The sequence below is a fragment of the Crassostrea angulata genome, chromosome 8 (assembly GCF_025612915.1).
Source record: "Crassostrea angulata isolate pt1a10 chromosome 8, ASM2561291v2, whole genome shotgun sequence".
In the NCBI taxonomy this organism is placed as follows: Eukaryota; Metazoa; Mollusca; class Bivalvia; order Ostreida; family Ostreidae; genus Magallana; species Magallana angulata.
The window spans coordinates 52,122,394-52,194,482 of NC_069118.1; the positions used below are offsets into that span (position 1 = coordinate 52,122,394).

At 33.6% G+C, this 72,089-nt stretch overlaps 3 protein-coding genes and 1 long non-coding RNA gene across 6 annotated transcripts; 2 read left to right on the top strand and 2 right to left on the bottom strand.

Moving 5' to 3' along the window:
* Positions 1–1,133: 1,133 nt before the first annotated feature.
* Positions 1,134–3,864, bottom strand: LOC128161088 (trace amine-associated receptor 8-like). Its single transcript, XM_052824331.1, has 2 exons — positions 3,861–3,864; positions 1,134–2,089 (listed from the first exon to the last, which is right to left on the bottom strand). The coding sequence occupies exons 1-2, from the start codon at positions 3,862–3,864 to the stop codon at positions 1,224–1,226; spliced, it is 870 nt and encodes a 289-aa protein (XP_052680291.1). The 3' UTR covers positions 1,134–1,223.
* Positions 3,865–4,418: 554 nt separating this feature from the next.
* Positions 4,419–5,561, top strand: LOC128161090 (uncharacterized). The gene has a single exon (XM_052824333.1). It carries the CDS (start codon positions 4,419–4,421, stop codon positions 5,559–5,561), a length of 1,143 nt encoding a protein of 380 aa, XP_052680293.1.
* A 9,881-nt stretch (positions 5,562–15,442) lies between these two features.
* Positions 15,443–18,343, bottom strand: LOC128161091 (cysteinyl leukotriene receptor 2-like). Its single transcript, XM_052824334.1, has 2 exons — positions 18,337–18,343; positions 15,443–16,368 (listed from the first exon to the last, which is right to left on the bottom strand). Exons 1-2 carry the CDS (start codon positions 18,341–18,343, stop codon positions 15,497–15,499), a joined length of 879 nt encoding a protein of 292 aa, XP_052680294.1. The 3' UTR covers positions 15,443–15,496.
* A 16,614-nt stretch (positions 18,344–34,957) lies between these two features.
* On the top strand, positions 34,958–49,094 carry LOC128157978 (uncharacterized). Of its 3 annotated transcripts, none has more exons than XR_008239901.1 (3): positions 34,958–35,147; positions 47,587–47,682; positions 47,823–49,094. It is a non-coding gene; the product is annotated as an uncharacterized LOC128157978 (long non-coding RNA). The 3 variants fall into 3 exon arrangements; XR_008239900.1 differs by lacking the exon at positions 34,958–35,147 and adding an exon at positions 36,039–36,191; XR_008239899.1 differs by lacking the exon at positions 34,958–35,147 and adding an exon at positions 40,858–41,088.
* Positions 49,095–72,089: the final 22,995 nt, after the last annotated feature.

Consider the following 72,089-nt stretch of genomic DNA (forward strand, 5'->3'; position numbering starts at 1 on the left):
TTTTACTTTTTAAGTTGAAGTATGCAACAACTGAAAGTTGTTTACATGTATATTGTCTCATGTAGACGGCAATGAAGACAATTGTGCATTGTATATATACTCTGTTATTTTGTAGATATAATTTTTCTGTGGAAAATATTTTACACAAGATCACAAATTTTAGAAAAGGAGAATGAAAATTGAAACCGGGATGGTTCCCCTAAATTTTGAGTGGTAACAACATTGAAGGGGTTAAAATGAAGAACAAATCAGCTAAGGAAGTATAATGGATTAAACTTCGATACAATTTTGGGACTAAAACTCTGGGGGGTTTTTTTTGGGGGGGGGGGTGTTTTTTTTTTGGGGGGGGGGATCCCTCCCTGCCAAATAGCTTATGCTCTTGAGTGTTTGTTGCAGATGGAGTGTCATCGCTCCCCGTCCCATGCAAACTGCCTTTAGTGTAATTGTTCTTTTGGTTAGATATACAAGTAGACTCCTAATACATATTACGCCATTCTAAAAGTCAGTAAAATAGTAACAGCGTACAGGGACATCCTTACTCCCATTTTTAAAATCTGTTTCTTTAACGACAACCGATAAATGGTGCTTAACGATGTGTCTGTATTAATATTTGGAATTGGTATTACTTAGATATGAGATTTACACTGGTGTCAATTGCAAAGGAACGTACACCCTTCTGAAAAAAAACCATAAATTGAAAATTAAACTGCTACACTCTTATATTAGAGGTGTCACGAAAATTTATCACCGATTGTACTACCACAATCAAATGAATACTTATTGTTTTATCAAACCGTGAAATTTCTAGTAAAGTAACAATGGAAATTCAATAGAAGAAAACATAATTGGTTTATAATTATTGATTAATTGATACTTGGTTACTAAAATATTAGGCGATAAATTCTTTTATGCGATGTTCTCACCACATCGGTATTTTTGTTACACATTAATAAGCTGTCCAGATATTTCTTTGATGAACTAGTTTAATTTAGACAAAATGCATAAATGAGGATGGGTATCATAGAGCGTTTACAAAGAAATCGTGATCTGAAAAAAGGAAAATAAAATGTTAAAGAAATATTTATATGCATTTTATTTTCAAATACACGGGATACTTGTGATACAATAAAAAACCTACCATATAATGTTATATGACACATAACCATGGGTGTTTGATATTATACATGTAGTGCTGTACAAAACGGAATATTTAACGCAAAGCCCTAGATAAATTGTGAAAAAAATAGTATATAAGGATTGCAAGAAAAATTTAAGCATTCAAAAAACATTCTACAAAATGATATGTAAATAATATAGATTACTATTTCATCTGAAAATAGTTGAAAATAAATGATTAATAGTATTTCATTTGAAATTATAATGATTTGAAGTATTGCAAATATACTAATGATCACAGTGACAACACTATTCATTCTTCTTTGTGATTGTTCTGTAACAGACAATGAATTCTGTAATGATCTTATTTTCTTAACATGTAAAAGGATCATTATAAACAAAACTGTCAACAATAAAACAACATCGATAATAATCCGGCCCAAAAATGTATTTGATGTCCGAAATATAGTAAAACACGTTCCAACTACACCGCTAGATATCCATATTGTAAGTGAACACAAACATACCGCTGTTACAGTGAGATATTGTCTGCTTTGTAGGGGATGTACAGTGATCAAATATCTGACAACAGACAGAAAACACACATGATAATAATAAGAACTCAGAATACTCGTGTTCGAGATGAATATAATATGAAACCAAATTTCCCAAATGTTTGTCATTCTGATAAAAGTTGTAGTTGTAACTGATAGAAAATCTGCCAAAGCCAACTGACCGATCACAGCAAATGTCGGTGTATGGTTTTTCGGATCGTATATGATTTTACCGATAGCTGCAAGATTTCCAATTGCTCCAAAGAACGTAATAGTGAAAATCACACAGGTGAATGTAATTTCCAAATTCGTTTCACTAAACTTGAGAAGGAGAGTAACACTTTTTGACGATGAATTATTTTCGAATCCATTATCGCCCATGCTCTTGGTGGCAGCTAGAGAGTTGTAATGTTGAAAAACTTTTATCGTCAATAGAGAAATTAATCACATTTGCTGATTAAGTTTCCACATGCATTAACCATTAAAGTTTTTTTTGCATAGAATTATCCTCTAACTTTTATATTTACCACAAAAACGACCAGTAATGCAACACTGATCATACGAAAAAAGTATGTGTGTCGTTTATAGGGTGATATGACTTATATAATATAAAGTTTGCGTCAACGTCATGTGACTGTGTATTTCAATTTACTTCCCTCCTTTGAATTCGGGGGGTTTATGTCATAAGGCTTGTTTTTATTTTCCGTTAATAATTATGGTAGTAATTCTGATGGGGGTTTCTAATCTTTTGCACGTTTGAACATTTATCATTAATGATCCTAATTAAAATAACAATTCAAATTTTATTTAAGAAATCTTTGAAGTAAAAATGCGCAATAAGTTGATTGTAAAGTGGGATAGATTGTACAGATAGATGATTTCAAAATATGAGTAATGCAATTAATATGTGCATAGCTAACATTAACATGGTGGTCTTTTGTTCGCCTTACTAAAGCCTGTAATGCTCCTATGCTAACAAACAGCGCCAAAATAATGATAATGGGTCTGATTTATATATATATATATATATATATATATATGGAGTTAGCATGACTTATATATATATATATATATATATATATATATATATATATATATATATATATATATATATATATATATATATATATATATATATATTTGGACATGTGAACACAACGAATTTTTATAATAATGATATACAATTTTTATTGTAATATGTCTCCTCATCCATTGCACGGATTAATTAAGACAATACCGATTTAGTAATAGTTTCAAATGAAAAACAAACACCTTAAAATTGGCAGAAAAATCATCGAGAAAAGAACCAGAGCCATGTTGGTGTCATGATTGTTCATAAGACTAATTGTACTCACTCTAAATCTGTTGTTTATTTTGTTTGTGGTATTGTTTTAAATATTAAGCAATCGAAAGGAAACGTTATTTTAATATCATTTTTCTCTTTTATTAGTGAATCGACATTACCATTGGCAACTTAACACAATCCAAAAGCTGTTGGCGAAATTCAAGCAAACCGGAAGTGTTTGTGATATGAATCAAAAGTCAAGGTTTTGAGTCCGACAAAGAAGTCATGCTAACTCCATATATCTTAACTACTTGAAAATTAATGGAAATCAATTTCCTCGAAGACAAGACAAATAAATGTGTTTATTTCATATAGTTAAACCATTATAATGTGGAAACACTTAGAAGTTTGGTTCAGTGTATATAATTCTGTGTGAACTTGCGTTTGTAGTTATAAAAAAAATATTCTTGTTTTTAAATAAATTTACTTATAATTATTTCAGAAACATATTTGGGTTTCATTTCGAGCCCCTCTAAAAATATGATCTCCATTGATAATAATTAATTCTACTTGCTTCTTTCCTTTTTTTTTATTTCTGAGTTATCAATAATAAATTTAAAATAGAAAAATAAAGTGTTCTGGGAATCAATTACAAATATTTCACACTGAAATTATTTAAAATGATCATATCATAATATTTTGCACAATTGTTTGATTTTACAATTATTGGTGGCAAGTAAAAGTTTCAATCTTCTGTACTTCCGGGAACACTCTGTCATTTGAATCTGCTATAAGGTATGTGTTGGTCTTCAATTTTAATCAAAGTACTAACGGACGGGCTCTGTTAATGTGCAATTGCATGTATAATAAGGAATATGACTTATAAAATAAATATATTGACAAACACATGGTGCATTGTATCATACAGAAGAGATATTTTATGTATGGAAATTTACACCTGCATCAAAATCTTTCATTGAAAATAATATTTATATTTATATATTAGATTTTATATTCCAGTTCTGTAAATGTAAAAGATATATATTTCGTAATTGGCTTTATTTTGTCTAGGTCGAAAATTAGACCCAAAATTTGTCAAAATGGTGACTCAGTACATGTATTTACATCCACTTAGTATATTTTCTACTATTTATCAGAAAATTTATTATAGTTCATTCCTAGTATGTATGACAAGACAAAAATCTACGCAATCCAAATCAAGACCTAGTTGTCAGCGTACAAGTATATGGATTATTCTTATTGTTAGTCGGACAGCAGAACAGGCAGAGTGAGAAAGAGAAAAAGAAATAGAAAAGGGACAGAGAGAAAGAGAGAAAACGATAGATATTTACACATTTACTTTAAAGCTACTTAAGCTCCTTGAACATGTTCTCAAGCTGAACAATTTCATGTTTAATGGCGAACATTACATACAAATAAGTGGTACAGCTATGGGCACCAAAATGGCTCCCTCTAACGCCAATATATTTATGGGAAGATTGGAACGCAACCTGCTTCTCAGAGCTCCTTTCAAACCTTTGAGCTGGTTGCGGTTCATTGATGATATTGAGATGAAATGGGTCGAAAACCGAGACTGCCTAAATGACTTCATCACCTTTGCCAACTCCTTCCACAATTCGATTAAAGTCACAGTGGACATATCTAGTTCCAAAAATGTATTTTTGGATACTACATCCACCTTGGAAGATGGTGAAATAAAATTCAGTCTCCATACCAGACCCACTGATTCTCACCTCTACCTCAAGCCATCGAGTTGCCACCCTCTCCATACTTTTAGTGGAATTCCTAAAGGATTACCAACCCGAATCAGACGAATCTGTTCTTCTAATGAAATCTTTGAAGAACAGAGCAGAATATTAAAATCCCATCTGTTTAATCGAGGCTATAAAGCCCACACAGTTCAATCTGCAATTGATGAGATTACTACAAAAGACAGGAAAACCCTTTTACAATACAATGAGAAAACAGACAAAAGCAGGGTTCCACTTGTCACTACATATCACCTCGCCCTTAAGAACCTCAACAGCATGCTTAGAAATAATCTGCCCATTCTTTACACTAACGAAAGAATGGCTGATCTTTTCAAGGATCCACCAATGGCTGCGTTTAAACGCCCGAGGAACTTAAAGGACATTGTAGTGAGGGCAAGATTAGACAACCCGTTGCCAAATGGTGGTTTTAAAACATGTTCCGATACCAGATGCCTGTTGTGCAAACACAGCACCAACGCGGACAGTTTTAAAAGCCACATCACGGGTCGCACCTACAAGATATTTGGCAACACTTCTTGCAGTTGCAAAGTCTGCTCTAAGCAATACGTTGGCGAAACAGGTGACCTCCGCAGAAGGATCAACAACCACCGCTCTACCATAAAGACCAAAAAAGTCAAGGAGCCCGTCGGAGAACATTTTAATACAAGTGGCCACAAATGGGAAGACATGACAGTATTGGTTAATAACCATAATCCTCATTGGACAGACGCGGAGAGGAAGAGCAAGGAAAAGTTCTGGATGCACAGACTCAAATCATTCAGACCTGATGGCATGAACAAACAAATGGACTTCACTAAAATGAACGTCTCATAGCCATACATCATCTGACACCCACATAGTAATTTCATGAAATCTGTCAACTGCGCCTCTTCCATTCATTTATTAGTTTCTTCACTACCTTTTATTTGTAAATCATTTTTTCTTAATTTTATTTATTTATTTTTATTTTATTTTTATCTCTATTTAATCAAAAATTTGATTCTATATCATAAGTGCCGTACGAGTTAACAACGGGGGTTCAAATTTTCATTTATTAACTCGGACGCCAATTTTAATTAGCTAATTAACTTAATCAGGCGTGAAGTTTGAAGTCGATTGATTACTTTATAGCGATCGGCGAAAGTAGCAACACCTTCTTTAAGAATGTGAACAAATGTTTATAATGTAGCTGTTCTTTTTTTTTTATTATAGATTTTTAAGTAGTTTAGTAGTAGCTTTAGATTTTGTTTTCTTTGTTTTGTACTCATGTAATTTATTTTTTGGCCCTGAAGAAGGGACTGGTTGTCCCGAAAATTTGACAATTTCTATTGCTTATGTCGTTAGCCATTTTTAGTGCTTTATATATACACATTTACTTTAATATATACATATGTTAATCAATTATCACTATGGTACAATATTTCGAAGATTTAAATTTTATGTATCCTTTTCAAATGTTTGTGTCCCATAAAAGGGATAAGTTGTCGAAAAAACGACAGTATATCCTATCCATCTAAAATATGTTTTGTATTTAAACACAACTGTGTACTATGTTGTGTTACACGTACGGAAATTGATTTTTGCATCGTGAAGATACGCAATGTGCCAATGCAGTTACTTCATCAATAAAGTTAAACATCAGGATTAAGAAGACTTTATAAATGATACCAATGCTATTTGTTGTACTCAGACACATTAGTTTCCTCAATTTTGTACAACGAAAATGACGACTGCATGTACAAATGTTTTGTATTTCAAAGTTGTTTCATTAATACTGTTAAAAAATAAAATACACAAATCCACTATTTACTATTTTATCGCTTTAATTCTACTTGTTGCGAAAAAAACGTCGGTTTTTTTCTGTGTTTTGTATTTGTTTAAAAAAATGGTCAGCATACGCTTGTCAGAGAAAATTAGTCGGACACTAGAAAATAGCGAAGTTATGTCGTTGCGATTAAAATTGGAAGTTTGGTTTTATTAACATGGGCACAACGTAATGCATTTCTTTCACGTTCACGTTTACTTTGTTGATGACCATAAAAACTTGTTCTTTTGGCAAAAGAGACCTCTGTTGTATTATAATCTACAGGCGTGTTGTTAAAATGTGTCGCGTTTCTCTAAATAACAGTTAAGTTCTTATTCTTTTTTCTGTATTTAATCTAGTTTGGTTGTTCATTGGCATACCTTAAAAACACGTAGGATAATTTTGATTGATATACTTATAAAAAAAAAACCCTGACAATTTTAACTACATACACTACAGTACAGTTCACGAGTATCCCGACAAAAACACCGGCCACCGTGTTCAAAAGTCCACGCTGAGCGTGGAAGTGTCGGTACCTTTGATCTTTCGTTCTCTAGATCTGTTACGGACTCGCAACTAGAAAAACACGGTGCGACACGGTGCAACGCGATGCATCACGGACACTTACACGGTGTAACACGCGGTATTTACCTGTGAAAAAAGGAGGATTTAGGAATAAAACTTATAAAGAATAAAATATTGATGCACTTAAGAGAATTAAAGAAAAAGAAATAGAAAATTGAAATAAAGAAATAAAGAGAATTTGAAGGCACGCAATTTTAAAACCTATGCGATTGTTACGGTTGATTTTTGGTGATATTAAGAACAAAAAAAATTGATATCGCCCACATAAAGGTTTGATCAATTAAAACACTAACACTTCATTTCCTTTTTCAAATTGAAATATATAGTTAAATTAGTTTTTGTTTCAGTCCGTTTTTCAACAAAGTAGTAATCGTAGTAGTTCCACAGTTTCAATAGTGCATATCGTAACGGTGATGTTTTTACACTTATACTCTATTCAACGATAACAAATGGAACGGTTTATTGAAAACAACCGCATTTTCTCTAAACAATATAATTAAACAGCTTTATATTTAGCATATTTGTAAATTTTCTTTCTATTATACATATGTGTGATGTACTTGTCAATGTAGTACCGCACGGTACACATTCATAGCGCGTATAGAATCCGTGAATCGTACTAGATAAATTTTATTTCATCTCTATCACACAGTTTCAGTTTAGAAATTATTTGTATTCTAAGAAACTACTCAGTATTGCAAAAATTATTGTTTGATTGTTTAATGATCGTCGTAAACTAGAGAGAGAGAGAGAGAGAGAGAGAGAGAGAGAGAGAGAGAGAGAGAGAGAGAGAGAGAGAGAGAGAGAGAGAGAGAGAGAAAGAGAGAGAGAGAGTACCGGTATGTGTAAGACTTAACTTTTAGTACCATTTACTTGTAATGCAGTGTAATAAGTTAGTTTTAAAGTTTCCATTTTATTGACCCTTTTCCCTAAAATTGCGATAGAATCCATGCAGTCAGAGTTCACATGTTGCCCCTGTCAATCAAATCAGCCCGCGAGATACACCACGTGATCCTTCCATAATAAGGAAAAAATGTCGTTTTATTGTTTTTTAAGTCCGCAAAATAGAGAAATGTTAAACAATGAAGTATTTAGTGTTTGAATTGTTTAGCTTTTTCATTCTTATACTGCATGTATGAGTGTTGGATTATTGCGTTGTTAAAACTCTCTCTCTCTCTCTCTCTCTCTCTCTCTCTCTCTCTCTCTCTCTCTCTCTCTCTCTCTCTCTCTCTCTGCATATAATTGTGTACAATCATGTTTTAATTATAAGAGTTCTATTTGTAGGAATCTAATTCATTTTTTTAGATACATGGTTTTAATAACGATTTTAACACTATGACGAAAAGTTTGTACAGTAGACGGTAAATCTGTACATCACATAATCAGATTCACCGTTAAAATTTCGACACTATTTCACACCACACATATTAGATTGGTTAAAGAGTAAATAAAGTTGTGTTTGTTCTAAATGCTTGCCAAAAATTACTAGTATTATCTCATTCATCTATTTAATTAATCATGTTTGTTTTGTACATATATATACTCGGTAAATAATTTCTTATCGCAAGTTAATACTTTGTGAAATTCCCGCATTTGTAGAATTGCTGTTCTAGTTCTTCGGATCCACGCGCCGATAGTCTTACGTCTTACGTTTAGTTGTTTGTGTATATATCTACAGACACTTTTTTTGTTTGTTAGAGATTACGAAAAAACATGGAACTAACAAGGTAGAAGTAAGATATATTCAGACCATACACACGACAGGTTATAATGAGTTACCAAACAGGTGTCCGCGATTTCAGTTTCTTGATCATGATGTTTATTTCGCTATGCAAATCTTATCCATGTTTGTTGTTAACTTTTATAAATTCTGAAAGTTTTTATTGTACATATACCTAATACATCGACGACAGGATATATCAGTCTGATAATTTGATTTGAAACCCACTCCAGTTTTTCCTGGAGCTCTACTTCTCTAGGATAGAGTGTAATAAATGGGAGCTCTTTTTGCTATTAGATAAGCAGTGTAAAAAAAACACCAACGTTTCTCCTTTTGGTTTTACCTTTGCACTGCTATGTCAAGTGTCCCATATGTGGCAGCTGGCTGTAAAGCACTGACTGTATTGTTCAAAGACTGACTTGGTCCGAATTCCACTTCTCCAGTGTAAGTACAAACAACAGTGCTTGATTTTCTTTCAGACAGTCAATATAAAATCTTCTCTGAGAATATGAAACTTACTAGCTTCGCGCTGTTTAATGGCATCAACTCTAAAATTTCTCGTCTCAATCACCAATCGACCTTCTTTTTCGTACTTCCTACACGGAATACAAAACTTCAAGATCTCATCCCGGTCATACTCTTCCCACTTGTAGTTTTTCCACTTAAAATAAAACCCTTTTTCTCATTTCATTTTTATTTTTCCTGTGTGTCTGCTCTGCCTTTAGATTCATTTTTTTCCTCCCCCACCCCCCCCCCCACCCCCGGAGAAACTATAGCCGAATAAGGCCAATTTTAACGTAAACAATGAAACAATGTAATTATCTTAAATAGGTCGTACAAGGTAGTTTCGGTTCCATAAAATCAATATGCTTCCCTACAAGTTAGAATATCACAAAACAGACTTTCTTTCAGATTACTAAATAACTTGTTTGGATATATTCATATTCATAAACAAAATTATAAAGAAATCGATAATCAACTGATCAATTGTTGTAAGACTTTCCAACCGCTCATTTATAATGCCCAGAAAACCACTAATGTCTGCCGATCGTTTTTGTCAAAGATCGTGTTTTCATAGACGGGTTCGGGTTTTTTTTTTTAATCTCATTCCTGACATGATTCATGGGTACAGACTGTTAATAACAATGCTTGCTACATTTCAAAATTTAACTTGCCATTAAACATCTCATTTTTTAAAGAATTTTTGAAACGATTACACAAACTGTGTTCGACAAATAGTTTTCCTAAAACATTTTCTACCTTTCTTTTTCAAAATATTTTTTATATACAGAATTTCAATCACAAAGCAATTTTATAACAAAAGCAGAACTGAAAGTTTAGTCGTAATAATCGTTTGACACCATATCAAATATATTTTCAACTCGCAGCAACAATGGAAGACCTACTCGTCGCTTTGTCACGAGCCCTGCTCTAGTTAAAATTGTTATTTTACATTTAATTAGTTTTTTTAAAAAACAAAAGCTTAAAACGTCCATTTCTGACCATGTAGATAATGAATTTGATTTTATAGCCTCATTAATTAGTTTCATGATTTAAATGCATTATTTATAAGGGGTTTTTTCGAATTAATTAAGGGATTGTTAGCCTTATAAATTATAAAACGTTGCCCAGCTCTTGCCACGTGGAGGCCATATCAATAAAGAGCCATAATTTTGAAATAAAAATACTTAAAGCCACACGAACACATTGAAAGATATAAAATTTCCAAACAGAATATGCAAAAAAAGAGTAAAATGTTTAAGAATAAATATATATATATGCATAATCAAGTCTAGATCGAGCAGCTTTCAGGTAACTATGTTTCTATTACCAGAAATGTACTCTAATTTTAATTGTTGAGGCTGTCCAAACTTAATTATATGTTAAACGTAACCTGTGCGCGTAGGTTTAGGAGAAATTGAGTTTTAGAAAAAACTAGCAAACTCCTATTTTAACATGTCCTTTTCCAGTTTGATTTTACTTAATTATTGAAATCTGTTTAAATTTGAAATGTTTAATGCATATTATGGACTAGATATATCGGACACTCAATGGGACTGTCAGAAAATATCAATATTGAAGAGGTAGGCGACATGTAGATTAAATACTCACTTTATTTGTAATAATGTAAATGGTTAAAATCATTTGTGTGAAAATTTTGTCAGTTTTATCGACCTCCCTCGTAGGTTTGATATTTTGAAGTGACGTTAATTAAACGTAAAATTAAGTTTGGACAGCCTGACATAACTACAATAGCAAACATACAAATATCATATTAACATAATAATTTTATACTTTATCTAATATCCTCCAACATCTAAGGTGGCCCAAAAATCATGCCAACATAGGAGACCGAAGGCCAAGCGAACCAGACGCGGATAAATTAAAGGACAAACGGTAAAGTTACAATAACGCGAAAGGACTTACCACCGAATGTGACAAACCATAAACTGAACACAACGCGAAAGGACTTACCACCTAATGTGACAAACCACAAAGAGACCACAACGCAAAAGGACTTACCACCGAATGTGACAAACCATAAACTGAACACAACGCGAAAGGACTTACCACCGAATGTGACAAACCGAGCAGTGACAATACCTATATTATTTAACCATCAAATGTGTCATCAAATACGACAAACCGAATAGTGACAATTCCTATATATTTCAACCATCAACTGTGTCATCAAATGCGAAAAACCGAATAGTGACTTGTGAGTAATTATTATATAATAAAACACAAATTTATGACCATGTTTAAAAATGAACTTATCAATGAAAGTGTTTTGAAATAAGATTGTGTGAGGTAGCTGAGTCCGGGCCCTGGTATGACGTCGTGTTTAACACGATAGGAACAGTTTTTAAATACAGTCTGATATGTCTGTTTGGCTGGACTCACGTTGATTCAATATGACATTATTATTATTTATATTATACTTTTTAAGTTGAAGTATGCTACAACTGAAAGTTGTTTACATGTACATACGGATTGCAATGAAGACAACTGTGCATTGTATATATTTCACACAGAGAATTTCTCTGTTTGTGAATATGATTAAGTTGGGGAATAGCTTGGTAGGATGCCACTCGGCTTTCTACTGGTTGCTAATGGAAAAGAGAAACAATTCCGTAAAATTAAAACAAGTTCTTTATTCTTTAGACGTCGGATGGAAAGTGAATTAAAACAAAAACATATTTCGAAACACCCTGTAGTAAAACACAGCAATGCGAGAAAGCGAGATCGTTTTTACGCTTATAATCTAAGGATCGATAATTCCGCATAACTATGAAAATGCATAACGCTTATGAAATGTAAGAAAACTAGAAAACAAAATATAAACTGTTGTCATTAAATAATTAAAGAGGAAATAACTTACAAAAATTACTTAGCTGACGAATTTCTACCGATTGTTAAATTCACCTTCTCGCACTGAAGAGTTCACTACAGGTTTACAATAATTACGCGGCGAATTCAAACTTTATAAAAACAGCATTTAACAGCATAGAAATTCAATAATAAAAATCACACATTTAAACGAAATGAAGCAAAATTATGTATCATGGCATAATAAACAATGACGCGAAATATCTTTTATAGAAATGAAAACTAAAATTCTAGAATGACAAATTCATAGTTCCGCCGAATAATAAGAAATATATAGTTAATCATTGTTCTTAAGTATATTAAACAAAACAAACTAAAATTTATCAAAATTAGCAACAGAAAAAATATAATAAAATACTATAATGAAAACCTAAATTACTGAAAATAAATAACATTTCATTCAAGCTTACCTAATGGAAAAGAGAAACAATTCCGTAAAATTAAAACAAGTTCTTTATTCTTTAGACGTCGGATGGAAAGTGAATTAAGTAAATTCACCAACCATCCGGCTTAATTTGGAATTGCTCTCATTGACCAATCAGGATACTTGATTTAAATGCTAGCGGGCTAATTTCACAGAATTTCTTCTATGAGCTGACACTGATTACTAAAGGCCAAAAAGGTGATAAAGTCAATTAGATGAATTTCGATGTACGTATGTTAACAAAGAGAAGATTAAGTAAAGCCGAAACGAGTAAATAAGTTTTCTGACGTAATGAAAATAGAATAATCTTCGCGAGTCGCTAAAGTGTCGCTCTAATAACACAAAGAATTTATCTTCAAAGGTTTGCCTGAACGAGGAATTTGTCAGTTTATTTAACAAATTACCTTATTGTCCGACAATCTGTCATAACTAAATAATTTCCAGAAAAGTGTCAAATTATTTAGATGCCATGGTTATACAATTAAAAAGTAAAACGCTACCAATAAATTTCCTCGATTAAGAAATAAAGTAAAACTTTTAACAGTGAGAAAAAATACAAAGCATTTAAAATAAGTAAAATTTAAATGATTTCGAAATAAAAATTGTAACTCTAAAATGCTAAAAATGGAAAAATTAACTTGTGCTGAATTAACATTCAGAAATTATAACCTGTTACATTAAAGTTTTAAAATTCAGAGAATTTAAAACTATCTATAACAATTTCCCTAAATTGTTATAGATAGTTTTAAATTCTCTGAATTTTAAAACTTTAATGTAACATATATACTCTGTTATTTTGTAGATGTATTTTTTTTGTGGAAAATATTTTACACAAGATCACACATTTTAGAAAAGGAGAATGAAAATTGAAACCGGGGTGGCTCCCCTAAATTTTGAGTGGTAACAACATTCAAGGGGTTAACATGAAGAACAAATCAGCCATGGAAGTATAATGGATTAAACTTCGATACAATTTTGGGTCTAAAACTCTGGGGGTTTCTTGGGGGGGGGGGGTCCCTCCCTGCCAAATAGCTTATGCTATTTTGAATGTTTGTTGCAAATAGAGTGCATCGCTCCCCATCCCCAAACTGCCTTTAGTGTTATTGTTCTTTTGATTAGATATACAAGTAGACTTCTAATACATATGTAATGTTTCAATTTTTTATCTACTTTTGAACGATATCGCACCTATATTGTAATATTATTGCGGTACATACTTGTTATGGCATATTACGCCCGTTATAAAATGCATTTTCTTGTATCTTTATTGTCATCCCGGCCTGTCTTCTTCTTTCTGTTTACATTTTTGTTTATGAATATGGAATTGTGGGATACGTCTCCTTACTTCCGGGTTGTTTTTTTCTTGATCCGCCGTTGAGATCTATACGCCTGCCTATATTTTACCGGCAGTGAGAATGGCTCATTATAAGGTAATTAATTCATTGATTGTTGTTGTGTGAATGAAAGTTATGTTATTTTATGATGAAATATTTATTATAAAGTTAATTATTTTATTGGAACTATTTTTCGTATACTTTTTCCCAATAATTCCGTAATACTCTGTAAGGGTCTATATGATTTTGTGTGAGATTTCTTACGGGTGTATATAAGAGGCGATTTTTCCGTAAATCGCCAGTCTGCTCTTTTTCATTTTCGGGTTAACGTGTCTTTTGGCTTTATCTTAAATTTTGGTAAATATTTATTTTTGCTAAAGGATAATTAATTGAGCCTACATAATTTTATTAATTCGATAAAATTTTAATTAGTGAAATTGTAATTTTTGAAACAGTTTGTAAAGTTTATTTAGGATCACATATCCTGATTATTTCAGGATTAGATCTTCATCTAATTATTTAAAATTTTCATTTGTCCCTGTTTTACTATATAACCACACATCTTGGTTATTTATAATTAAGGGGTCATATTTAAATCAAGTTATTAAAGGGTGGTTAAAAGGCCTGGATTTATTTTGTTACCCTATTGTTGTTCATTTTGATTTGATATGCAGACTCAATAAATTTATGAAACTTAAATTCTGTGTTTGTTCGTCAGTTGCTGAGATTGATGTCCGAATGAGATAGTCATTGATTGCTATCTCGCTACACATATTACACCATTCTAAAAGTCAGTAAAATAGTAATAGCGTACAGGGACATCTTTACTCCCATTTTGTAAATCTGTTTCTTTAACGACAACCGATAAAAGACGCTTAACGATGTGTCTGTAATTATATTTGGATTTGGTTCTACTTAGATTCAGATTGACACTGGTGTCAATTGCAAAGGAACGTATACCCTTTTGAAAAAAAACCCCATCAATTGAAAATTAAACTGCTACACTCTTATACGAGAGGTGTCACGAAAATTTATCACCACAATCAAATGAATACTTGTGTTATTATTTCATCAATCCTTCAATTTCTAGAAATGTAACAACGGAAATTAAAAAACTAGAAGAAAACATAATTGGTTTATAATTATTGATTAATTGTTATTTGGTTACTAAAATACTAGGCGAAGTATTCTTTTACACGATGTTCTCACCACATTGGTCTCTTTGTTAAACATTAATAAACTGTCCAGATATTTCTTTGATGAACTAGTTTAATTTAGACAAAATGCATAAATGAGGATGGGTATCATAGAGCGTTTACAAAGTAATCGTGTTCTGAAAAAAAAGAAAAAAAATGTTAAGGAATTATTTATATATATTTTATTTTCAAATACACGGGATACTTGTGATACAATAAAAAAAACCTACCATATAATGTTATATTAACACATAACCATGGATGTTGGATATTATACAGGTAGTGCTGTACACAACGGAATATTTAACGCAAAGCCCTAGATAAACTGTGAAAAAAATAGTATATAAGGATTGCAAGAAAAGTTTAAGCATTCAAAAAACATTCTAGAAAATGATATGTAAATAATATAGATTAATATTTCATCTGAAAATAGTTGAAAATAAATGATTAATAGTATTTCATTTGAAATTATAATGATTTGAAGTATTGCAAATATACTAATGATAACAGTGACAACAATATTCATTCTTCTTTGTGATTGTTCTGTAACAGACAATGAATTCTGTAATGATCTTATTTTCTTAACATGTAAAAGGATCATTATAAACAAAACTGTCAACAATAAAACAACATCGATAATAATGATACTAATCCGGCCTAAAAATGTATTTGATGTCAGAAATATATTAAAACACGTTCCAACTACACCGCTAGATATCCATATTGTTAGTGAACACAAACATACCGCTGTTACAGTGAGATATTGTCTGCTTTGTAGGGGATGTACAGTGATCAAATATCTGACAACGGACAGAAAACACACATGATAATAAGAACTCAGAATACTCGTGTTCGAGATGAATATAATATGAAACCAAATTTCCCAAATGTTTGTCATTCTGATAAAAGTTGTAGTTGTAACTGACAGAAAATCTGCCAAAGCCAACTGACCGATCACAGCAAATGTCGGTGTATGGTATTTCGGATCGTATATGATTTTACCGATAGCTGCAAGATTTCCAATTGCTCCAAAGAACGTAATAATGAAAATCACACAGGTGAATGTAATTTCCAAATTCGTTTCACTAAACTTGAGAAGGAGAGTAACACTTTTTGACGATGAATTGTTTTCGAATCCATTATCGCCCATGCTCTTGGTGGCAGCTAGAGAGTTGTAATGTTGAAAAACTTTTTTCGTCAATAAAGAAATTAATCACATTTGCTGATTAAGTTTCCACATGCATTAACCATTAAAGTTTTTTTTTGCATAGAATTATCCTCTAACTTTTATATTTACCACAAAAACGACCAGTAATGCAACACTGATCATACGAAAAAAGTATGTGTGTCGTTTATAGGGTGATATGACTTATATGATATAAAGTTTGCGTCAACGTCATGTGACTGTGTATTTCAATTTACTTCCCTCCTTTGAATTCGGGGGGTTTATGTCATAAGGCTTGTTTTTATTTTACGTTAATAATTATGGTAGTAATTCTGATGGGGGTTTCTAATCTTTTGCACGTTTGAACATTTATCATTAATGATCCTAATTAAAATAACAATTCAAATTTTATTTAAGAAATCTTTGAAGTAAAAATGCGCAATAAGTTGATTGTAAAGTGGGATAGATTGTACAGATAGATGATTTCAAAATATGAGTAATGCAATTAATATGTGCATAGCTAACATTAACATGGTGGTCTTTTGTTCGCCTTACTAAAGCCTGTAATGCTCCTATGCTAACAAACAGCGCCAAAATAATGATAATGGGTCTGATTTCCATTGCATGAATGTTTTTACTTTATTGTTATAAACCCAAATTCGCTCATACAAAACTATATAAATAATGTCTGTTTGAAGTGAAATAAAATAATTTATATTTACATATATGAAAGCCAAAAAAATATAATAAATGTATTTTTGCTGCTCATAGACTCCGTATTTTTATCTTAAAAACCTATAACTTATTTTCAGTTTATATTACATGTAAAATCAACACACATTAAAAAAAGTTTTTTAAAACACTTTCTATATCTCTGCTGGTGTCACAAAATATTTGTACTTTTACCTTTAATTATTTTTATAAACAAAGAATATAATATCAAAATTGTTTGTCGCATTTCTCTAGTTATGATATATGTTTTAAAAATACATTCAGTATTCTTAATACTGAATTTGGGGTTCTTGTGCAATAGATTAAGCCGTTTAAAATAGGTTCGATTTAATATTTAAAACCTTTAATATTTCATGCAAAAAGGTTTATTATTAAATGTACTTATAGTTCGTATAATTCAAGGAATAATTACAACATATATATACATGTATAAAAAAAAGTTTTATTTTACTGCGTATTTATATATATATATATATATATATATATATATATATATATATATATATATATATATATATATATATATATATATATATATATATACTCGAGAATCAGGGTCAATGTCGACGCTCGATATACATAGCATCAATGTCGACACTTAGGAAAATTGAGTTTATAAGCGATTTCTAGTTGTAATTTGACAAGGATGGACTTTGGTAAAATTGTTTTGCCGTAATTAATACAAATCTCATCGTTTTATAAAATAAAATCTAAGAAAACAAGAGATCTCAGAATCGTGTCGACTTTCGCAATATATACGCGTCGACATTATGTTTTTGTGCAGAATGTCAACACGAAAAAATGTATATGTGTTTGAAAGGGGAATTACTGTTCACGTCTTATTTCGTGTTTTGAAAAGAAAAATAGTTTTAACATACATGGAGATTTTATTTATCGAAACGCTACACATATTCAGTGTTTTCTTTTTATGTCGTCAACTGCATTTAGTTTTTGAGCGGAATTTGCAAATCTTTCAATAAATCGATGTATTATCTCAGTTTTTTCTAAAAATAGACAAAGAGTTGTCCCGCATGACAGTGATGCGGAAAGTCCCGTCTACTTTCGTTTTTCAACTTACTCGCGTATATTTACATTATGAATTCTTTATTTCTCGCGGCATTTCTTGTTTCTAGATTGTAATTTTCGTTTGAAAGATAAAAAGAAATAGTTTTATAATTGTATCCACCGGTGTATACTAATTCTTGAACTCTTTTTTAGGGAAAATACATACATACTGCGAAAGTCGACTCGATTCTTACATCTCATGTTTTCGTAAAGTTTATTAAACAAAACATTTAGATATGTTTTGGATAAGGCATATAAACATCATCTAAGTCATTTCTTATTAAATTACAACGGGAAAACGCTTATAAATTCAATTCCCCTACGTGTCGACATTAATGCTATGTATATCGAGTGTCGACATTTTATATATATACTCTCCCCCCTAAAACCAATTTTCCCGGAAATGTTACCCTTTTTGGAGAAAATAAGATTTAAAAAAATAGCGTTTGTTTATATCTATATATACACCTGTTCCTCGCTCCGGAAAGAATAAGTACAAGCCAAATATTTATAATAATATATTGTCACATTAAATGCATGTATATACTATTTCAAAACTTATAGTTTTAGGGTGTTTTCTTTTGTTATTCGCACCATATGAAAAAGTACAAGCCTAATGTTCTTATCCATTAAATCACACACAATGTTTAAAATAAATTCTTTAATTTACCACACCTAAAATACTCCAAGCCCCATTTTAATAAAACCCTTTTCCCGAGAATTCTTCTCTTTGTTGAGAATATAAGGTTATTGGAATAAACAGCGTGCGTCCCCAACCCCCTTCCGGTAAGAGTACTTCTCTGGTCGCGTCTTATTCTTTTTGAGAGCGTCTTCATACATATTTACATGTTTTGTTATGTCTTAATTATAAGTTAATATACATATGGATGCAGATATATCATGACATGACATTCAACACATCTTATATACCTTCGACGCCTTGTGCAAAAAATTGCGATTACGAATTAAGTTGCAAAAATTTAAGACTGTTCACTTTCGGGAAAAGATATCAAAATTAAGTAACTTTAACTTTCATCTAGGGGAAATAATCTGAACTACAAGGCATCATACAAATATTTAGGGATGATTTTTCAACGAAAATACGTGATTTTAAAGTGATTTGAAAGTGAGAGCCCTGGGATCCGTCTTCTAAAAAATCAACGCAATTAAATTGGTTCGATTCCGAACCTTCGAAAAATTATTTGATAATTTTGTTATATCCGTCCTTTATTAGCATTGGGGTTGGGGATACAAGAAGCATCATTGTATTGAAATTGTACAAAATCGAGCCCTCCGATATTTTCTCGGTGCTCATCGGATGACTCCGTTGCTAGGTACAGCGGGTGGTAAAGTTCTAAAATCCACCACGAAATGAACATTTTGCGTCTGTTGAATCGACTAGTATATATGGAAAATGAACGCATTACCAAGTTGGCACGGTGCGCAAAACAATTCTTCTCACTGGAGCTCTCAAGTTAAAAATATCCTGGAATCTCTAAACATGGGAAGTACTTATACCAATTTTATACCTTGTAATTTGAACTATGCAGAGGAAAATTAACGTAATAACTTCGAAACCGAATGTTTCAAAAATATTCAAGATGTGCCAAAACTTCGAACATATATCCTATTTAAATCAAGCTATTCCGTTGAAGATTATACGTTACGTTAGATCTCGCTAAACTCATCAGATCCTTGGCAATGTTTAGATGTGGTGTACTTCCTCTAAGGATTGAAACAGGTCGCAATACAGAGGAGAGCCGGTACAGGAAAGAATATGTAACTTGTGTGACTTAAATGAAATTGAAAATGAAAAGTTTTCTTAGTGGTATTGTCATTCAAAATATTACCAATTATAGTACTCTGTTCACTAATCTAATATGTAAATATCTCCGCCGAATTGCTCATTTTATCTATTAATTATACAACAGAAACATTTGACAAAGCCAACTAAAACGTGGCAAATTTTATTCACTCTGTAACAGTTTCAAAGCGACTTATAGGTCCATTGGCCGGGTGTATTGACATTATATCTGTAAAATGAATTTTGTAATTAATTATATACGTGTACACATATCACTATGATAAACTATTGACTTAATTGCTATATATTCTGCTTTGTAACGACTCACAGGATGATTTGTTTATTGGGTTGTATATGTTTTATACCCATTCCCCCTCTTCTCTCCAATTTATAAGTCTCAAATCAGTGTATGACTCCTTTTTATTTTTTAACATAAATGATTTTCAAATTACATGTTGAATATATAACACTTTTGATTGGCAATTTTGACAAAATTAATGTAACGTTATAAATTCTATGTAACATTGGCATTTTTTTTTATTATAATCTAAAACTATTACGTTAAATATCAATATTTTATACTATTCGACTTTTCCCATCAGTTATTTTGATTTATCATTAATTATATGGGGCCTATGTCCGAAAAGTTTTTATGTGAAAATTATGAAAGTTTGACAACTAGAGATTCTACCCTCACCATATATTGATCCGGAGTACTTTTTCAACGTTGAAAATTGAGACCAAAAGTCGTGATATTTATACCCGGGGTCATTTTTCAAAAGCTTGAAAATAGTTTTCTGAACTCTGATGACCTTAACGCATTTAAGTTTGAGCTTGTTCAAAATTAACTCCAATAACTGAGTTTTGAACTGTTTTTTTTACTGGAACTTCAAATTGTTCAACACGGTTTAATGTACATTTATATCCTTTATGTCCCTTTACATATACGGACGTGGCTGTGTTGTTTTAAACCCCTGTCACACCTGGCTGGCTGACAACGCACTAGAAACGCCGTGGGAGCGCGGTACAAACGCTAATAAACACAGAGGAAACACCAAGAGAGCGCGATGATCGCAGCAACAGCTCTCGGGGGTCGCTGTGTGAACGCAGCAAAACAAAAAACAACTCGTTCAAACGCTGTGAGTGCATAATGATAGTGCAATAAAGACGCAGTGAGATCCCAAAGGACTCCAAGAGGTCTCCGTGCAAGTGAGGAAGGTATATTGCTACATAAGTAAGGAAAAATGACTACAGAAAAAATTAAATTCACCGCGTTCATCATATAGTTTTTTGTTAGGTTGTCATCAAGGGTTTGACTCTGTTAAACTAAATAGGGTACATGTACATTCAGCTTAACTTAACAATGATAGTGGTAGACTATTGGTTAGTAACTCTGACAATTTTCAGAACAGACATTTATTGTTTCCGAGCCCGATGTTTATCACTCTATTTAAGTTAAATGGATGTATTACAAGTATAAGAGAACCTATTTTTTCACCTTTTTTTTCCTAACTGTAGTTTTTACAATGGTGGTTGTGCACCACTAGTAGGTGCCATGAGAATTTCAGCCCACAGGGATAGAGCCTCCGATGTTTTCGAGCCAAATGTTCTTTTACATTTTTTAACATATATAAAAACACTGTTTAAGGTCGGCACCGCTTGATAAATTCACAACAGTAATGTCCACACGAAATATTTATGCACGTTGGTTTATTTCAATTTTAATTCCCTTTGTGTACTGTAGGGTCTGATTCTGCTTAACTAGTGAGGGTACATGTACTTTCAGCTGAACTTAACAGTGGTAGTGCTAGTCTATTGGTAATTAACACTGAAAAGTTCAGTCCCAAAAACCAGACATTCAATGTTTCCGAGCCCGATGTTTATAGTTATATTTATGTTTATGAGATGTATTAGGGTCATTATCAAAATATGCAGCCTTTTGTGTCAGTGTCAATTTAAAGGGGGAAAAATAATGTTCTGGGGAATATATACAGTACCATTGGATTTTAGAAACTTAAACCCATATTGTTGATTAAATAAATCGACAATTTTACTGCTTAAAGTATAAAAAAAATATTATTTGTTATGAGATTTCAGTGAATTTATGTTGTCATTAAATTTTTCCAACGTCTTTAACCTACAATATCTTCAATAATATTGATGTTTTATTCAAAAAATCGCCGTTAATTTTCAAAACAACATTCATATTTTAATTTCTGCTATGCTCCTTAACAAGTTCTCTTTTAAAAACAATGAATTTGATGAGATATATGCTTGTACAAAAAATTTTTGTCATTGGTGTTACAAGGCAAATTATATAAAAATATCTTAAAATACATCAAGTAAATAATATTGTACTACAGTTGGAATCCCCCAGTTCATAGGGACATCATTCCCTGCTTCTAAAAAGATAAATGTATCAGTGATGACATCGTTGTGATAGAAAATATGGCAGAAAATGTTAGTATGCTCCGAAAAATACAATGTAAACTGTGTCAGTGGGATAACGTGCTATTTAAGGTTTTCTGTTATGAAAGAACAAAAAAGTTTTTCACATAAATGAGGAATGTTTATCACATTATAACATAGGCTATGTAGCTTCGTGTAGTATCTGTTCTCTTGGGTCATACTGCTACATTTACTATGGATACATCAGTGGTATAACGGTCAGTGGTGTAACCAAAAATTGTTGTTACACCACTGAAAAAACTGTTACACCACATGACATTATTTAATTATTTTACTTTTTCTTCCATTTCATTTATATTTTGAGCATTTTGAACAATTGTTATTTATCAATTTTACAAGTTAGACACTGTCGTAATAAAGAAAGCTTGACTATTTAATTGCAATTGTGTTTTCTTAATCTGGAAAATGAGACCTGTTACACCATTGACATTATTTGAAACACCATTGACATTTTGTATGCTCTAATTATGTTTTACCCATTTAAATACTTGATCAAAAGATAAAAGTAAAAACTAATTTATTCTAATAAAGAAATGAAATTATCCACATCATATTTTTATTAAAAAATCAAATTTTTTAATGACTTATAGTGTACAATAATATATGTTATTCCACTGACATTTCACATTCCCTATTATGTTATACTAAAATCTTTCAAATACTTAAAGGTAACAAATGCTAGCTGAGCTTCAAAAAACATACATAGACAAAGAGGAAGTGTATATGCACTGTATGCATAGATTTTGGAGAAAATTGGAGAAATTTCAATTTTATTATCCAAAGTGTATGATTGATATGAGCTGGTATAGTATTGAAGATGTTGTTTGTGAGATTGATGAGCCGAAGAAAGTTCGAACTCGGTACAAGGTGGATAAAAGTGTGTGGATGCCAATAGTAAAAAATATAACATTAAAGAATGAGTGAATTCATGTAAAAAAACGTCTACATGCCATTTTTGTGTCAGTGGTGTAACACTGATTATAAGTGGTGTAACAGTGTGTCTATCTTCAGATTATGAAAGAAGGAGGCACGAAAACTTTTATTTAAGATCAAATTTATCATGTTTTAAATGCAATCAAAAAAAGAAATTAGTTTATTTTACAAAATTTAACACGCTTATCTCTTATCTATTATCGCTAGGTCAGTGGTGTAACTTTTAGTCAGTGGTAAAACATAATAATCAGTGGTGTAACGTGTACATTTTTCTCCAAATAAAATTAACTGACAATGATTCATGTATATTTGAAAACACCAGTGCATTTACAATAATGTCTTTTTTATGCTCCATTAAAAGAAAAATCCAGTTGTGTTCTTTTTAATACTCAAATTAAAAATTTGTTGAGTAACATCAAGACTTTGTCTCAAATGTTATGTTGGTCACTATGTAAATGTGTCAAATATTTTCTGTTATCTAATTCTAATAACTTTAAATGAAGTTTGTTGATATAAACTTTATGTCCATCATTTTAAAAGAATTATTTTATTTTATTTAAGAATTTTTTCCTATACTATATGCCTGTTACACCACTGACAAAATTTTCACAGTTCATTTAATTTTAGTCTAATTATCAACCAAATGGTAGATTCCAATGTTTGCAAATTTTTAGATGTTATACTTCATTGTTTGTTAAATGTGTTTTTTGCAATCAAAGTAATTTTTTCACCAATAATTTTCTCATGTTTTACATATTTTAAAAGTCTGCATATTTTGATAATGACCCATTACATGTATAGAAAGACCTAAATGTTTTAAAGAAGAAGTTGTATAAACACAATATATCGACAGTGTAAGACCAATTGCGGATGACTCTGACAATTTCATCTCCAGCGTAAGGTGTTTCGATGTTTCAGAGCCCGATGTTTTAATTGTCTTTTTCCCTACACAAAGTTTTTTCCATGGTAGCTGTCCACAACTAGTAAGTGCCATGAGAACATCAGCCCACGGAGTAAGAGCCTCCGATGTTTTTGAGTCAAGTCTTCTTTCATCTTTTAAGAAGTTGTATCAACACAATATGTTGACAATGTTAGAGCAGTTGCGGGAGAACCTAACAAAATCATCTCCTGGGTATGGTGTTTCGATGTTTCGGAGCCCGATGTTTTTATTGGGTTTTTTTTCATTTACTGTTATTTTTACAATAGTAACTCTCCACCACTAGTAAATGAACACTTCAGCTAACGGGGTAAAAGCATCTGTTGTTTTCGAGTATAATGTCCTCTTTCCTTTTTTTTAACATATATATAAACAAGACTGTACAAGGTCGACACCGTTTGATAAACACAGCACTAATGTCGACAAGAAAGATATATACGTTGGTGTTTTTCATTTTTAATTTCCTTGGTGTACAGTAGGGTCTAATTCCGTTAAACTAGAAATGGTGTATGTACTTTCAGCTTAACTAAACAGTGATTGTGCTACACTATAGGAAAGTAACACTGAAAAATTCGGTCCCTAAAGAACAGACATTCAATGTTTCCGAACCCAATGTTTATAATTCGATTTAGGTTAAATAGATGTATTACTGGGAGGCATATATCTTTTAAAAAAGAAGTTGTATCAACACTATATGTTGACAGTGTCAGACCACTTGGGGGTGAACCTAACGATTTCATCTCCTGGGTATGGTGTTTTGATGTTTCGGAGCCCGATGTTTTTATTGATTTTTTCCCTTGCTATAGTTTTTACAATGGTAGCTGTCCACCACTAGTAAACGAAAACTTCAGCCCACGGGGTAAAAGCCTCTGTTGTTTTGGAGTACAATGTCCTCTTAACTTTTTTAACATATATAAAAACAACATTGTACAACGTCGACACCACTTGATAAACACAGCACTAATGTTGACACGAAAGATATATACGTCGGTGTATTTCACTATTAATTCCCTTGGTGTACAGTAGGGTCTTATTCCGTTTAACTACATAGGGTACATGTAATGTTAGGTTAACCTAACAGTGATAGTGTTAGACAATTGTTTACTAAAACTAAAAGTTTCAGTTTCAGTCCTCACAGAACGGCTATTCAATGTGTCCGAGCCCGATATTCATAATTGTATTTATGTTAAAGAGATGTGTTACAGGAGGGCCAATATCTTTGAAAAAAGAAATTGTATCAACATGATATGTCTACAGTGTCAGACCACTTGGGGCCGAACTGAATAATATCAGTTCCGGGGTAGGGTGTTTTGATGTGTAGTAGCCAGATGTTTTTATTGTTTTTTCCCTAATTATAATTTTTACAATAGTAGCTGTCCACCACTAATAAGTGGCATGAAAATTTCAGTCCACGAGATAAAATCCACCGTTGTTTTCGAGTACAATGTTCTTTAACCTTATTTTGACATATATAAAACAATAAGGCACAAGGTCGACCCCGCTTGATAAACACAGCACTAATGTCGACACAAAAGATATATACGTCGGTTTATTTCATTTTTAATTCCCTTGGTGTACAGTAGGGTCGTACACTGTAAAACTGTAAAAAGTACATGTATTTTCAACTAAACGTACCAGTGAGAGTGCTAGTCTTTTGGTTATAACACTAAACATTTAAGTCCAAAGAGAACATTTTACGGATAATGGTTCGATGTTTCCAAGCCTGATGTTTATAATTCGATTTAGCTTAGGTTGTCCATCCAAAACTATCATATTTCATATCTAATAGATTGCAAGTTTGATCACTAAAATCTTAGTGTGATTTTAACGAGTTTATTAAATAATTAAGTCTCACCTTTTAAATCTTTCAAAAATTTAATTTTGATAAATTTATCATATGTTGAAGTTAACATTGAGGTCTACGGGAAAAATGCATTTTTAAATATATTTCTTTAGTACAAGTAATTTTCTCACATTTCTCTTGGTAAAAAGTTGCAAAAGCTTTCTCCGTCTTCGAATATACTAAAATAATTCATAGTTTACCATATTTTTTTTTTCAGAAAATGATTTTTTAAAATTTTCCTAAAGGGCAGACAACTCTTAAAAAAGTTTTAAGTGCAAAACGTTTATTTAATTAACTACATACATACACCCAAGTTTGGTTTATGTCAGTCTCATAATAGCTTCAAAATATGTATCTGATGTAGTATAGATCAATCAAAATTGTTAAATTCACCTTAGTTATGGATGGACTACCTTAAATAGATGTATTAAAGGAGGGCCAATATCTTTTTAAAAAAGATTGTATCAACACAATATATTGACAGGGTCAAACCACTTGCGGGTGAACCTAATAATTTCAGCACTGGAGTAGGGTGAATCGATTCTCCGGATCTCTATGGGTTTTTTGTGTGGTTTTTTTCCCTAACAATAATTTTTACAATAGAAGGAGGCATGAAAACTTCAGCCAACGGGGTAAGAGCCTCCGTTGTTTCCAAGTACAATGTTCTCTAACTTTTTTTAACTTATATAAAAACAACACAGCAAAATGTCGACCGACACCACTTGATAAACACAGCACTAATGTCGACACTAAAGATTGGTTTTTTTTTCATTTTTAATTCCCTTGGTGTACAGTAGGGTCTGATTCTGTTAAGCTATATAGAGCATTTGTACTTTCAACTGAACTTAACAGTGATAGTGCTAGACTTCTGGTTACAAACACTGAAAAATTCAGTCCCAAGAGAACGGACATTCATTGTTTTCGAAGCCCGATCTTCATATTTGTATTTATTTTATATAGATGTATTACAGGAGGGCCTATGTCTTTCTAAAAAGAAGTTGTATCAACACAATATGTTGACAGTGTCATAATACTTGCGGATGAAACTAACAAGATCATATTCAGGGGAGGGTGTTTCGATGTTTCAGAACCTATTTCTTTAATTGCTCTTTTTTTCCCAAACGATAATTTTTACAATGGTAGCTGTCCAACACTAGTATGTTCCATGAAAACTTCAGCCCACAGAGTAAGAGCCTCCTTTGTTTCCGGGTTTTATGTTCTTTAACCTTTTTTAAACATATATGAAATTAACGATGTTAAAAGTCGACACCACTTGATAAACACATCACTAATGTCGACACAAAAGATTCATATGTCAGTGTATTTTATTTTTAATTCCCTTGGTGTATAGTATGGTTTGATTCTGTTAAACTACATAGGGTACATGTACTTACAGCTTAATTTAACAGTGATAGTGCTAGACTTCTGGTTACAAACCCTAAAAGAATCAGAACCAAGAGAACGGACATTCATTGTTTTCGAAGCCCGATTTTCATAATTGTATTTATGTTAAACAGATGTATTACAGGAAAGCTTATATTTTTAAAAAGTTGTATCAACACAATATGTTGACCGTGTCATACCAGTTCCTGATGAACCTAACAATATCTTTTTTGAGGTATAATGTTTTGATGTTTCAAAAACCCGATGGTTTTATTGTTTTTTTCCTAACTATAATTTTTACAATGGTAGCTGTCCACCACTGGTAGTTGCCATAAAAACCCAAGCACACGAGATAAGAGCCTCCAATGTTTTCGAGTCAAATGTTCTTTTACCTTATTTTAACATATATAAACACAACATTGTAAAATGTTGATGCCACTTGATAAACACAGCACTAATGTCGACACGAAATTTATATACACATCGGTTTATTTCGTTTTTAACTGCCTTGGTGTACTGTAGAGTCTGATTATGTTAAACTAGATAGGATACATTTACTTTCAGGTACCTTAACAGTGATACGCAGCACTGTTAAGGCTTACTACGAAAATATCAGCGGATTTAAATGTTCATACACCGATGCATCTATCAATACAAAATATTTATGTAAAATTATTCTTTCATGATATAAAAATGATATCAAATAAAACAGTATAGTAAATGCAACTGTGTATTACACTTAGAGAACTTTAGTCCATATTGAAAGAGTCTCCGATGTTTTCGAGTCAGGTGTTCATTTTGTAAAATGTCGACATCGCTTGATAAACACAGCCTTAATGTCGATACAAAAGATGTGTACGACGGTGAGTTTCAATTGTAATTCCCTTGGAGTACAGTAGGATCTGATTCTGTTAAACTAAATATGATAAATGTACTTTTAAGTTTACCTACCAGTGATAGTTTTAGACAATTGGTTACTAACACTGAAAATTTCAGTCCCCACAGGAGGGAAATTTAATGTTTTGGGGCCCGATGTTCATATTTGTATTTATTTTATATAGATGTATTACAGGAGGGCCAAAATCTTTTTAAAAAGAAGTTGTATCAACACAATATGTTGACACTGTCTTAATACTTGCGGGTGAAACAAACAATATCATCTTCAGGGGAGGGTGTTTCGATGTTTCGGAACCTAATTTTTTTATTGTTTTTTTCCAAAACCATAATTTTTACAATGGTAGCTGTCCAACACTAGTAGGTTCCATGAAAACTTCAGCCCACAGAGTAAGAGCCTCCATTGTTTCCGGATACTATGTTCTTTAACTTGTTTTAAAACATATATAAAATGAACAATGTTAAAAGTCGACACCACTTGATAAACACATCACTTATGTCGACACGAAAGATTATATGTCGGTGTATTTTATTTTTAATTCCCTTGGTGTACAGTATGGTTTGATTCTGTTAAACTACATAGGGTACATGTACTTACAGATTAACTTAACAGTGATTGTGCTAGACTTCTGGTTACAAACACTAAAAAAATCAGTACCAAGAAAACGGACATTCAATCTTTTCGAAGCCCGATCTTCATAATTGTATTTATGTTAAACAGATGTATTACAGGAAAGCTTATATTTTTTTAAAAAGAAGTTGTATCAACACAATATGTTGACAGTGTCATACCAGTTCCGGATGAACCTAACAATATCTTCTCCAAAGTATAGTGTTCTAATGTTTTTCAAAACCCGATGGTTTTATTGTTTTTTTTTCCTCACTATAATTTTTACAATGGTAGCTGTCCACCACTGGTAGTTGCCATAAAAACCCAAGCACACGAGATAAGAGCCTCCGATGTTTTCGAGTCAAATGTTCTTTTACCGTGTTTTAACATATATGAACACAACATTGTAAAATGCTGATGCCACTTGATAGACACAGTACTAATGTCGACACGAAATATATATACACATCGGTTTATTTCGTTTTTAATTCCCTTGGTGTACAGTAGAGTTTGATTATGTTAAACTAGATAAGCTACACGTACTTTCAGGTACCTTAACAGGGATACGCAGCACTGTTAAGGCTTACTACGAAAATATCAGTGGATTTTAACGTTCATACGCCGATGCATCTATCAATACAACATATTAATGTAAAGTTATTCTTTCATAATATAAAAGTGATATCAAATAAAACAGTATAGTAAATGCAACTGTGTATTACACTTAGAGAACTTCAGCACATAGTGAAAGAGTCTCCGATGTTTTCGAGTCAGATGTTCATTTTGTAAAATGTCGACATCGCTTGATAAACACAGCCTTAATGTCGATACGAAAGATATGCACGTCGGTGAATTTCAATTTTAATTCCCCTAGAGTACAGTTGGATCTGATTCTGTTAAACTAAATATGATAAATGTACTTTTAAGTTTACCTACCAGTGATAGTTTTAGACAATTGGTTACTAACACTGAAAATTTCAGTCCCCACAGGAGGAAAATTTAATGTTTCGGAGCCCGATGTTCATAATTGTATTAATTTTATATAGGTGCATTACCGGAGGGCAGGTGAAACTAACAATATCATCTTCAGGGGAGAGTGTTTCGATGTTTCGGAACCTAATTTTTTTTATTGTTTTTTCCCAAACCATAATTTTTACAATGGAAGCTGTCCAACACTAGTAGGTTCCATGAAAACTTCAGCCCACAGAGTAAGAGCCTCCTTTGTTTCCGGATACTATGTTTTTTAATGTTTTTTTAAACATATATATAATTAACAATGCTAAAAGTCGACACCACTTGATAAACACATCACTAATGTCGACACAAAAGATATATATGTCGGTGTATTTTATTTTTAATTCCCTTGGTGAACAGTATGGTTTGATTCTGTTAAACTACATAGGGTACATGTACTTACGGCTTCACTTAACAGTGATAGTGCTAGACTTCTGGTTACAAACCCTGACAAATTCAGTACCAAGAGAACTGACATTCATTGTTTTCGAAGCCCGATCTTCATAATTGTATTTATGTTAAACAGATGTATTACAGTAAAGCTTATATTGTTTTAAGAAAAAGTCGTATCGAGACAATATGTTGACAGTGTCATACCACTTCCGGATGAACCTAACAATATCTTTTCCGAGGAATGGTGTTTTGATGTTTCAAAACCCGATGGTTCTATTGTTTTTCCTAACTATAATTTTTACAATGGTAGCTGTCCACCACTGGTAGTTGCCATAAAAACCCAAGCACACGAGATAAGTGCCTCTGATCTTTTCGAGTCAAATGTTCTTTTACCTTGTTTAAACATAAATAAATACAACATTGTAAAATGTTGATGCCACTTGATAAACACAGCACTAATCGGGACACGAAATATATATACACATCGGTTTATTTCATTTTTAATTCCCTTGGTGTACAGTAGAGTTTGATTCTGTTAAACTAGATAGGCTACATGTACTTTCAGTTACCTTAACAGTGATACGCAGCACTGTTAAGGCTTACTTTGAAATTATCAGTGGATTTAAATGCTCATAAACCGATGCATCTATCAATACAAAATATTTATGTAAAGTCATTCTCTCATGATATTAATGTGATATAAAATGAAACAGTATAGTAAATGCAACTGTGTATTACATTTAGAGAACTTCAGCCCATAGTGAAAGAGTCTCCGATGTTTTCGAGTCAGATGTTCATTTTGTAAAATGTCGACATCGCTTGATAAACACAGCCTTAATGTCGAAACCGAAGATATGTACATCGGTGAATTTCAATTTTAATTCCTTTGGAGTACAGTAGGATCTGATTCTGTTAAGCTAAATATGATAAATGTACTTTTAAGTTTACCTACCAGTGATAGTTTTAGACAATTGGTTACTAACACTGAAAATTTCAGTCCCCACAGGAGGGAAATTTAATGTTTCGGAGCCCGATGTTCATAATTGTATTAATTTTATAGGTGCATTACCGGAGGGCAGGTGAAACTAACAATATCATCTTCAGGGGAGGGTGTTTCGATGTTTCGGAACCTAATTTTTTTTATTGTTTTTTCCCAAACCATAATTTTTACAATGGAAGCTATCCAACACTAGTAGGTTCCATGAAAACTTCAGCCCACAGAGTAAGAGCCTCCATTGTTTCCGGATACTATGTTTTTTAATGTTTTTTTTAAAGATATATATAATTAACAATGCTAAAAGTCGACACCACTTGATAAACACATCACTAATGTCGACACGAAAGATATATATGTCGGTGTATTTTATTTTTAATTCCCTTGGTGTACAGTATGGTTTGATTCTGTTAAACTACATAGGGTACATGTACTTACGGCTTCACTTAACAGTGATAGTGCTAGACTTCTGGTTACAAACCCTGACAAATTCAGTACCAAGAGAGCTGACATGCATTCTTTTCGATGCCCGATCTTCATAATTGTATTTATGTTAAACAGATGTATTACAGTAAAGCTTATATTTTTTAAAGAAAAAGTTGTATCAACACAATATGTTGACAGTGTCATACCACTTCCGGATGAACCTAACAATATCTTTTCCGAGGAATGGTGTTTTGATGTTTCAAAACCCGATGGTTCTATTGTTTTTTCCTAACTATAATTTTTACAATGGTAGCTGTCCACCACTGGTAGTTGCCATAAAAACCCAAGCACACGAGATAAGAGCCTCCGATCTTTTCGAGTCAAATGTTCTTTTACCTTGTTTAAACATAAATAAATACAACATTGTAAAATGTTGATGCCACTTGATAAACACAGCACTAATCGGGACACGAAATCTATATACACATCGGTTTGTTTCATTTTTAATTCCCTTGGTGTACAGTAGAGTTTGATTCTGTTAAACTAGATAAGCTACATGTACTTTAAGTTACCTTAACAGTGATACGCAGCACTGTTAAGGCTTACTTTGAAAATATCAGTGGATTTAAATGCTCATTTAACCGATGCATCTATTAATACAAAATATTTATGTAAAGTAATTCTCTCATGATATAAATGTGATATAATATGAAACAGTATAGTAAATGCAACTGTGTATTACATTTAGAGAACTTCAGCCCATAGTGAAAGAGTCTCCGATGTTTTCGAGTCAGATGTTCATTTTGTAAAATGTCGACATCGCTTGATAAACACAGCCTTAATGTCGAAACGAAAGATATGTACATCGGTGAATTTCAATTTTAATTCCTTTGGAGTACAGTAGGATCTGATTCTGTTAAACTAAAAATGATACATGTACTTTTAAGTTTACCTACTAGTGATAGTTTTAGACAATTGGTTACTAACACTGAAAATTTCAGTCCCCACAGAAGGGAAATTTAATGTTTCGGAGCCCGATGTTCATAATCGTATTTATTTTATATAGATGCATTACAAACTAACAATATCATCTTATGGGGAGGGTGTTTCGATGTTTCGAAACCTAATTTTTTTATTGTTTTTTCCCAAACCATAATTTTTACAATGGAAGCTGTCCAACACTAGTAGGTTCCATGAAAACTTCAGCCCACAGAGTAAGAGCCTCCTTTGTTTCCGGATACTATGTTTTTTAACGTTTTTTTAAACATATATAAAATTAACAATGCTAAAAGTCGACACCACTTGATAAACACATCACTAATGTCGACACGAAAGATATATATGTAGGTGTATTTTATGTTTTTAATTCCCTTGGTGTACAGTATGGTTTGATTCTGTTAAACTACATAGGGTACATGTACTTACAGCTTAACGTAACAGTGATAGTGCTAGACTTCTGGTTACAAACCCTAAAAAATCAGTACCAAGAGAACGGACATTCATTCTTTTCGAAGCCCGATCTTCATAATTGTAGGAAATTTAATGTTTTTGAGCCCGATGTTCATAATTGTATTTTTTTTATATAGATGCATTACAGGAGGGCGGGTGAAACTAACAATATCATCTTCAGGGGAGGGCGTTTCGATGTTTCGGAACCTAATTATTTTATTTTTTTTCCCAAACCGTAAGCTTTACAATGGTAGTTGTCCAAAACTAATAGGTGCCATAAAAACTTCAGCGCACGGAGTAAGAGTTTCCGTTGTTTTCGAGTACATTGTTCTTTAACCCTTTTTTAACAGACGTAAAAATAACACTGTAAAAGGTCGACACCGCTTGATAAACACAGCACTAATGTCGACACGAAAGATATATACGTCGGTGAATTTAATTTTTTATTGCCTTGGTGTACTTAAAGGTCTCATTCTGTTAAACTAGATAGGGAATATTTACTTCCAGGTTAACTTAATAGTGAAAGTGGTAGGTTATATGTTAATAACATTAAAAACTTCACTCCCCATAGAACGGACATTCAATGTTTTCGAGCCAGATGTTTATAATTCAATATAGGTTAAATAGATGTATTACAGGAGGGCCTATATCTGGGTGTTTAGATGCCTGACGTTTTAAATGGTTTTTTCCCTAACTATAATTTTTACAATGGTAGCTGTCCACCACTAGTAGGTGTGATGAGAACATCTGCCAACGAGGTAAGAGGCTTTCTTGTTTCGGAGTACAATGGTTTCTTACCTTTTTATAACATATATAAAAATAACAATGTAAAAGGTTGACATCTCTTGATAAACACAACACTAATGTCGACAAGAAAGGTAAATACGATGGAGTATTTCATTTTTAATTTCCTTGGTGTACAGTAGGGTCTGATTCTGTTAAACTTAATATGGCACATGTACTTTTAAATTAACTTACCAGTGATAGCGTAAGACCATTGGTTACTAACACTGAAAATTTCAGTACAACAGACTGGACATTCAATGTTTTTCGAGCCCGATGTTCATAGTCGTATTCATGTTAGATAAATGTATTACAGGAGGGCCTATATCTTTTAAAAAAGAAGTTGTATCAACACAATATGTTGACAGTGCCAGACCACTTGCGGGTGAAACTAACAATTTCATCTCATGGGTATGTTGTATCGATGTTTTGGAGCGTGATGTTTTACCGTCTTTTTCTTAACTATAATTTTTACAATGGTAGCTGTCCACAACGCGTAAATTAAAACTTCAGCCAACGGAGTAAAAGTCTGCTTTGTTTTCGAGTACAATGCTCTCTGATCTTTTTTTAACAAGTATAAATTTAACAAGGTAAAAGGTCGACACCGCTTGATAAACACAACATTAATGTCGACACAAAAGATATATCCGTCGGTGGATTTCATTTTTAATTCCTTTGGTGCACAGTAGGGTCTGATTCTCATAAAATAGATTGGGTACATTTACTTTCAGGTTAACCTTATAGTGATAGTGTTTGGCTATATGTTAATAACACTGAAAATTTCTGTCCCCATAGAAAAGACATTTAAAGTTTTCGAGCCAGATGTTTATAATTCAATATAGGTTAAATAGATTTATTACAGGAGGGCCTATATCTTTTAAAAAAGAAGTTGTATCAACACAATATGTTGACAGTATCAGACCACTTGCGGGTGAAACAAACAATATGTCTCTTAGGTAGTGTGTTTCGATGATTTGAAGCCCGACGTTTTAATTGGTTTTTTCCCTAACTATAATTTTTACAATGGTAGCTGTCCACCACTAGTTCGTGTAATGGAAATATCTGCCAACGAGGTAAGAGGCTTTCTTGTTTCGGAGTACAATGGTTTCTTACCTTTTTATAACATATATAAAAATAACAATGTAAAAGGTTGACACCTCTTGATAAACACAGCACTAATATCGACACGAAAGGTATATATGTCGGTTTATTCCATTTTTATTTCCCTTGGTGTACAGAAGGGTCTGATTCTGTTAAACTTAATATGGTACATGTCCTTTTCGGTTATCTTAACAGTGATAATGTTAGACAATAGGTTACTAACACTAAAAACTTCAGTCCCCACCGAACGGACATTCAATGTTTTCGAGCCCGATTTTCATAATTGTATTTATGTTATATTTGTGAATTACAGGAGGGTCTATGTCTTCTAAAAAAAGAATTGTATCAGCACAATATGTTGACAGTGTCAGACCACTTGCGGGTGAATCTAATAATTTCAGCTCCGGGGTAGGCTGTTTCGATGTTTTGGAGCCCGATGTTTTTATGGTTTTTTCTAAAACCGTAAGTTTTACAATAGTAGATGTCCACAACTAATAGGTGCCATAAAAACTTCAGCCTACGGAATAAAATAACACTTTAAAAGGTCGACACCGCTTGATAATTACAGCACTAATGTCGACACGAGAGATGTCGGTGTATTTCATTTTTAATTTCCCTGGTGTACACAAAGGTCTGATTCTGTTAAACTAGATAGGGTACATTTACTTTCAGGTTAGCTTAACAGTCATAATGTTAGACTATAGGTTATAAACACTGAAAATTTTGGTCTTCATAGAACGGAAATTCAGTGTTTCCGAGTCCGATTTTTTAAATTCGATTTAGATTAAATAGATGTAATAAAGGAGAGGTTATATCTTTTAAAAATGAAATTGCATCAACACAATATATTTACAGTGTCATAACCAACTGCAAGTGAACCTAATAATATCATATCTAGGGGAGGGTGTTTTGATGTTTCGGAACCCAATGCTTTTATTGTTATTTACCCTTACTATAATTTCTACACTGGGACCTGTCCACCACTAGAAAGTGACATGAAAACTTCAGCCCACAAGGTAAGAGCCTTTGTTGTTTCCGAGTACAATGTTCTTTGACCTTTTTTAACATTATATAAAAATATCACTTTAAAAAGTCGACACCGCTTGATAAACAAAACACTAATGTCAACAAGAAAGGTAAATAAGATGGTGTTTTTCATTTTTAATTCCCTTGGTGTACAGTAGGGTCTGATTCTGTTAAACTTAATATGGAACATATACTTTTAGATTAACTTAACTGTGATAGTGTAAGACCAAAGGTTACTTACACTGGGAATTTCAGTCCCACAGACCGGGCATTCAATGTTTTTCGAGCCCGATGTTCATTATTGTTTTTTTTTGCTAGAGGGCCTAAATCTTTTAAAAATAAGTTGTATCAACACAATATGTTGACACGACCACTTGCAGGTGAACCTAATAATTTCATCCCCTAGGTAGGGTGTTTTGATGTTTTGGAGCCAGATACTTTTATTGTTTTTTTCCCCAAACAATAAGTCTTACAATGGTAGCTGTTCACAACTAATAGGTGCCATTAAAACTTCAGCCCACGGAGTAAGAGCCTCCGTTGTTTTCGAGTACATTGTTCTTTAACCCTTTTTTAACATATATAAAAATAACATTATAAAAGGTCGACACCGCTTGATAAACACAGCACTAATATCGACACGAGAGATGTATACGTCGGTGTATTTCATTTTTAATTCCCTCGGTGTACAGAAAAGTCTGATTCTGTCGACACTGCTTGATAAACACAGCACTAATGTCGACATGAAAGATATATATGTCGGTGTATTCATTTTTAATTCCCTTGGTGTACAGTATGGTCTGATTCTGTTAAACAAGATACGGAGGGTACATGTACTTTTTGGTGAACTTTACAGTGGAAGTGCTATCTAAATGCTCAGTAACACTGAACATTTCAGTCCCCATAGAACGGAAATTCAATGTTTTCGAACCCAATATCTATAATTCTCTTTGTGTTAAATGAAAAAAAATGACAAAAAAAACTCAACCGTCTCAAAAATCCATAAAACAAAATACAAATTTATAGGAGAACAACACGGAACTCCAAAAAGAATCAGATGCCTAGGAGGAGTGAGCATCCTCTGCTGACCGGTCGTACCCGCCGTGTGCTCCTTGAGATAATTTGGCATGTCATAATCGATGTAAATGTCAAAATCGGGAAAATGTCACGATAGGAAAAAAAACGAAACGTTGATTTTTTAGTTTGTTTGGGATGGTCAAATACAAACCTTGAGCCATTACATTGAAGGTAGCATCAGGTGCTTAGGAGGAGTTAGCATTCTCTGCTGACCGGTCACACCCGCCGTGTGGTCTTTGTCGTAATCTGGACAAAACGGAAAAGTCCGTAGACAATTGGGTGTTAATTACGGTCTAACAATTTGTATGAAAAACTTCAGTAGGAATGCAATCCAGTGGAAGATTTTATTTGCCCACAAGGTCTTTGTATCGACCAAAGAACTTATGAAAAGATGACTTCAAACGAGACTGTTGATTGTCCTGTTTTATCAACTTGTTTGTCAGTAGCTTGCCTCGCCTTAGAAACTGTTCATACGTATGCCCTTGTATATCGAATTAACTGAGAGACAAAACACCATATTCAGTTTATGAAGGTACATTGCTACATAAGTAAGGAAGGTTGACTATAAAAAAATTGAAGTCAACGCGTTTATCATAAAGTTTTGTTGTTAGGTTACCATCAATGTCCATTTCCAGTAAAATATCCAAATATGAAATAGATGACGCAGACGCTGTGGTATCTTTTATTTCAAGTTCACTGAGATATATTGAGTCGACGTCAGTAAGGAAATAACAATTGTTAATTGATAATACGTCGTAGATATACCTGAATGTTGAGTTGAGGGCCACAACGAGTGATTTATTTTTTCACGTACAAGTTTTTTTTTTTTAATAAATTCTGTTTCATAAGAATACAAAAAAAGGTCTGGTAACAATGGGGCACATTGGTACCCATGGGAATTCCAATAGATCGTTTGAAGACTTGATTTCCAAAAACTACATACAAGATGTTGCCTATCAGAAACTCAAGCATCTTTTTAGTGTCAACTTCAGGGTACTTGTGTGTGCAATCAGAATGGTTTTTAACAAAATATTTTTTTAGATTTCCAATGACAGGTAAGCATTTTCATGACTTCCATTTTTATAAAAGAAACAACAATCTATAATATCAAAAAACCTAGATTTTAATTTCTCATGGGGAATGGTTGTATAAAGTGTTGAAAAGTCGTACGTTTCAATGCTATTGATTTTGGTAAGAATTGTGTTAAATAGATGTATTACAGAAGGACCTATATCTCTTTTAAAAAAATGTATCAACGCAATATTTGGACCGTGTAAGACCACTTGCAGGTGACCCTAACAATTTCAGCTCCAGGGTAGGGTGTCTCGATGTTTCGGAGCCTGGTGTTTTATTGTCTTTTCCCCTAACCATAAATTTTACAATGACAGCTGTCCACCACTAGAAGGTGCCATGAAAACTTTAGCCCACGGGGTAAGAGCCTGCGATGTTTTTTTTCTTTATTTTTTTTTTGAGTCAAATGTTCATTTACTTTTTTTTATACATACATGAAAACAACACTGTAAAAAGTCGAAAACGCTTAATAAACACAGCACTAATGTCGACTCGAAATACGTCGGTTTATTTCATTTTGAATTCCCTTGGTGTACAATAGGGTCTGATTCTGTTAACAGTGATAGTGCAAGCTTTTTGGTTGGTAACACTGAAAATTTCAGAACCCATAGGACGGACATTCAATGTTTCAAAGCCCGATGTGTATAATTCTAATTTTGTTAAATATATGTATCACAGGAGGGTCTATTTCTGTTAAAGGAAGTTGTATTATCACAATATGTTGACAGTGTCAGACCACTTGCAATTTCAGCTCCGGGGTAGAGAAGTTTCGATGTTTCAGTGTCCGATGTTTTAATTATCTTTTAGTATTATTTATCTATTGAAAAATTACAGTAAGGACTGGATTTTTTAAACTAGAGATTGTATCATTATGTAATTTAAATGTGGTAATGTTAACAACCAGTAGACGACCCTGATTATTGCAGGCCTCATGGTAGGGGGTTCCATGATTCCTGTTCTGATGTTTTAAAATTCCATCATCGTATGTAGATAGGTTACAAAAGGGCCTGGATCTTTTGAACAAGACATGTAACCCTAACAATAATTTTTACAATGGTAGCTTACCACTACTGGTAGGTAGTATGAGAACTTTAGCCCACGTGGTAAGGGCCTCCAGTGTTTTTTATTTACACTTTTTGACATACTGTAGAAGGTCGACACCGCTTGATAAACACAGCACTTATGTTGACACGAAAGAGTTGGTTTACATTTTCAGTTCACTTGGTGTACAGTAGGGTCTGACTCTTTTAAACTACATGGGGTACATATTCTTTTATCATAAGTTTACACTGATAGTGCTAGACTTTGTTAGTAACACTGAGAATTTCAGTCTCCACAGAACAGACCTTCAATGTTTCCAATCCCGATATTAGTAACTCTTATTACTTTAATTATGTATATTGAAGGAGAGCCTATATATCTTTTAATGTAGAAGATGTACCAACACAATACTTTGACAGTGTCTCGATGTTTCTGAGCCCCATGTTTCAATTGCTATTTAATATTATAAATATATTGAGATATTATAGCAAGGACTGTAGATGGTATCTTCGCTGTAATTTTGATATGGTAGTGCTTAACAACTAGTAAATTACCCTGAATACTTAAGACCTCAGGGTACGGGATTTTAATGTTTCCGATTCCGATGTTTACAAATCCAATTATTTTTGTAGATAAATTACAAAAAGGCCTGGATCTTTTGAACTAGACTTGTAACCCTAACCATCAGGCCTGGATCTTTTGAACTAGACTTGTAACCCTCAACATAAGTTTTACAATGAAAATTGACCACCACTAGTAGGTGCCATGAGAATTGCGTCCACAAAGTAAGGGCCTCCAATGCTTTCGGGTCTGATGCTTTTTACTAACTATTACATAATTATATAAAAACAACACTGTAAAAGGTCGACACCTCTTGATAAACATATCACTAATATCGACCTGAAAGATATACATGTATACGTCGGTCTTTGAATGTTCAATTTACTTAGTGTACAATAAGGTCTGGATCTTTTGACATACAGAGGGCATGTGTTTTTTTATCATAACTTTACACTCATAGTGCTAGACTCAAGGTCTAAAATATTTTGTTTTATCCAGAACATATACTTATCATTCAGTGCTCGTTTTGTAAAAGTCTATCTCAAAGTTCCTGAAAAGATTTTTGTGACCCTTTCTTTTGATCTTATTTTCCAATATATCTGCCCTTGTTTATGGAACAGACTCTTTTTGGGGGGGAATATATAAAAGCCCATTGGAAGCTTTGTGCTATATTTTATCAATATTTTGAAATATGGCCATCTTTTCAAAAAGTATTGCAACTGAATCAATGTCAGAAGTTGGATGATGACAGAATGTCTCATATTAAATAGAATATTTGGCTACGGCACATTTTCCAAAATATGAAAGTAGAAATCTATAGAATAAATGCATATTAAACATTTAAATCTATATGTATGTATAAAACAACTCGAAATTTCATCAAAAATTATTTTCATTTTATTTGCACCTTTCCAAACTAACTTTCTTAAACATGTCAAAACACATGTGAACACATACATGTATAAATTCAATTTAAAAAGCACTTATTTGTAAATCTACCAAATATAAGTAAATAATCTGTAACACAAAAGCTATCTGAAAAATAAAAAAAATAATAAAAATATAAAGTAGTTAAATTATAAATGACTATTTGCAGAAGCTGTTTAAAGCATCTGAGCAAGGTCCATGAATACTATGCAGGTATGTTTAGGTTTCCCAAATGAGTTCACAACGATGGTAGAAAATAATTTGTTATTCAAATATGTCATTATTAACTTCGACGTAACAATCTACATTCTTTACAATATTTCTAAGACAGTGAATCGTAATAAGTGACTATTCGTGAACATAAATAAATCCGGTTGTTCTCTGTTATCAATAAGCGATTCTAAATTTCAATACAAGTGATACTAAATTTCATATTATCAATATTAAGTGTCAAATAATCAGCTTTATATTTGGTAAGTGACTATTTCTAAAATAGTGAGTTTGAGGCTCCACCTGCTACGTGTACACTAATGAATGGAGGTATTTAATGCATCTACAAATCATGCGATATTAGAATAATTTGCATGAACTTGGGAGAGAACATAAGTATCAGTATGACTCATGCAGGGGGAAGTCTGGCCCAATTTTGTGTAATTCGAGCTTTAAAAGTACCTTATTTGAAGGATAGGCCACAATGTTTGGACGAGTAATCACCTATATCATATTACCGGTGTATGAAAATCATGAACGATCTTAAATAAAGTCTTACTGCTTTTAAATAGAAATACTGAGTTTAGTTTTATTAGACATTTTGTATAACATATGAAACAAAGTTGTATAATAATCATAAGTAAAGGACAAGAGCGTACAAGGCCTGACAAATCCCCCCGTACCCAGGATTTTGAAATGGCATATGAACATATAAAAAAAATCTTTACATTTGAAAGTGTACACCAGGACATGTACATGTATGATACAGAACTGCATTTTCTGACAAATAAATAGTAAACATTAATACATGCACTTGGTATTTATTTCCTTTGGTTTATTTGTTTGCTTTCTAATCATTACAGCATGATCTCTTATCTGTGCTAGCGCTATTTCTATCCGACATTGAGTGTAAAATGAACATTACGCAATAATTGTCATAATACAAATGGTATTAGATATTTTTTACATAATAGCCCAATAAAAAGGCAAAAAATGTTTTACTTAAAAGCAAATGAATTTTATATAAAACGCCGTTTAACGTTTCAAGCACCCTCTCAATCGAGAAGAATGGGGTGCAAGCCTCTGCCTATCCTAGTGAGCTAAGTTGACACATTAGGGTATAGGTGAATAAATTTAACTGCTTGACAATATTTAATACAGTAAAACTTTTTTGGTGAAACCCACGAATTTGGCCCATTATGGGTCTAGACTTCATTTTGAAAAATCAATAATAAAATTCATTAAAAACTTATTCTTTAAATAAAAGTACTTTTAGGGTGGAGACTGGACCCATTCATACCTAAATTTTTGCAATTTAGAACAGTGAATGAACCAAGATTTTGGCATAAAACGCTGTGCAGCTTTATTTGGAAATTTATAACTGTCGTGTTTGTAGAACGAAAGCACAATATTGGCTTTCATCCTGAAATTTATACTAAAAACAATGCATACAAACCAAAAATTAATATTCAAACTTCAATTGAAATTCTTTCGTCTCCACTGCTTCAAGTGGGGCATATACAACGCCTTGTACGCCCCTGTTCTTTAATACGTATCACATTCTATCGCACCACTTTAAAATAAGCATATAATATCGTACCTTATTATATGATACAATATTGTATCACATTATACATTACAATGATACGTCTTGATACGGAACTGCATCATATAATATATTATTTTGTAATACTCATATACTTATATTTGCAAATATGCGTACATAAATGAATATATAGAATAGCGAAACGTTTAATTCTGTGTGAACATTTTAATGATTTCACAATGATTACCGCACATGCTTATCACATGCTTATCACTTGACAGTTGCATTATTGTAAACATTAAAACACGATTATTTTAATAATTCTCAAGGGTTTGCCTATTTCAAATGTAAATATAAGTTATAATCAGCATTATTATAATTTCATGTTAAATACTAAAATCTGATTGGTTTAGACGCAGTTGGTAATCCGTTCAATTACCCTGAGCGTTAGCAACACACTTGGCAACGGGTAACCCAACGAATTGCTACATGCGCGTAAATTATGCGCATATACCGTTTGCCATAGAATTCACTTCATTTCTATTTAAAAGCAGTAAAATTTTCTTTAAAATTAAGACATTCATTATAATAGAATAAATATCATGAAATACAGGACATTTTCATTTCCGCATCTTCAGCCTCTTTACACACGGATAGCAACAGACTTGATGGCTCGTGCCATCGTGAATGATGCTGCCTGTTTTAGCTCTTCTCAAACACAGGTCATTTGGACCTTTCTACATGGCAAATTGCTGCGGTAGGTAAGCAGGGAATGTCGCAACTTGATCTTCTAGACAAGTGGTTTACGAGGGCATGGTGCCCTGGCTGTACGGACACACAATTGAGTAAAAGTTGTCCTTAAACTTCTTGGTAGAGTTCATGTCTTGAGTGTGACAACTTCAACATCTTGGCAGAATTCGATGGAGAATGCATCTTCCATTTTCGTTCGCCAGACTGGACGAATCTTCAAGCAGAAGATACAGTGGCATTGAAGAGGTTTGTTCTTTATACCTCATTCACATTCCAAGTGGAACTGAAATAAAACAAAAATGTTAGATATTCACTTGTTTGTTATATTAGGTTGAATCACTGGCATGGGATACCTCCATATTGTGACATAAAACGCTTAAATTAAGTAAAATATATACATATATATATATATATATATTTCGCAGGCTTCTAATTTAAAGAAAGTGACTAATTCCCTGCAAAGGGTTGACCTTCTGTACAGCGTGCATGTTGCACCATAACATGTCAGAAACTTACTGGTGTATAGTTGACAATGTTCAATCCACCTACTTTTCATGTAATTTTACCTCCAATCTGTAACTTGCAATTTTACTGTGTAAAGTCAACACAACAGTCATAGCCGCAGGTTTTCGCATTTTACTTCTGATTCTCATGTACCTAACATATGGGGCCTACATATTGCATATCAATTTCAACAAGTGACACCCCTCTAACTAATGATAATCATTAAAAATCATTTCATGAATTTTAGCAACACCCATAAGCCTTCAAGTACAGCAACTTTCAATTTTACAAAAATATTGACAGGTACTTTATCCGAAACTGTCCCTTGCTACCTTTAACTTACACTAACATTCTCTGAAAAGTCATCTTGTCTTAAAATTAAAAAGCTTATGCTATTCTGAGAAAAACTACACCACATTTTGCCAATTCCATTGAGGTTTAAGAAAAATATGGCCGTTTAAGTGAACCCACCATTTCCACTTTCCTCTATTTAACAGAGATTCATAGGGCTCCCCATAAATAAAGCATCTTTATCTAATCTTTTAGAGGTCAATTGTTGTTCAACCTCCTTAAAAAAGAAACCCTATTTAATACTACAAACATCTACTTGATAGTATCATGATAAAAGCATCACATCACTTAAAAATACATCACTTAAAAAATTACATGTATACCCTCCCCCTATCTTTTGATTTTCACAAGAAGCATTAGTTTGAACACTTTTACCTAATTTTCTGAAACTTGAGGAAATTTCCTTGAGTTATTTTCACACATAATAGAAAACAACCATCACTGATATCTAAAATTGATCTCTTTTGGAAAATGGATGATTTGTAGCATTTTTATTCACAAAAAGTCATGTCGCCCTACATGTGATTTCTTGTTTTCATGAAAAACTAAGCCTATAATCATATTTAGTGGATATCTTATATATTCTGGTTTCTAGTCTCTTTTTAACTTTGCTAAATTAGTAAGACCTACAAGTGTGATGTGTGCGTTAAATTAAAATGAAATTCAAACACACCTGGGTACCTGGGGATGGATGAGAATTCCATGAAAAATGTTCAAATTTTACATGTTTTTCTACATTTTTGATGCATATATACAATAAAAGGGTAAAAGTATGTTGTTTTTTGTTCATTTCAAGAGTAATGACCATAGCAGATGTTATTTCTAGGTCAAATGTACATTTACATATCCTACATGTAATGGTAATGGAGTCCATTGGAAAGAGGGTATGGCTTTTTCAATTCTGTAAATACATCTAAAATACCATTTTTTGATAGGAAGGAGCAAAAACTTGAGTTTTTTGACATATTGTATACTTTAATAACTGCATTTGTCTACATGTAAAGTTCATTTGAAATAAAAATATGCTGTTTTAAAAAAATTGGGTGATATAAGTCAGGTGGATCAATGTTATTTCATAAAATCAGACAGCAAAATGGCTGCAAATTCATAACTTTAATGATTTAATTGATAAAAACTGTTTTAAAGTATTTATTCTTATCTCAGTAATTAACTTAAGCCTATTAATTGTCATCAAGATAGGAAATACCTACTCTCTAAGCCAATTTACTCTAGTGGCGGTCATTCTACACATTTAAGAGGGAGTTACTCCCCTTGAATATTTTAGCTAATAAATCATGTCATGACATCTATAGCCAAGAAAATCATCCATTTTCACAAAATGTATTACTTATGGTACAAAATCCACTCAAAATTACACTTAAAGGAGAAATATGAAAATACCATGTAGTCTTGAAGGTGGCAGGGGACAGTTTTTTTTATACAATTCATTGTAGCCAAGGGATGCATGTCTTCGGAACTCTGTAACTAGAATTTCCTCAGTTCCCATTCAGCACAAATACCTTTAATTCACTATTTATAAGGCCAATCACCAATTTCTGAAGAAAACTACTAATCAAAACCTGTAAAATTCTCTACATACTGGTGTTTATGAGATTTTGGCCATTTCATATTTTGCTAATTTTTCATGATTTTTCAGCTTTTTAGACCTCCCCCAGCTAATTCCCTGCAGAGGGTTGACCTTCCGTACCGCGTGCATGTTGCACCATCACATGTCAGAAACTTATCGGTGTATAGTTGACAATGTCCAATCCACCTACTTTTCGTGTTATTTTACCTCCCGTCTGTAACTTGCTATTTCACTGTGTAAAGTCAACACAACAGTCATAGCCGCGGGTTTTGCATTTTACTTCTGATTCTCATGTACCTAACATAAGGGGCCTACATATTGCATATCAATTTCAACAAGAGACACCCCTCTAACTAATGAAAATCATTAAAAATCATTTCATGAATTTTAGCAACACTCATAAGCCTTCAAGTACAGCAACTTTCAATTTTACAAAAATATTGACGGGTACTTTATCCGAAACTATCCCTTGCTACCTTAGGATGCTTCCATACAAATTTTCCTGACTGGTTAGTTTCTGAGAGGAAGATTTTTAAAGATTTACCCAATATATTCCTATGAAAAAATTCGACCCACCATTGTGGCCCCACCCTATCCCTAAAAGGTCATGATTTTCATAATCTATACTACCTTAGTATTCTTCCACACAAGTTTTAGCTTTCCTGGCCAATTGGTTTTTGAGAAGAAGATTTTTGAAAAGTTCTTAAATTTTTTCAATGATTCCTAATTATCTCCTCTTGAAAAAAGGGTGGTCCTTAGTTTTCATAACTTTGTATCCCCTTTGCCTAATAATGCTCTGTGCCAAGTTTCGTTGAAATTGGCCCAGTGCTTCTGGAGAAGATGTTGAAAATATGAAAAGTTTACAGACAGACAAGCAACAGACAAAATGTGATCAGAATAGCTCACATGAGCTTTCAGCTCAAGTGAGCTAAAAAACCAGTTATACATTAGTACCCGACACAATTCATGCTTTTCACTGAAAGCAACTCAACAGCTTTGCACCAGAACCTCAGGCGATTGAAACTGTCTATATAGAAGCATCATTCCAAATATTAATAAGTACACTGGGTTATTGCTTTAGTCCACTGAAAGGAACTTAACAGGTATATACCTGGTATTAATCTGTACCCTTGGCTATGGATAGCTCTATTGGGTGAAAAATAACAGCTACAAATTAGTATTTTTGGCTATTGATACTGTCACTGAGAGCAACTTAACATCAAAATTAGTACCCTAGGTTACTGGTAGTAGTCTCTTGAAAGCAACACAGCAGCTGTACATTAGTATAACTTACCTCTTGATATTCGCTTTCTGGTAAGAACATAACCATTGTACCATAGTAAACTTAGCTTTTCCTATGTTCACCATGACGACCTAGCTTATTGATATGGTCCACTGAGAGAAACATAATAATTGTAAAATAGTGCACTAGGCTATTGATATGATTCACTAAAAACAACATTATTTCAAAAATTTTAAAAATGCACTCTCTTTTTCTACAGTTTTGAGGTTTCTCCCCTTTGAATAAAGATCGGTCTTTCATTTCTGCAATTTATACATGCCTTCCCATAAGGATGGTTTGTGCCAATTTTGGTTGAAATTGGCGAAGCGGTTTTACAAAAGAAGTTCAAAATGTTAAAAGTTAAAAGACGGACAGACGGACGATGGACAAAATGTGATCAGAATAGCTCACTTGAGCTTTCAGCTCAGGTGAGCTAAAAATCAAAACTGAAGTAATGAAAACAAACCACATTTTCCACAGAGATTCAAAACTGTTACAAATGAGGAAATAGAGAAATTTTTCGACTCCAGGCAAGCAAAATCAACAAAAAGAAATACAGCATGGGGATTTTTCAAGGTAAATGTGTTTGCAGCAATTTGACATTTGTATAAAAATCTTTTAAGGGTCAAGATTTGTTGCAGAATTTACACAACCAAACACAAGACCCCCAAACGTTACACAATGTCAGTCTCTAATACACAACTCACTCCTTTTAGATTGGAACATGGAGATCTATGGTTCTGTACTAATGGTGCAACATTAGACCTGCAAACAGCAAATGTGTCAACTCTTGCCAGTCATCTCTCGTGATTTTATTGTGAAGCCAGCCCCAAAGAAAAAGTTGATGATGATGTTTAGCCTTTGTACCACAAAAATACTTTGATCAATATCAAAGGAGCAATAAATCGCCATCTTGCTGACATTCAGAAAGATGTAAATATAGTCCATGACAAGGAGTTCGGAACAGCCAATGGAATCTTGGATGGTTTCTTTAAAGAGCGAACCTGACTTGATATTATCGAGATACATGATCTGCAGAAGATTTATAAATACCTCCAAGGTGCCACATCATCACCAGTGGTTTTGCGCCATGCTGTATGGTACTTTCAGTCCATCAATTTTATTACCAGAGGTTTAGAGTTCCACCATAAGTTTAATCATAACAGCTTTGTCTTCTGCACAGATGAAACTGGCCAATATGCTGCATTACAACACAAAACATTACAAAATAATCATCAAGGTGGTGTAGATGCCGATGACAGCCATACAGACAAGAGAATGTTCGCAACTGATAATGAAAACTGCTGTCATGTTTATCTCTTAAAGTTACTGATGTCAAAAACTGATTCAAAAGCTACAAATCTTTTCAACCAATACATATAAGAGAGAGTTCATTCTGATATTTGGTATTCAGCAAAACCCCTGCCAAAGCGCACTTTCAACAAGTCTCTCGGGGAGATTTGCTTTGCTGCTGGTGTGGAGCATAAATACACATCCCACTGTTTACGGGCCACTGCAAACACTTACCTTAATGATCAGGGATTTGAAGCACGACATATCATGTTCATGTCGAACCAAAGGAATGAGAGTTCAATGAGGTCATATAACAGATCGCTCTCCTCTAAACAAAAAAAAAAAGCATTCTGCGATGGCGTCTGCATCTTCACCCCCTTTTACGATCGTAGCTCTTCCACCGCTGTCGACCAGGTTCTTGAACTTGCCACCACGAACCCATGAAAATCAGGCTCTACTTGAAAACTTACCGTCACCATCAGCACATGAGACCACAACTCTCATATCGTCAAATTCCACAGCCACATCATCGTCCTCCATGCCAGCAACATTGAAAACAGTTAACATGAACATGCAAAACATTAATCCAACAGCTTGGTTTTTCAATAATGCAAACTTCAGGGAGAGCACATTTCGTTTTACTCAGTTGTGCTTACTGTATTGTTACGTGTTGATAATGTTTATTCTTAATGAATAAATCATCTTGTTGGAAAATAGTCATGTATTGTTATTGAATTCAAACTTTTGCGATTAAATATAGCATTTCTCAAAAAAAATAAATCTTTCTTCATAACATTTTTTAGCACTATATTTCCCATTTCACAACAGCTGATTTTTTGGCTCTTCCATCAATTACCAACACCTGCTAGTAAAGGCGCAAATTTTAAAACTACGACCATTAATAAAATAAAAAATAAAATCAATATAAATATAATTTGTTTGCTCGCATTGGTGTGTCATAGGACCGACAAATCCAAAAAAAAAACAAGAGGCCCATGGGCCACATCGCTCACCTGAACAGCAGTTCCTTGTAACATTACATTTCGTAGCATAATTATGCTTTTCTATTTTAAACATTGAACCCCTTTCTGGGGACCCAGTTATGGTCCGAGGTCCGAGGCTTGAACAACATAAATAGTAACATAGGAATGAAAATGTGAAGCACTGCGGTGGGACCGCACGTACACAACCTGAAAAACTGAACATAGCAGAGTTCCACTTCAAGAGGAATAACTCTCAGACTGTACAGAACACAAGAAAGATAACTCTTGGTTCCACTACATTAGAGTTTACACAATTTGAGGATCCTTGCATAGTAATCTCACAAACTGTAGCATTATAGTTCTCGAGAAAAACTTTTTAAAAACATTTTCAATATATCTTTCTATGTTAAACTTTGAACCCCTCTTGGGGCCACAGTATTAGTCCAGTGCTAAAGTTTTAATTATTTGGAATCTACATTATTTAAGGATACTTGCCTAGTTATCTCACAAGCTGAAGCATTATAGTTCCCTAGAAAAAGATTTTTCAACATTTTCCCTCTATATTTCTATGCTAAACTTTGAACACCTCTTGGGGCCCCAGTATTAGATTGAGATCACGGCTTTTATAATTTCGAATCTACACTATTTGAGGGTGCTGACGTAGTTATCTGACAAATTGATGCATTGTAGTTCTCGAAAAGAAGATTTTTAAACATTTTCCATATATACCGGTACTTCTACATTTAACTTTAAACCCATCTTGGGTCTCTAGTATTAGTCCAGGGGTCACTATTTTAAAACTGTCGAACCTTCATTATCCAAGGTTGTATGCATGATAGTAATCTCACAAATTGAAGCATTGTAGTTCTCGAGAAGAAGATTTTTTAACATGTTACCTTTATATTTCTTTAATAAATTTTGACCCCATCTTGGGGCCCCAGTATTGGTCCGGGGGTCACGATTTTACCAATTAGGAATCTACATAAGCGAAGGATGCATGCATAGAAATTCCACAAACTAAAACATTGTAGTTCTTGAGAAGAAAATTTTTAAACTTTTCCTTTATGTTTTTTAAAATGTTTAAATTTTGAACCCCTCTTGGTGCCCATCAATTGTCCGGGAGTTACAATTTTTTGAATCTACATTATTTAAGGATGTACATGTATGCATAGTAATATCCCAAACAGTTGCACTATAGTTCTTGAGAAGAAGATTTTAAAACATTTTCCTACATATGTTAAAATCTAAACCCCTACTGGGGCCCCACTTTTTGTTCGGGGGTCACGATTTTTACAATCTTCACTATGTATACAACCTTTTGTGTATGTTTTGGCATTTTTGGTGAAGTGGTTCTTGAGAAGAAAATTTTTAAACATTTTTCATATGTAGTTCTATGTTAAACTTTGAACCCCGCCTGGGGCCCCAGTCTTGGTCCGAGGGGCACGATTTCTACAATTTAGAATCTTCATTATACATACAAGCTTTTGTGTAAATATTGGCATTTCTGGTGCAGTGGTTCTTGAGAAGAAGATTTTTTAAACATTTTCCTAAGGTATTTCTATGTTAAACTTTGAACCACGCCTGGGGCCCCAGTCTTGGTCCGAGGGTCACGATTTTTACAATTTAAAATCTTCACTATATATACAAGCTTTTGTGTAAATATTGGCATTTCTGATGCAGTGGTTCTTGAGAAGAAGATTTTTAAACATTTTCCTATGTATTTCTATGTTAAACTTTGAACCCCGCCTGGGGCCCCAGTTTTGGTCTGAGGGTCACGATTTTTACAATTTAGAATCTTCACTATGTAGACAAGCTTTTGTGTAAATATTGGCATTTCTGATGCAGTGGTTCTTGAGAAGAAGATTTTTAAAAAAATTTCCTATGTATTTCTATGTTAAACTTTGAACCCCGCCTGGGGCCCCAGTTTTGGTCCGAGGGTCACGATTTTAACAATTTAGAATCTTCACTATATATACAAGTTTTTGTGTAAATATTGGCATTTCTGGTGCAGTGGTTCTTGAGAAGAAGATTTTTTAAACATTTTCCATATGTATTTCTATGTTAAACTTTGAACCCCGCCTGGGGCCCCAGTTTTGGTCCGAGGGTCACGATTTTTACGATTTAGAATCTTCGCTATATATACAAGCTTTTGTGTAAATATTGGCATTTCTGGTGCAGTGGTTCTTGAGAAGAAGATTTTTTAAACATTTTCCATATGTTGTTCTATGTTAAACTTTGAACCCCGCCTGGGGCCCCAGTTTTGGTCCGAGGGTCACGATTTTTACAATTTAGAATCTTCACTATATATACAAGTTTTTGTGTAAATATTGGCATTTCTGGTGCAGTGGTTCTTGAGAAGAAGATTTTTTAAACATTTTCCATATGTATTTCTATGTTAAACTTTGAACCCCGCCTGGGGCCCCAGTTTTGGTCCGAGGGTCACGATTTTTACGATTTAGAATCTTCACTATATATACAAGCTTTTGTGTAAATATTGGCATTTCTGGTGCCGTGGTTCTGAGAAGAAGATTTTTAAAGACATGCACCCTAAACTTACTGTTTCGCAATTATCTCCCTTTTAAAAAGGGCTGTGCCCTTTATTTTAACAATTTATAATCCCCTTTCCATAAGGATGTTTTGTACCAAATTTGGTTAAATTTGGCCCAGTGGTTTTTGAGAAGAAGTTGAAAATGTGAAAAGTTTACAGACGGACGGACAGACGGACGGACGGACGGACGGACGACGGACAACGGGTGATCAGAAAAGCTCACTTGAACCTTTGGTTCAGGTGAGCTAAAAACCATTCAATGCTTATATGCACGATACATAACCATTGTACCTTAGAACAGCAAGCTAATCATATGTTCACCTAAGAACACCATATTATGTTATGCACGACACCCTAGCTTATTGATATGGTCCTCTAAGAGAAACATAATAATTAAACAAAAGTACACAAGGTTATTGATATGAATCACTAAGAACAACATGATTTCATTAGTATACAGAAACACTCATATCATCCAATGGGACCAACATGGCATTTCATTATAATATCTATAGTTCACTAGGATTAATAAACATAGATAACCACAGATTACAAAGCTCACTAAGACGAGGCATCACCTAATGAGGCATCACTTTTATGAGACCACCTTTATCATATCATATGAAAATCATACTTTATGATCTTGGATATTCCTGGATTCTGTTGGACACAATATCGTATATCATCTGTTCAAAAAATTGTATGATATTAATCATATGTTAATAAAATTATGTTAATCAATACAATAATATCAAATTAAATACTGCATCCTATCATACTTACAAACAATATCATATACTACAATAAAATACCGTAATAAACAATGATGAGATATGATATTGCAACATATTATATGAAATTGTATTCTGTTATACATTATTGTATTTGATCACATAATACAATATCATATTACATAATACATCATAACAGTGAATCATATAATACTATATTGTATCTTTTAGTAAAATATTGTATTGTATGACACTGTGTAATATTTGATACATAAAATTATATTATATCATATGAACCAATATAATTCAATACAACATTGTATCATATCAAATGATACAATGTCATGTGAAAAAGTAAAAAATTATATAATACAATATTATATTATACATATTGTATCATGATACAATAATATATATCACGATTAAATATAATACAATTTTATGCGATATGATAATATATCATACAAACCAATATCATATTATACGTCAATATCGTATGAGAGCAAACCCAACAACATAGCACCTATTTACTTGGTATTAATCAGTACACTGACCTATGAATACTGTCTATTGAGTGAAATAAAACAGCTACACATTAGTATTTTTTGTCTATTGATAATGTCACTGAGAGAAACTTAACATCAATAGTGGTACCTAAGGCAATTGGTAGTCTTCTGAGAGCAACACAACATCTATACATTAATATAACTTGTCTATTCATAAACCTTCTGGTAAGAACATAACCATTGCACCTTAATACAGTAGGCTAAACATATGTTCACCTAGGAACACCATATTATTTTATGCATGATACCCTAGCTTATTGATAAGGTCCTCTGAGAGAAACATAATAATTGTACAATAGTACACTAGGCTATTGATGTGAATCACTAAGAACAAATTCCTATCATCCAATGAGACCAACATGGCATTTCATAATTACATCTTGGGCAATGATACAGTTCACAAGGATAAACACAACAGTTTTCAATAAGTAATCCAGCCTTTTGATCAAATGTCATTGGAGGAGCTACCAATTGTACAACAGTAACTCGGGCAATTGATACCGTCTAATCAGAGAAACACGTAAGTTACACATATGTTACACAATACGATTCACACTGTCCTTTAAGAGCAACATAATAGTAATACATCAGAACCCTAAGCCATCGATATGGTCAACTGAGAGCAACACAACATTATTCGAAAGAACCAAACCAATTGGTAGCTATACTAAAAGCAACTGAACAGTTGTACAATCCAGTTTCATAACAGTACTCAAGGCAAATGATGATGCAGTTAATACCAAGTATCCAATGCTATTGGTACGGTCTACTAAGAACAACAAAACAGTCATACATTCGTACCCGACACAATTCAAACTTTCCACTGAGAGCAACCCAACAACTTAGCACCTATTTCCCTGGTATTATTCAGTACACTGACCTATGAATACTGTCTTTTGAGTGAAATAAAACAGCTACACATTAGTATTTTTTGTCAATTGATAATGTCACTGAGAGAAACTTAACATCAATAGTAGTACCTAAGGCAATTGGTAGTCTTCTGAGAGCAACACAACATCTATACATTAATATAACTTGTCTATTCATAAACCTTCTGGTAAGAACATAACCATTGCACCTTAGTACAGTAGGCTAAACATATGTTCACCTAAGAAAACCATATTATGTTATGCATGATACCCTAGCTTATTGACAAGGTCCTCTGAGAGAAACATAATAATTGTACAATAGTACACTAGGCTATTGATGTGAATCACTAAGAACAAATTCCTATCATCCAATGACACCAACATGGCATTTCATAATAACATCTTAGGCAATGATACAGTTCACTAGGATTAACACAACAATTTTAAATAAGTAATCTAGCCTTTTGATCAAATGTCATTGGAAGAGCTACCAATTGTACAACAGTAACTCAGGCAATTGATACCGTCTAATCAGGGAAACACGTAAGTTACACATATGTTACACAATACGATTCACACTGTCCTTTGAGAGCAACATAATAGTAATACATCAGAACCCTAAGCCATCGATATGGTCAACTGAGAGCAACACAACATTATTCTATAGAACCAAACCAATTGGTAGCTATACTTAAAGCAACTGAACAGTCGTACAATCAAGTTTTATAACAGTACTCAAGGCAAATGATGATGCAGTTGATACACAGTATCCAATGCTATTGGTACGGTCTACTAAGAGCAACAAAACAGTCATACATAAGTACCCGACACAATTCATACTTTCCACTGAGAGCAACCCAACAACTTAGCACATATTTACCTGGTATTATTCAGTACACTGACCTATGAATACTGTCTATTGAGTGAAATAAAACAGCTACACATTAGTATTTTTTGTCTATTGATAATGTCACTGAGAGAAACTTAACATCAATAGTGGTACCTAAGGCAATTGGTAGTCTTCTGAGAGCAACACAACATCTATACATAAATATACCGGTAACTTGTCTATTCATAAACCTTCTGGTAAGAACATAACCATTGCACCTTAGTACAGTAGGCTAAACATATGTTCACCTAAGAAAACCATATTATGTTATGCATGATACCCTAGCTTATTGATAAGGTCCTCTGAGAGAAACATAACAATTGTACAATAGTACACTAGGCTATTGATGTGAATCACTAAGAACAAATTCCTATCATCCAATGACACCAATATGGCATTTCATAATAACATCTTAGGCAATGATACAGTTCACTAGGATTAACACAACAATTTTAAATAAGTAATCTAGCCTTTTGATCAAATGTCATTGGAAGAGCTACCAATTGTACAACAGTAACTCAGGCAATTGATACCGTCCAATGAGAGAAACACGTAAGTTAAAACATATGTTACACAATACGATTCACACTGTCCTTTGAGAGCAACATAATAGTAATACATCAGAACCCTAAGCCATCGATATGGTCAACTGAGAGCAACACAACATTATTCGAAAGAACCAAACCAATTGGTAGCTATACTAAAATTAAAAGCAACTGAACAGTTGTACAATCCAGTTTCATAACAGTACTCAAGGCAAATGATGATGCAGTTAATACCAAGTATCCAATGCTATTGGTACGGTCTACTAAGAACAACAAAACAGTCATACATTCGTACCCGACACAATTCAAACTTTCAACGGAGAGCAACCCAACAACTTAGCACCTATTTCCCTGGTATTATTCAGTACACTGACCTATGAATACTGTCTATTGAGTGAAATAAACCAGCTTCACATTAGTATTTTTTGTCTATTGATAATGTCACTGAGAGAAACTTAACATCAATAGTGGTACCTAAGGCAATTGGTAGTCTTCTGAGAGCAACACAACATCTATACATTAATATAACTTGTCTATTCAAAAACCTTCTGGTAAGTACATAACCATTGCACCTTAGTACAGTAGGCTAAACATATGTTCACCTAAGAAATCCATATTATGTTATGCATGATACCCTAGCTTATTGATAAGGTCCTCTGAGAGAAACATAATTGTACAATAGTACACTAGGCTATTGATGTGAATCACTAAGAACAAATTCCTATCATCCAATGACACCAACATGGCATTTCATAATAACATCTTAGGCAATGATACAGTTCACTAGGATTAACACAACAATTTTAAATAAGTAATCTAGCCTTTTGATCAAATGTCATTGGAAGAGCTACCAATTGTACAACAGTAACTCAGGCAATTGATACCGTCTAATCAGGGAAACACGTAAGTTACACATATGTTACACAATACGATTCACACTGTCCTTTGAGAGCAACATAATAGTAATACATCAGAACCCTAAGCCATCGATATGGTCAACTGAGAGCAACACAACATTATTCTATAGAACCAAACCAATTGGTAGCTATACTTAAAGCAACTGAACAGTCGTACAATCAAGTTTTATAACAGTACTCAAGGCAAATGATGATGCAGTTAATACCAAGTATCCAATGCTATTGGTACGGTCTACTAAGAACAACAAAAGAGTCATACATTCGTACCCGACACAATTCAAACTTTCCACGGAGAGCAACCCAACAACTTAGCACCTATTTCCCTGGTATTATTCAGTACAATGACCTATGAATACTGTCTATTGAGTGAAATAAAACAGCTACACATTAGTATTTTTTGTCTATTGATAATGTCACTGAGAGAAACTTAACATCAATAGTGGTACCTAAAGCAATTGGTAGTCTTCTGAGAGCAACACAACATCTATACATTAATATACCGGTAACTTGTCTATTCATAAACCTTCTGGTAAGAACATAACCATTGCACCTTAGTACAGTAGGCTAAACATATGTTCACCTAGGAACACCATATTATGTTATGCATGATACCCTAGCTTATTGACAAGGTCCTCTGAGAGAAACATAATAATTGTACAATAGTACACTAGGCTATTGATGTGAATCACCAAGAACAAATTCCTATCATCCAATGAGACCAACATGGCATTTCATAATAACGTCTTAGGCAATGATACAGTTCACTAGGATTAACACAACAATTTTCAATAAGTAATCTAGCCTTTTGATCAAATGTCATTGGAAGAGCTACCAATTGTACAACAGTAACTCAGGCAATTGATACCGTCCAATGAGAGAAACACGTAAATTAAAACATATGTTACACAATACGATTCACACTGTCCTTTGAGAGCAACATAATAGTAATACATCAGAACCCTAAGCCATCGATATGGTCAACTGAGAGCAACACAACATTATTCTAAAGAACCAAACCAATTGGTAGCTATACTTAAAGCAACCGAACAGTTGTACAATCCAGTTTCATAACAGTACTCAAGGCAAATGATGATGCAGTTGATACCAAGTATCCAATGCTATTGGTACGGTCTACTAAGAACAACAAAACAGTCATACATTCGTACCCGACACAATTCAAACTTTCCACTGAGAGCAACCCAACAACTTAGCACCTATTTCCCTGGTATTATTCAGTACACTGACCTATGAATACTGTCTATTGAGTGAAATAAACCAGCTACACATTAGTATTTTTTGTCTATTGATAATGTCACTGAGAGAAACTTAACATCAATAGTGGTACCTAAGGGAATTGGTAGTCTTCTGAGAGCAACACAACATCTATACATTAATATAACTTGTCTATTCATAAACCTTCTGGTAAGAACATAACCATTGCACCTTAATACAGTAGGCTAAACATATGTTCACCTAAGAAAACCAAATTATCTTATGCATGGTACCCTAGCTTATTGATAAGGTCCTCTGAGAGAAACATAATAATTGTAAAATAGTACACTAGGCTATTGGTTTGAATCACTAACAACAAATTCCTATCATCCAATGAGACCAACATGGCATTTCATAATAACATCTTAGGCAATGAAACAGTTCACTAGGTTTAACACAACAGTTTTAAATAAGTAATCTAGCCTTTTGATCAAATGTTATTGGAAGAGCTACCAATTGTACAACAGTAACTCAGGCAATTGATACCGTCTAATCAGGGAAACACGTAAGTTACACATATGTTACACAATACGATTCACACTGTCCTTTGAGAGCAACATAATAGTAATACATCAGAACCCTAAGCCATCGATATGGTCAACTGAGAGCAACACAACATTATTCTAAAGAACCAAACCAATTGGTAGCTATACTAAAAGCAACCGAACAGTTGTACAATCCAGTTTCATAAAAGTACTCAAGGCAAATGATGATGCAGTTGATACCAAGTATCCAATGCTATTGGTCCGGTCTACTAAGAACAACAAAACAGTCATACATTCGTACCCGACACAATTCAAACTTTCCACTGAGAGCAACCCAACAACTAAGCACCCATTTACCTGGTATTATTCAGTACACTGACCTATGAATACTGTCTATTGAGTGAAATAAAACAGCTACACATTAGTATTTTTTGTCTATTGATAATGTCACTGAAAGAAACTAAAGAGCAATAGTGGTACCTAAGGCAATTGGTAGTCTTCTGAGAGAAACACAACATCTATACATTAATATAACTTGTCTATTCATAAACCTTCTGGTAAGAACATAACCATTGCACCTATGTACAGTAGGCTTAACATATGTTCACCTAAGAAATCCATATTATGTTATGCATGATACCCTAGCTTATTGATAAGGTCCTCTGAGAGAAACATAATAATTGTACAATTGTACACTAGGCTATTGATGTGAATCACTAAGAACAAATTCCTATCATCCAATGAGACCAACATGGCATTTCATAATTACATCTTAGGCAATGATACAGTTCACTAGGATTAACACAACAATTTTCAATAAGTAATCTAGCCTTTTGATCAAATGTCATTGGAAGAGCTACCAATTTTACAACAGTAACTCAGGCAATTGATACCGTCCAATGAGAGAAACACGTAAGTTAAAACATATGTTACACAATACGATTCACACTGTCCTTTGAGAGCAACATAATAGTAATACATCAGAACCCTAAGCCATCGATATGGTCAACTGAGAGCAACACAACATTATTCTAAAGAACCAAACCAATTGGTAGCTATACTAAAAGCAACCGAACAGTTGTACAATCCAGTTTCATAAAAGTACTCAAGGCAAATGATGATGCAGTTGATACCAAGTATCCAATGCTATTGGTACGGTCTACTAAGAGCAACAAAACAGTCATACATTCGTACCCGACACAATTCAAACTTTCCACTGAGAGCAACCCAACAACGAAGCACCCATTTACCTGGTATTATTCAGTACACTGACCTATGAATACTGTCTATTGAGTGAAATAAACCAGCTACACATTAGTATTTTTTGTCTATTGATAATGTCACTGAGAGAAACTTAACATCACTATTGGTACCTAAGGGAATTGGTAGTCTTCTGAGAGAAACACAACATCTATACATTAATATATCTTGTCTATTCATAAACCTTCTGGTAAGAACATAACCATTGCACCTTAGTACAGTAGGCTAAACATATGTTCACCTAAGAAAACCAAATTATCTTATGCATGGTACCCTAGCTTATTGATAAGGTCCTCTGAGAGAAACATAATAATTGTACAATTGTACACTAGGCTATTGATGTGAATCACTAAGAACAAATTCCTATCATCCAATGAGACCAACATGGCATTTCATAATTACATCTTAGGCAATGATACAGTTCACTAGGATTAACACAACAGTTTTCAATAAGTAATCTAGCCTTTTGATCAAATGTCATTGGAAGAGCTACCAATTGTACAACAGTAACTCAGGCAATTGATACCGTCTAATCACAGCAACACGTAAGTTACACATATGTTACACAATACGATTCACACTGTCCTTTGAGAGCAACATAAAAGTAATACATCAAAACCCTAAGCCATCAATATGGTCAACTGAGAGCAACACAACATTATTCTATAGAACCAAACCAATTGGTAGCTATACTAAAAGCAACCGAACAGTTGTACAATCCAGTTTCATAACAGTACTCAAGGCAAATGATGATGCAGTTGATACCAAGTATCCAATACTATTGGTACGGTCTACTAAGAACAACAAAACAGTCATACATTGGTACCCGACACAATTCAAACTTTCCACTGAGAGCAACCCAACAACTTAGCACCTATTTACCTGGTACTATTCAGTACACTGACTTATGAATACTGTCTACTGAGTGACATAAACCAGCTACACATTAGTATTTTTTGTCTATTGATAATGTCACTGAGAGAAACTTAACATCAATAGTGGTACCTAAGGCAATTGGTAGTCTTCTGAGAGAAACACAACATCTATACATTAATATAACTTGTCTATTCATAAACCTTCTGGTAAGAACATAACCATTGCACCTTAATACAGTAGGCTAAACATATGTTCACCTAAGAAATCCATATTATGTTATGCATGATACCCTAGCTTATTGATAAGGTCCTCTGAGAGAAACATAATAATTGTACAATTGTACACTAGGCTATTGATGTGAATCACTAAGAACAAATTCCTATCATCCAATGAGACCAACATGGCATTTCATAATAACATCTTAGGCAATGATACAGTTCACTAGGATTAACACAACAATTTTCAATAAGTAATCCAGCCTTTTGATCAAATGTCATTGGAAGAGCTACCAATTGTACAACAGTAACTCAGGCAATTGATACCGTCCAATGAGAGAAACACGTAAGTTAAAACATATGTTATACAATACGATTCACACTGTCCTTTGAGAGCAACATAATAGGAATACATCAGAACCCTAAGCCATCGATATGGTCAACTGAGAGCAACACAACATTATTCTAAAGAACCAAACCAATTGGTAGCTATACTAAAAGCAACCGAACAGTTGTACAATCCAGTTTCATAAAAGTACTCAAGGCAAATGATGATGCAGTTGATACCAAGTATCCAATGCTATTGGTACGGTCTACTAAGAGCAACAAAACAGTCATACATTCGTACCCGACACAATTCAAACTTTCCACTGAGAGCAACCCAACAACTAAGCACCCATTTACCTGGTATTATTCAGTACACTGACCTATGAATACTGTCTGTTGAGTGAAATAAAACAGCTACACATTAGTATTTTTTGTCTATTGATAATGTCACTGAAATAAACTAAAGAGCAATAGTGGTACCTAAGGCAATTGGTAGTCTTCTGAGAGCAACACAACATCTATACATTAATATAACTTGTCTATTCATAAACCTTCTGGTAAGAACATAACCATTGCACCTTAGTACAGTAGGCTTAACATATGTTCACCTAAGAAATCCATATTATGTTATGCATGATACCCTAGCTTATTGATAAGGTCCTCTGAGAGAAACATAATAATTGTACAATTGTACACTAGGCTATTGATGTGAATCACTAAGAACAAATTCCTATCATCCAATGAGACCAACATGGCATTTCATAATTACATCTTAGGCAATGATACAGTTCACTAGGATTAACACAACAGTTTTCAATAAGTAATCTAGCCTTTTGATCAAATGTCATTGGAAGAGCTACCAATTGTACAACAGTAACTCAGGCAATTGATACCGTCTAATCACAGCAACACGTAAGTTACACATATGTTACACAATACGATTCACACTGTCCTTTGAGAGCAACATAAAAGTAATACATCAAAACCCTAAGCCATCAATATGGTCAACTGAGAGCAACACAACATTATTCTATAGAACCAAACCAATTGGTAGCTATACTAAAAGCAACCGAACAGTTGTACAATCCAGTTTCATAACAGTACTCAAGGCAAATGATGATGCAGTTGATACCAAGTATCCAATACTATTGGTACGGTCTACTAAGAACAACAAAACAGTCATACATTCGTACCCGACACAATTCAAACTTTCCACTGAGAGCAACCCAACAACTTAGCACCTATTTACCTGGTATTATTCAGTACACTGACTTATGAATACTGTCTATTGAGTGACATAAACCAGCTACACATTAGTATTTTTTGTCTATTGATAATGTCACTGAGAGAAACTTAACATCAATAGTGGTACCTAAGGCAATTGGTAGTCTTCTGAGAGCAACACAACATCTATACATTAATATAACTTGTCTATTCATAAACCTTCTGGTAAGAACATAACCATTGCACCTTAATACAGTAGGCTAAACATATGTTCACCTAAGAAAACCAAATTATCTTATGCATGGTACCCTAGCTTATTGATAAGGTCCTCTGAGAGAAACATAATACAGTGGAGCCTCACTTATCCGGACACTTTTGTCCCCAGGCCAAATCGTCCGGATAGGTGAAGCGTCCGGATATCTGAATTGTGATATTTACCTTTAATATTTATGGAAACATAACTCATAAATTAATTATACAATTAAATATTTTATTTTGATAGCCATAAGCACTACAAAAAAAGTTTAGATTTTTTTTAAATTAACAAAACAAAATATTGTTAAAAACATTATTTAAGGTATGTTTTTTCCACAGGAAACTTAGCACTACCTTCTTCAATGCAACACATGTACATGTACATCTACATAAGAATAACTATTATAATATTAAACCGATATTTTAATTACCTTCGCATAACAAAGCGAAGAGAAGAAAGTCGGTGTTCCACTTTAAGCTGACAAATCTTTTTCTTGAAGCTAGCGGTGATAGTAACTCTCGCTCTCTTGGCCGGTGACCAGTGTTGACATGTTTGAAGCTGCTCAACATTTGATGATTGAAAATGGGTGAAAATCTGTATATATTCCCTTATTGATAATTGTCCAAGCTATTTTTTCATTGACAGAACTTACCCAAGCTAATTTTACGTATCCATCTTTCTATATATAGAATTAATTGCACCCAAGCGATTTTTACAAGTAGCGTGAACACTCATCCACGCCATGTTTGGCATAAATTATTATTACACTGTTTATTGAACACACGCTATAAAATTAATGTCGATACCCTGAACATCCCAAGCGGTCTTAATAACTATCGTAAACAGAACTCAAATTATCAAATATTTCATTTCAATTACGTTTTAAAATGAATAGGCGTACGAACGATCTAATCATACTACGATTAATAGAATTTAATTCAATCAATAAATGACCTTTTTAAACACAAATTAAACAATTTTCATGACATTTTAATCAAACAATAACAGTTCATAAGTTAAATGGCGACAATTAAACATGTCGCATCCATGGTTATCGTAATATCCTCGGGCGAGTACAAAGCGTGACACAGGTGACCCCGATTACCGGACGAAGGCATTGTTTAAAACCAACAACCAGTGTCAGATGTTTTTACACCAATTTGCACTTGCGCATAAAAAACTTTTGTGCCCCCGAACACTTAAATGTGACCGTCCGGTTAAATGAGGTAAAATTTAAAGGAAAACTGTATTATGTGGTAAAATTTGACCATCCGGATCCGGAACGCGGAATTCCGGATAAACGAGACAAATTATTGTGTAAAAATTCCGTTCCCAATAAAAATCGACCGGTAAGTGAAGCGTGAAGGTTATCTGGCGTCCGGATATCTGAGGCTCCACTGTAATTGTAAAATAGTACACTAGGCTATTGGTTTGAATCTATAACAACAAATTCCTATCATCCAATGAGACCAACATGGCATTTCATAATAACATCTTAGGCAATGATACAGTTCACTAGGATCAACACAACAGTTTCAATAAGTAATCTAGCCTTTTGATCAAATGTTATTGGAAGAGCTACCAATTGTACAACAGTAACTCAGGCAATTGATACCGTCTAATCAGGGAAACACGTAAGTTACACATATGTTACACAATACGATTCACACTGTCCTTTGAGAGCAACATAATAGTAATACATCAGAACCCTAAGTCATCGATATGGTCAACTGAGAGCAACACAACATTATTCTAAAGAACCAAGCCAATTGGTAGCTATACTAAAAGCAACCGAACAGTTGTACAATCCAGCTTCATAACAGTACTCAAGGCAAATGATGATGCAGTTGATACCAAGTATCCAATGCTATTGGTACGGTCTACTAAGAACAACAAAACAGTCATACATTCGTACCCGACACAATTCAAACTTTCCACTGAGAGCAACCCAACAACTAACCACCTATTTACCTGGTATTATTCAGTACATTGACCTATGAATACTGTCTATTGAGTGAAATAAAACAGCTACACATTAGTATTTTTTGTCTATTGATAATGTCACTGAAATAAACTAAAGAGCAATAGTGGTACCTAAGGCAATTGGTAGTCTTCTGAGAGCAACACAACATCTATACATTAATATAACTTGTCTATTCATAAACCTTCTGGTAAGAACATAACCATTGCACCTTAGTACAGTAGGCTTAACATATGTTCACCTAAGAAATCCATATTATGTTATGCATGATACCCTAGCTTATTGATAAGGTCCTCTGAGAGAAACATAATAATTGTACAATAGTACACTAGGCTATTGATGTGAATCACTAAGAACAAATTCCTATCATCCAATGACACCACATGGCATTTCATAATAACATCTTAGGCAATGATACAGTTCACTAGGATTAACACAACAATTTTAAATAAGTAATCTAGCCTTTTGATCAAATGTCATTGGAAGAGCTACCAATTGTACAACAGTAACTCAGGCAATTGATACCGTCTAATCAGGGATTAACACGTAAGTTACACATATGTTACACAATACGATTCACACTGTCCTTTGAGAGCAACATAATAGTAATACATCAGAACCCTAAGCCATCGATATGGTCAACTGAGAGCAACACAACATTATTCTATAGAACCAAACCAATTGGTAGCTATACTTAAAGCAACTGAACAGTCGTACAATCAAGTTTTATAACAGTACTCAAGGCAAATGATGATGCAGTTAATACCAAGTATCCAATGCTATTGGTACGGTCTACTAAGAACAACAAAACAGTCATACATTCGTACCCGACACAATTTAAACTTTCCACGGAGAGCAACCCAACAACTAAGCACCTATTTACCTGGTATGATTCAGTACACTGACCTATGGATACTGTCTATTGAGTGAAATAAAACAGCTACACATTAGTATTTTTTGTCTATTGATAATGTCACTGAGAGAAACTTAACATCAATAGTGGTACCTAAGGCAATTGGTAGTCTTCTGAGAGCAACACAACATCTATACATTAATATACCGGTAACTTGTCTATTCATAAACCTTCTGGTAAGAACATAACCATTGCACCTATGTACAGTAGGCTAAACATATGTTCACCTAGGAACACCATATTATGTTATGCATGATACCCTAGCTTATTGACAAGGTCCTCTGAGAGAAACATAATAATTGTACAATAGTACACTAGGCTATTGATGTGAATCACTAAGAACAAATTCCTATCATCCAATGAGACCAAGATGGCATTTCATAATAACGTCTTAGGCAATGATACAGTTCACTAGGATTAACACAACAATTTTCAATAAGTAATCTAGCCTTTTGATCAAATGTCATTGGAAGAGCTACCAATTGTACAACAGTAACTCAGGCAATTGATACCGTCTAATCAGGGAAACACGTAAGTTACACATATGTTACACAATACGATTCACACTGTCCTTTGAGAGCAATATAATAGTAATACATCAGAACCCTAAGTCATCGATATGGTTAACTGAGAGCAACACAACATTATTCTAAAGAACCAAACCAATTGGTAGCTATACTAAAAGCAACCGAACAGTTGTACAATCCAGCTTCATAACAGTACTCAAGGCAAATGATGATGCAGTTGATACCAAGTATCCAATGCTATTGGTACGGTCTACTAAGAACAACAAAACAGTCATACATTCGTACCCGACACAATTTAAACTTTCCACTGAGAGCAACCCAACAACTAAGCACCTATTTACCTGGTATGATTCAGTACACTGACCTATGGATACTGTCTATTGAGTGAAATAAAACAGCTACACATTAGTATTTTTTGTCTATTGATAATGTCACTGAGAGAAACTTAACATCAATAGTGGTACCTAAGGCAATTGGTAGTCTTCTGAGAGCAACACAACATCTATACATTAATATACCGGTAACTTGTCTATTCATAAACCTTCTGGTAAGAACATAACCATTGCACCTTAGTACAGTAGGCTAAACATATGTTCACCTAGGAACACCATATTATGTTATGCATGATACCCTAGCTTATTGACAAGGTCCTCTGAGAGAAACATAATAATTGTACAATAGTCCACTAGGCTATTGATGTGAATCACTAAGAACAAATTCCTATCATCCAATGAGACCAACATGGCATTTCATAATAACGTCTTAGGCAATGATACAGTTCACTAGGATTAACACAACAGTTTTCAATAAGTAATCTAGCCTTTTGATCAAATGTCATTGGAAGAGCTACCAATTGTACAACAGTAACTCAGGCAATTGATACCGTCCAATGAGAGAAACAAGTAAGTTAAAACATATGTTACACAATACGATTCACACTGTCCTTTGAGAGCAACATAATAGTAATACATCAGAACCCTAAGCCATCGATATGGTCAACTGAGAGCAACACAACATTATTCTAAAGAACCAAACCAATTGGTAGCTACACTAAAAGCAACCGAACAGTTGTACAATCCAGTTTCATAACAGTACTCAAGGCAAATGATGATGCAGTTAATACCAAGTATCCAATGCTATTGGTACGGTCTACTAAGAACAACAAAACAGTCATACATTCGTACCCGACACAATTCAAATTTTCCACTGACAGCAACCCAACAACTTAGCACCTATTTACCTGGTATTATTCAGTACACTGACTTATGAATACTGTCTATTGAGTGAAATAAACCAGCTACACATTAGTATTTTTTGTCTATTGATAATGTCACTGAGAGAAACTTAACATCAATAGTGGTACCTAAGGCAATTGGTAGTCTTCTGAGAGAAACACAACATCTATACATTAATATAACTTGTCTATTCATAAACCTTCTGGTAAGAACATAACCATTGCACCTTAGTACAGTAGGCTTAACATATGTTCACCTAAGAAATCCATATTATGTTATGCATGATACCCTAGCTTATTGATAAGGTCCTCTGAGAGAAACATAATAATTGTACAATTGTACACTAGGCTATTGATGTGAATCACTAAGAACAAATTCCTATCATCCAATGAGACCAAGATGGCATTTCATAATAACGTCTTAGGCAATGATACAGTTCACTAGGATTAACACAACAATTTTCAATAAGTAATCTAGCCTTTTGATCAAATGTCATTGGAAGAGCTACCAATTGTACAACAGTAACTCAGGCAATTGATACCGTCTAATCAGGGAAACACGTAAGTTACACATATGTTACACAATACGATTCACACTGTCCTTTGAGAGCAATATAATAGTAATACATCAGAACCCTAAGTCATCGATATGGTTAACTGAGAGCAACACAACATTATTCTAAAGAACCAAACCAATTGGTAGCTATACTAAAAGCAACCGAACAGTTGTACAATCCAGCTTCATAACAGTACTCAAGGCAAATGATGATGCAGTTGATACCAAGTATCCAATGCTATTGGTACGGTCTACTAAGAACAACAAAACAGTCATACATTCGTACCCGACACAATTTAAACTTTCCACTGAGAGCAACCCAACAACTAAGCACCTATTTACCTGGTATGATTCAGTACACTGACCTATGGATACTGTCTATTGAGTGAAATAAAACAGCTACACATTAGTATTTTTTGTCTATTGATAATGTCACTGAGAGAAACTTAACATCAATAGTGGTACCTAAGGCAATTGGTAGTCTTCTGAGAGCAACACAACATCTATACATTAATATACCGGTAACTTGTCTATTCATAAACCTTCTGGTAAGAACATAACCATTGCACCTTAGTACAGTAGGCTAAACATATGTTCACCTAGGAACACCATATTATGTTATGCATGATACCCTAGCTTATTGACAAGGTCCTCTGAGAGAAACATAATAATTGTACAATAGTCCACTAGGCTATTGATGTGAATCACTAAGAACAAATTCCTATCATCCAATGAGACCAACATGGCATTTCATAATAACGTCTTAGGCAATGATACAGTTCACTAGGATTAACACAACAGTTTTCAATAAGTAATCTAGCCTTTTGATCAAATGTCATTGGAAGAGCTACCAATTGTACAACAGTAACTCAGGCAATTGATACCGTCCAATGAGAGAAACAAGTAAGTTAAAACATATGTTACACAATACGATTCACACTGTCCTTTGAGAGCAACATAATAGTAATACATCAGAACCCTAAGCCATCGATATGGTCAACTGAGAGCAACACAACATTATTCTAAAGAACCAAACCAATTGGTAGCTACACTAAAAGCAACCGAACAGTTGTACAATCCAGTTTCATAACAGTACTCAAGGCAAATGATGATGCAGTTAATACCAAGTATCCAATGCTATTGGTACGGTCTACTAAGAACAACAAAACAGTCATACATTCGTACCCGACACAATTCAAATTTTCCACTGACAGCAACCCAACAACTTAGCACCTATTTACCTGGTATTATTCAGTACACTGACTTATGAATACTGTCTATTGAGTGAAATAAACCAGCTACACATTAGTATTTTTTGTCTATTGATAATGTCACTGAGAGAAACTTAACATCAATAGTGGTACCTAAGGCAATTGGTAGTCTTCTGAGAGAAACACAACATCTATACATTAATATAACTTGTCTATTCATAAACCTTCTGGTAAGAACATAACCATTGCACCTTAGTACAGTAGGCTTAACATATGTTCACCTAAGAAATCCATATTATGTTATGCATGATACCCTAGCTTATTGATAAGGTCCTCTGAGAGAAACATAATAATTGTACAATTGTACACTAGGCTATTGATGTGAATCACTAAGAACAAATTCCTATCATCCAATGAGAGCAACATGGTATTTCATAATTACATCTTAGGCAATGATACAGTTCACTAGGATTAACACAACAGTTTTCAATAAGTAATCTAGCCTTTTGATCAAATGTCATTGGAAGAGCTACCAATTGTACAACAGTAACTCAGGCAATTGATACCGTCTAATCAGGGAAACACGTAAGTTACACATATGTTACACAATACGATTCACACTGTCCTTTGAGAGCAACATAATAGTAATACATCAGAACCCTAAGTCATCGATATGGTCAACTGAGAGCAACACAACATTATTCTAAAGAACCAAACCAATTGGTAGCTATACTAAAAGCAACCGAACAGTTGTACAATCCAGCTTCATAACAGTACTCAAGGCAGATGATGATGCAGTTAAAACCAAGTATCCAATGCTATTGGTCCGGTCTACTAAGAACAACAAAACAGTCATACATTCGTACCCGACACAATTCAAACTTTCCACTGAGAGCAACCCAACAACTTAGCACCTATTTACCTGGTATTATTCAGTACACTGACTTATGAATACTGTCTATTGAGTGACATAAACCAGCTACACATTAGTATTTTTTGTCTATTGATAATGTCACTGAGAGAAACTTAACATCAATAGTGGTACCTAAGGCAATTGGTAGTCTTCTGAGAGCAACACAACATCTATACATTAATATAACTTGTCTATTCATAAACCTTCTGGTAAGAACATAACCATTGCACCTATGTACAGTAGGCTAAACATATGTTCACCTAAGAAAACCAAATTATCTTATGCATGGTACCCTAGCTTATTGATAAGGTCCTCTGAGAGAAACATAATAATTGTAAAATAGTACACTAGGCTATTGGTTTGAATCACTAAGAACAAATTCCTATCATCCAATGACACCAACATGGCATTTCATAATAACATCTTAGGCAATGATACAGTTCACTAGGATTAACACAACAGTTTTCAATAAGTAATCTAGCCTTTTGATCAAATGTTATTGGAAGAGCTACCAATTGTACAACAGTAACTCAGGCAATTGATACTGTCTAATCAGGGAAACACGTAAGTTACACATATGTTACACAATACGATTCACACTGTCCTTTGAGAGCAATATAATAGTAATACATCAGAACCCTAAGCCATCGATATGGTCAACTGAGAGCAACACAACATTATTCTAAAGAACCAAACCAATTGGTAGCTATACTAAAAGCAACCGAACAGTTGTACAATCCAGCTTCATAACAGTACTCAAGGCAAATGATGATGCAGTTGATACCAAGTATCCAATGCTATTGGTACGGTCTACTAAGAACAACAAAACAGTCATACATTCGTACCCGACACAATTCAAACTTTCCACTGAGAACAACCCAACAACTAAGCACCTATTTACCTGGTATTATTCAGTACACTGACCTATGAATACTGTCTATTGAGTGAAATAAATCAGCTACACATTAGTATTTTTTGTCTATTGATAATGTCACTGAAAGAAACTAAACAGATATAGTGGTACCTAAGGCAATTGGTAGTCTTCTGAGAGAAACACAACATCTATACATTAATATAACTTGTCTATTCATAAACCTTCTGGTAAGAACATAACCATTGCACCTTAGTACAGTAGGCTTAACATATGTTCACCTAAGAAATCCATATTATGTTATGCATGATACCCTAGCTTATTGATAAGGTCCTCTGAGAGAAACATAATAATTGTACAATTGTACACTAGGCTATTGATGTGAATCACTAAGAACAAATTCCTATCATCCAATGAGACCAACATGGTATTTCATAATTACATCTTAGGCAATGATACAGTTCACTAGGATTAACACAACAGTTTTCAATAAGTAATCTAGCCTTTTGATCAAATGTCATTGGAAGAGCTACCAATTGTACAACAGTAACTCAGGCAATTGATACCGTCTAATCAGGGAAACACGTAAGTTACACATATGTTACACAATACGATTCACACTGTCCTTTGAGAGCAACATAATAGTAATACATCAGAACCCTAAGCCATCGATATGGTCAACTGAGAGCAACACAACATTATTCTAAAGAACCAAACCAATTGGTAGCTATACTAAAAGCAACCGAACAGTTGTACAATCCAGCTTCATAACAGTACTCAAGGCAAATGATGATGCAGTTGATACCAAGTATCCAATGCTATTGGTACAGTCTACTAAGAACAACAAAACAGTCATACATTCGTACCCGACACAATTCAAACTTTCCACTGAGAGCAACCCAACAACTTAGCACCTATTTACCTGGTATTATTCAGTACACTGACTTATGAATACTGTCTATTGAGTGACATAAACCAGCTACACATTAGTATTTTTTGTCTATTGATAATGTCACTGAGAGAAACTTAACATCAATAGTGGTACCTAAGGCAATTGGTAGTCTTCTGAGAGCAACACAACATCTATACATTAATATAACTTGTCTATTCATAAACCTTCTGGTAAGAACATAACCATTGCACCTATGTACAGTAGGCTAAACATATGTTCACCTAAGAAAACCAAATTATCTTATGCATGGTACCCTAGCTTATTGATAAGGTCCTCTGAGAGAAACATAATAATTGTAAAATAGTACACTAGGCTATTGGTTTGAATCACTAACAACAAATTCCTATCATCCAATGACACCAACATGGCATTTCATAATAACATCTTAGGCAATGATACAGTTCACTAGGATTAACACAACAGTTTTCAATAAGTAATCTAGCCTTTTGATCAAATGTTATTGGAAGAGCTACCAATTGTACAACAGTAACTCAGGCAATTGATACCGTCTAATCAGGGAAACACGTAAGTTACACATATGTTACACAATACGATTCACACTGTCCTTT

Coding starts and splice junctions, on each gene's coding strand:
- LOC128161090 (XM_052824333.1), top strand. CDS start 4,419: ATGGCTCCCTCTAACGCCAATATATTTATGGGAAGATTGGAACGCAAC.